Here is a 72,089-nt window from a genome sequence, read left to right on the forward strand (position 1 = left end):
CCATTGCAAATGCGAAATTCTGGTACATTAATAACCAATGTCACCAGCAGACTGTTGAATGCAAGCATGCCGATGTGCATGCACTATGTTGTACATGTACCAGATGTTAGCTTGTGGGATAGAGCTGCCAGCCTGTTGCACTTGGTTGGCCAGTATATGGACGGTTAATGCTGTTTGGGGATGGCACTGCAGTTATCATCCAACGACGTTCCACATGTGCTCAATTGGAAACAGATCTGGTGATCAGACAGGCCAAGGGACATGTCAACACTCTATAGAGCACATTGGGTTACAAAAGCAGTATGTGGGTGAGCGTTTTCCTGCTGGTAAACATCCCCATAAATACTGTGCACAAATGGTATCACAAAATGTCATATCACCAGACTGACCTACAAATTTGCAGTCAGGTGTGCAAGATAGCCACAAGAGTGCTCCTGCTGTCATACAAAATTGCACCCCAGACCATAACTCCAGGTGTAGGTCTAGTGTGCCTAGCATGCAGACAGGTTGGGTACAAACCTTCAATTGGTCTCCTTCTGACCATCACATGGCAATTACAGTCACAGAGGCAGAAACAGCTTTTGTCAAAAAAACACAAAAGGCCTCCACCCTGCCCTCCAATAAGGTCTTGCTGAAGCATGAATGTGGTATTTTGTGGTCAATGTATGGCACACTACTTGGTATGTGGCTCATGCCAATTACTGCTCATACTGTAATTTTTCATGCTTTCCCGATGATCTGTTGACATCTTGGATATTCAGGAATCCAGCCGGATGTTCGCGTCGTTCTCGCACTATATTTCAACAGCGTGCCTCGCTGTCTTCTTCAGGTGCTACATGAGACTGGTCCTTGGGTCGATCGAGTCCAGTATTTATGCCTGGAAGGAGCTGGGCATTCCCTAATCAGTCCGCGCCACGTTGTGTGTTTCGTCTGCGGTCTGCGCCCACCAGACACAACTACATTGGCCCTCTGGTTGCCCGTGTTCCGACTGCTCTCCGCGCCGGCCTGGCCATCTTTTGAAGTCGAGTTCATGATCTGAGGTGTGTCAAATCTGGTCTCTAATGTCCAAAACCTCATCTCACGGCTGTTCTCTTGGTCTCCACTTCTATTTCTTTTAGAATCCTGGCGTGTCCTGTGTTGAGTTTTCACAAGCTCTCCACGCTGTGCTGATTTGGTATCCCGAGTCACTGTTGATTAGATTATCTGTGACCTTAATTTCAATGGCTTCTTTAATGATACTGTCCCAAAAGCTTGAGGTCTGTGTCACAATCTTGGTGTCATTGTAATCCATTGAATGACCAAGTTCCAGACAATGCTCTGTTATGGCTGATTTACTTGCCTGTCTGAGTCTGGTATGTCTCTGGTGTTCTTTACAACTGATGCCAACAGTTCTGGTGGTCTGGCCAATGTATGAAATCCCACACTGGCACGGTATGTTGTAAATACCTGGCTTGCTTAGCCCCAGATCATCTTTTACATTCCACAGCGTAGTCCAAATTTTGGTGGGTGGACAAAATATGCCCTTGATGTCATATTTCTGGAGAATCCTGCTGATTTTGGCAGAGATATGTCCAGCGTATGGCAGGTATGCCATCTTCTTTGCCTCTTCTGGTTCTTCTTGTGGATCCTTTGGCTGATTGGCAGGTTGAAGCGCCTTCTGGATATTTCTAGAGGAGTACCCATTTCTGCTGAACACTGATTGTAAGTGTTCCATTTCTGTGACCAACTTTCAGGATCTGATAGAGTTTGTGTTCTGTGCACCAGTGTTTTGGGCACTCCATTCTTCTGTGCTGGATGGTTGCTTGTAGGTATAAGTCAGTGTGTGTAGGTTTGCGATACACACTGTGTCCAAATTTGCCACCTGCTTTTCTCTTCACTAGAACATCCAAGAACGGAAGTAGTCCATCCTTCTCCATTTCCATTGTGAACTAAATATTCGGATGGCAAGAGTTCAGATGTAGCAGGAATTCATCTAACTTCTGCCTACCATGGGGCCAGATCAAAAAGGTATCATCCACATACCTAAAACAAGCATTTGGGTTGATATGTGGCTGAAGAGAGTGCCTACTCTTCAAACCTGTCCATAAATAGGTTGGCCACCACTGGTGACAGAGGGCTGCCCATTGCCACCCCTTCTCTTTGTTCGTAAAATTAACCCCCATATAGGAAGTACGTCGAGGTCGACCAAAGGACCAGTCTCAGGTAGCACCTGAAGAAGACAATGAGGCCCGCTGTTGAAATATCATGCAAGAATGATGTGAACAGCCAGCCGGATTCCTGAATATCCAAGATGTCAACAGATCGCCGGGAAAGCATGAAGAATAACATTAGAAGACTCTACGGGGAGGAGATGTACTGCAACATCAAGAAGCTGGACAAGCTTAGACAAAGGAAAGGGAGGATGCTGAGTTCACTCAGTTTCCTGCTGAGATACTTAGAGGAGGAGGTAGCTCCAGTTTTCAGCAGGATCAAGCATCAATTTAACTCCATAGCGGCAAACAGGATCAAACACTGAGCTAGTCTTGCTCTGGTTAGAGAGAGAGTGTGCGACTTGTGCCACCGACTGGATGTGACATCCAGGGATTTGCTGTATCTTCACCTAACTATAGCAGCTTCCTTGACCACTCAAGACTGGGACCAGGTTGACGTTGCCTCCTGGTCTCTAGCAGAATGCACCAGTAAGAAGTCAATGGCATGCCAACTAGCCAAGTTTGAGTGCCGCAACAACAAGGTGCAACAGACTGGGGACACATGCATGGTGGTCAATCTAAGTGACAAGCAGCTCGATGAGACCACCTTAAAAGTACTTAGCAAGGGCCTCAATTTTGCAGTGACCCCTAGAAACGTGCCTGTTGCAGCCTTCGTCAGTACAGTTGGGCAAGTGGCCAACAAGCTACCTTCTAGTGTGGCCACAGAGATCCGAAGATAGACCTGCAGGGCGCTCACAAAGACCAAGGCACCCAAATACATTTCAGGTGATGAATGGGTGGCACTGAGGCAACTCCGCGAGGATGACAGCATTGTGGTGATGCCCGCAGACAAGGGGAACTCCACAGTCCTAAAGAAAACAGAATATGACAGAAGGGTGCAACAACTTCTGTAGGATCCTGCATACAGGTCAATAGGAAGCGACCCTACAGAGAAAGTGGACACAAAGACCAGGGCTCTGTTGAAGGAGATGGGCCTGCCTGAACAAGTTGTCAAGAAGCTGCATCCCAAAGTGCCAGCACCACCCAGACTGTATGGACTCCCCAAGGTTCACAAGCATGGGGATCCTCTGCGACCTATTGTCAGCAATATTGGTGCAGCAACATTCCCTACTGTGAAATACTTGAAGAAGATGTTGACACCACATGTGGGTAAATGTGCACATCACATCTGGAATTCAGAGGATCCTGCAATGGCTGAGCCAGCAACACATCACAGACACAGACTTCATGGTTAGTTTCGATGTGGTGTCTTTCTTCACACGGGTACCACTGAAAGAGTCACTTGAGCTTATTGGAGAGAAGTTCGATGGGACTCTCCTTGACCTATTCAGACATGTACTGAACCCGACGTACTTCCTATATGGGGGGTCAATTTTATGAACAAAGAGAAGGGGTGGCAATGGGCAGCCCTCTGTCACCAGTGGTGGCCAACCTATTTATGGAAAGGTTTGAAGAGTAGGCACTCTCTTCAGCCACATATCAAACCAAATGCTTTTTTAGGTATGTGGATGATACCTTTTTGATCTGGCCCCATGGTAGGCCGAAGTTAGATGAATTCCTGCTACATCTGAACTCTTGCCATCCGAATATTCAGTCATCATCATCATCATCATCATCATTTAAGACTGATTATGCCTTTCAGCATTCAGTCTGGAGCATAGCCCCCTTATAAAATTCCTCCATGATCAACTATTCAATGCTAACACTGGTGCCTCTTCTGATGTTAAACCTATTACTTCAAAATCATTCTTAACCGAATCCAGGTACCTTCTCCTTGGTCTGCCCTGACTCCTCCTACCCTCTACTGCTGAACCCATGAGTCTCTTGGGTAACCTTGCTTCTCCCATGCATGTAACATGACCCCACCATCTAAGCCTGTTCATCCTGACTGCTATATCTATAGAGTTCATTCCCAAATTTTCTTTGATTGCCTCATTGTGGACACCCTCCTGCCATTGTTCCCATCTACTAGTTCCTGCAATCATCCTAGCTACTTTCATATCCATAACCTCAACCTTGTTGATAAGGTAACATGAATCCACCCAGCTTTCACTCCCATGCAACAAAGTTGGTCGAAAGATTGAATGGTGCACAGATAACTTGGTCTTGGTACTGACTTCCTTCTTGCAGAAGAGAGTAGATTGTAGCTGAGCGCTCATTGCATTAGCTTTGCTACACCTCGCTTCCCGTTCTTTCACTATGTTGCCTTCCTGTGAGAATACACATCCTACGTACTTGAAACTGTCCACCTGTTCTAACTTTGTTTCTCAATCCGTTTATATTTCTTTCTCACTGACATTACTTTCGTTTTTGGAGATGCTAATCTTCATACCATAGTCCTTACATTTCTGATCTAGCTCTGAAATATTACTTTGCAAACTTTCAATCGAATCTGACATCACAACTAAGTCATCTGCATATGCAAAACTGCTTATTTTGTGTTCACATATCTTGATTTCACCCAGCCAGTCTATTGTTTTCAACATATGATCCATGAATAAAATGAACAACAGTGGAGATAGATTGCAGCCTTGTCTTACCCCTGAAACTACTCTGAACCATGAACTCAATTTACCGTCAACTCTGACTGCTGCCTGACTATCCATGTAAAAACCTTTAATTGCTTGCAAAAGTTTGCCTCCTATTCCATAATCTCGTAGAACAGACAATAACTTCCTCCTAGGAACCCGGTCATATGCCTTTTCTTGATCTATAAAGCATAGATACAGTTCCCTGTTCCACTCATAACACTTCTCCATTATTTGCCGTAAGCTAAAGATCTGGTCCTGACAACCTCTAAGAGGCCTAAACCCACACTGATTTTCATCCAATTGGTCCTCAACTAATACTGGCACTTTACTTTCAACAATACCTGAGAAGATACCTCTGTAGTTGTTACAATCTTTTCTGTTTCCATGTTTAAAGATTGGTGTGATTACTGCTTTTGTCAAGCCTGATGGCACATGTCCCGACGCCCAGGCCATTTCAATTATACTGTGTAGCCATTTAAGAACTGACATACCACTGTATTTGGTGAGTTCTGACTTAATTTCATCCACCCCAGCTGCTCTACTGCACTGCAATCTATTGACCATTTTCTCCACTTCCTCAAATGTGATCCTATTTCCATCGTCATTCCTATCCCATTGTACCTCAAAATCTGAAACATTACTGATCATATTTTTGCCTACATTGAGCAACTCTTCAAAATATTCCCTCCATCTGCCCAAGGAATCCACAGGATTTACCAGCAGTTTTCCTGACCTGTCCAAAATACTTATTTCCTTCTTACCTCCCTTTCGAAGACTGCTAATTACACTCCAGAATGGTTTTCCAGCAGCTTGACCCATAGTCTCCAACCTGTTTTTAAAGTCTTCCCAAGATTTCTTCTTGGATGGTGCAATTATCTGTTTGGCTTTGTTTCTTTCTTCAACATAACTTTCTCTGTCTACCTGAGTTCTAATATGTAGCCATTTTTGATACGCCTTCTTTTTCCTTTTACAGGCTGCCTTGACTGTGTCATTACACCAAGCTGTTTGCTTCATCCTACTTTTACACACTACTGTTCCAAGACATTCTTTAGCCACTTCTAGTACTGTGTCCCTGTACCTTGTCCATTCCTTTTCCAATGACGACTACATTCAACTAACTGGTACCTTTCTGAGATCAGTGTTATGTACGTGTGCCTGATTTCCTTATCCTGAAGTTTCTCCACTCTTATCCTCCTACATATGGACCTGCCCTCCTGCACTTTCGGCCTCACAATCCAAATTTCACTGCAGATTAAATAATGATCAGTGTCATCAAAGAATCCCCTGAATAAACATGTGTCCCTCACAGCCTTCCTGAATTCCTGATCTGTTATTATATAGTCAATGACAGATCTGGTTCCTCTGCCTTCCCAAGTATACCAGTGAATGTTCTTATGTTTAAAAAAGGAATTTGTGATTACTAAGCCCATACTGGCACAGAAATCCAAGAGTTGTTTCCCGTTCCTGTTGGCCTCCATATCCTCTCCATATTTACCCATAACCTTTTCATACCCTTCTGTTCGATTTCCAATCCTGGCATTAAAATCGCCCATGAGCAGAACACTGTCCTTGTCCTTTACTCTAACAATTACATCATTGAGTGCCTCATAAAAACTATCCATCTTATCTTGATCCGTCCCTTCACAATGCGAATATACTGACACAATCCTGATTTTCTTGCTAGACACTGTCAAATCTATCCACATCATTTGTTCGTTTACATACCTTATTGCAACTATGCTGGGTTCCATTTCTTTCCTGATGTAAAGCCCTACACTCCATTGTGCTATTCCTGCTTTGACTCCTGACAGGTAGACCTTGTATTCTCCCACTTCCTCTTCTTTCTCACCCCTTACCCGAATGTCACTAACAGCTAAAACGTCCCGCCCCATCTTACTTGCAGCCTCTGCCAGCTCTACCTTCTTCCCAGGGTAGCCCCCATTGATATTAATAGCTCCCCATCTCATTACCATTTGTTTGCCAAGTCGTATCTTAGGAGTCCCTCATTTGTCAGTTAGAGGTGGGACTCCGTCACCTACAAAGGTCCGAGGCATTTTGCTCTGATTGTTGCCAGCATCATATTTAAAGTACCAGAGAAGCAGGTTGATAGCCTTACTTGCCCCGAGTCCCATTGAGTTTTACCCCTAACGGTTGAGGGACTAACCGGTGGATTTGGTAGTCTTTGCCGTATGAGCACAAAGGTGACCACGACTCAGAATATGTCCGAGATGCCCAGCCTTATTCCAAAGTAACTGGTATCCCAACTGTCGGAACCACTCACTTGGCCACTCATACGTTGCCCAATGGTTCATGTACTAGGACATGACTACAGGAACCCACACCATGAACCACAACCGAATATTCAGTTCACAATGGAAATGGAGAAGGATGGACTACTTCCGTTCTTGGATGTTCTAGTGAAGAGAAGAGCAGATGGCAAATTTGGACAAAGTGTGTATCGCAAACCTACGCACACTGACTTATACCTACAAGCCACCGTCCGGCACAAAAGAATGGAGTGCTCAAAACACTGGTCCACAGAGCACAAACTCTGTCAGATCCTGACAGTTTGTTCACAGAAATAGAACACTTATGACCAGTGTTCGGCAGGAATGGGTACTCCTCTAGATATATCCAGAAAGCACTTCAACCTGCCAATCAGCTAAAGGATCCACAAGAAGAACCAGAAGAGGCAAAGAAGATGGCATACCTGCCATACGCTGGACATATCTCTGCCAAAATCAGCAGGATTCTCCAGAAATATGACATCAAGGGCACCCACCAAAATTGGGGCTATACTGGGGAATGTAAAAGATGATCTGGGGCTACACAAGCCAGGTATTTACCATGCCAGTGTGAGATGTCATACATTGGCCAGACCACCAGAGCTGTGGACATCAGGTGTAAAGAACATCAGACACATACCAGACTCAGACAGGCAACTAAATCAGCCATAACAGAGCATTGTCTGGAACTTGGTCATTCAATGGATTACAATGACACCAAGATTGTGACACAGATCTCAAGGTTTTGGGACAGTGTCATTAAAGAAGCCATTGACATTAAGATCACGGATAATCTAATCGACCATGACTTAGGATACCAAATCAGCCCCGCCTGGAATCCAGCACTTGAGATTGTGAAAACTCAATGCAGGGCACTGTGGGATTCTAAAAGAAATAGAAGTGGAGACCGAGAGAACAGCCATGAGACAAGGTGTTGGACATTAGAGACCAGATTTGACACACCCCAGATCATGAACTCGACTTCAGAAGATGGCCAGTGAGGGCCAATGTATCCGTGTCTGGCAGGCACGGACTGCAGACAGAACACACGACGAGGCGCGGACTGGTTATGGAGTGCCCAGCATGGAACAGAATTGGAAATCATAGTAACAGTCATGAGACAGAGGACACAACATCTCAGATCGGGTCTGACACACCTCAGATGATGACCAAAACCGTTGAGGACAGCCAAAACAGGTGCGGACAGCAGCCAGAAGATCCGTGAATGGAGGGGTCCATTGAAGCCGAGTCTGGCGGGTGTGGACCACAGACAGAACACTCAACTTGGCGAGGATCAATTAGGGAACGCCTAGCTCCTTCCAGGCGTAAATACTGGACTCGGTCGACCCAAGGACCAGTCTCAGGTAGCACCAGAAGAAGACAGTGAGGCACGCTGTTGAAATATAGTGTGAGAATGACGCAAACATCCGGCTGGATTCCTGAATATCCAAGATGTCACTGCTCATATTGCTGCTACATATGCTGTAAGCTGCACCAGATTTGTACACCGATCTTGATGGTCCTCCCACTCATGATTTGGAGATTAAAGGGACTAAACTGCTCGGTTATCAGTCCCTTTTTCCTTACTCACACAGGTGTCTGATTAAAACCATACCCCAAAGGAACCACATTGCTTGAAATCCAGGAAAGGAACAAAATGTGTAAAACTGTGTGTGTAACCACACTGAAATAGAAAATGGAAGTATCAAGCCAAAACTGAAAACATGAACAAAAAGGAAGAATGTGGCAAATGGTATTAAAACAACATAGTAAATGGCCATGGCTGTCTGATCACAAGAATAAAAAAGGATGAGCCAGCCCCTCTGTGCAACACTAAAAATCCGCAGCCTAAAACCACAAGGCAAAATAAACAAATGGTGAAACAACGAACACCAAATCAAACAGACAGCACCAGAGATAAAATGAGAGATGAAATGCAGGTAGGCTGAGGGCCTGAGGGATGAGGGTAAGGTGCCCACCCTTAAATAGAACGATAAAAACCTCCTTCATGGATAAAACTTTAAATTATGTTAGCCACTGAGGCACTGTCACCAAATAGCAGAGGGAGCATGTCAGGGAGGTTAGGCCACAGAGTGGCTAAATTTGTAAAGTCCAACAAGATGTGGACCACTGTCAAGCATGAATCACAGTGACACTGAGATGGGTCCTCACGACGTTCGAGGTGGCTGTGAGACAGCCCAGTATGGCCGACGCGGAGCCAGCAAAGAACAATGGAGTCCTTGAGAGAGGCTTGCACTGAGGACCTCAACACATTCATTGTCTCCTTTACCATGTGTCACTGTGCTATGATATAACATTGTGTGCCAATGTAGAAGCACAAAAACAGTCTTCAAAGCATAGAAAAGAGCAGTTACAATAATGTGTGGAGTAACCCTCCTCAGTCTTAAGCCATAATGTTATCAAAAGACTTGGTATAATATCATCTCACTATGGAAGGTAGTCGTAAAGCTTTAATTAACACCTCAAAAAAATAAATTATGTTCATTTTTAACTTTCGCAGACACACCGGCATACCACAGAATACCTCTAAAGGAGCCAAAACAAAATGACACATCTCTTAGACAAAATTTTGGTTCTACAAGTGCCACACTACACTATTGTGGTAACAGAATTTCAGTGTGTACCAGGACTGCAGATGTGTGCCTACGAGCAAACAAAAACTGTTAGTGCAGGCTCCACTGGTGTATTGGCCTACTGTTGGTGAAATGCTCTCAGGTTTCCAGGTGGGTGGCTGTATTAAAATATCACAGTGTGCCCTTGTGGCCAATACTCCACATCATCAGTCCACACAATTACAGCCTGGCCAAATATCTGGCAACACTTCTAAAACTCCTTGTGGGTACTGTATCATTACATTAGGAACGCAGCTAATTTCATGAAAATACTTAAGGGCATGTGATTACAAAGAGATGATCTGCTAGAGATGACCTACTCATGAGTTTCAACATTACACCACTATTCATGAAAGTACCTCTATACGATTTCTTGACACTGCTGTCTTAACGTTTAGGGGTGCAAATAACTGAACTCTTAGAACATGCACTGATGACTATCTATCAGTGCAACAGAGGGTTTTATGAACAGATAGATGGAGTGACCATGGAATTCCCACTGCCTTCAGAGATTGTAAACCTCTACATGGAACACTTTAAGGAGGTGGCATGTCAAACCTCTCACCACAAACCAAAGCACTTCTTCCACTATGTAATGACACTTTTGCAGTATGGGAACATAGCAGATAGGCATTGAATGAGTTTCTGAACCACCTTAACAGCATTTATCAAAACACTGCTTTCACTACAGAAATAGAGGAGACTGGTTGTCTCTCTTTCCTTGACATACTAATAAGGAAGAAGGCAACATGATACACTAGGCAATTCAGTATATAGGAAGAAGACACATGCACACAGAATTGTACCTACATGCAATGAGCCGCCACTGTCCATTGCAACCGCAGATAGTGTTGACCACTTTGGTGCATATGGCACATGTCATCTGCAATAGAGAAAGCTTCTCAGATAAACTACAACATCTGAAGGAAGTATTCCACAAAAATGGGTAGAGTGAAGCACAGATTACTAGTGTGTTCAAGGAAAGACAATATACTGGAAGGAAGAGAAAGAAGACAACAGACTTGCTTTCCTTCTCTTCCTGGGACCACTCTCAGTCAAAATTGTGAGGCTGCTTGAAAAATCCAACATAAAAACTGTTTTCTGACCATCACCAAAGGTGACAGAGTGCCTTGGCTCTGCAAAATACCCACTAAAAATGAACGTACCTGGAATGTATAGCATCACTTGCGGTTGTGGCCAACACATTTGATATTTTGTAAAATTTTTAAAAGCATATCAGGCATGTATGTCTGGGCAGGCACAGAAATCAGCAGCAGCAGATCATACCATCAGGGATGACCACACCTTTTACTTTCAGAACACCAAGGTGCTTAGCTGAGCAAGTGGCTACTGGGACAGTGTCATAAAGGAATCTACTGAAATATGAATTCACGAGAATCTGGTCAAAAGAGATGAAGGTTACCAACTAAGTGCGGCACAGAATCATGCAGTAGTGATAATACGATGAGACAAGCCAGCATCCTCCAACTCACAAGATGCAATTGGATGCCCACAAAGAGATATCAATGGTGCACACATTTCCCCCACCATTGCAGCCTCACACCTCTTCCCATCTGCCAACCAGACAGTACACGGTCACCTGTTGCCTGATGGAGGGTAGAGCTCCACTAGTATACATGTTACAGCATATGTATATCTTGACACTTTGCCAGCAGGTAATGAGTAGAACAGAATTTTAAGACTGCCGCCCAGCTGGAGACCTGAGAGCTTTTCACTAAACAAAAAATTAATTACATAACTATATTTCTTCAATATGACTATTAAAACTTAATGACCACCTTTCATATAAACACCCCCTAATGCGTTTGGTCATAAATAACTTTGTTTACTGTGTCACAAATTGCCAATATCATGATCATAACACCTGAAGGAAAGACACACTACACTCTGAGCTGAAGCATTGGTACTTGTTCAAAAACGGGAAATAGTGTGCCAGTACTAAAACATTCATTTCACTGTCTACCAATACCAATACCCAAGTAGCAATATTTCTTTCTTTAAAAATAATTTTAAAATGTACATGCTTGAGCTCCATTTTACTCTGCAGAACAGTTCTTTTGCAGTAACAAGTAAAACATTTGGCATGACGTTCTTACATTCATACAGTATTAAAGCGGTAAGTATATTAATATCATAATGTTAAAAATGGAAATTCCTGTTAATCACTTCCTTGTTTTATACATTATTTCAGCTATTAATGTATTACCTGTGCTGGTAACCTTCTGTATTTTACTCTAAGGTGATACTCCTTGCAAAGTTTGTAACTACAACTGCATTGCTACTGTTGTAGTACTCATTACTATATTTGTATGTACTGATATTTATATTCCACATTCAAGTGACCTGTCCACACATATGGAGCTATGAAACATGTATACCACAAACAAATAAATGTTTCAGCATTTCAGTACTTGGTTTCCTAGCTTTATTTCTTTGCAGGTATAAACAAACTGCTGATAGAACTGCATTGCGCGACAAAATTAAGCATTTGAAAGAAGAAGAAAGCGAGCAGATGGAAGAATTACTGTAGGAATTTAAGGATTTGTTTTTCCACAAGGGCTGTTACCAGCAACTCCATTAGTTCAATATAGGATACCAACAGGGAATGAAGCACCAGTTTACTGCAATCCATACAGAATACTGAGGTATTTGCAGCCGATTGTGGAGGATTTCATTGATCAGCAGCTTGCGGGCGGTATTATAGAGCATAGTAGTAGTTGCTTGGGAGCGGGCATTGTCGTTGTGCCTAAAAAATCTGCCAATGGAACTAAGAAATACAGGTTCTGTTGTGAGTACCGTTACCTCAATAATAAAACAGTAACGGACGCATACCCCATTCCAAACATATCGGAGACTTTGGAACACTTGGGACAGTGCAAGTACTTTTCTACGATGGATTTGACAAGTGGTTATCATCAGTTAGAGGTGGCTCCAGAAGATTGTCCAAAAACTGCTTTCTCTACACCTGGAGAACATTACCAGTACATTAGAATGCCATTCGGTTTGAAAAAGGATCCAGCAACATTTCAGAGGTTGCTAGATAATGTCTTGAGGGGTTTGAAACCAAGGCAGTGTCTTGTCTATTTGAATGACATTATAGTGTTTTCAAGTAGTATGGGGGAACTTAGACAGTGGTTAAGGGAAGTCTTTATGAGGTTAAGAGCAGCTCATTTGACGTTGAGCCAGAAGAAGCGTCATTTCGCGTTAGAAGAAGTAAAATATTTGGGTCATATTATCAGTAAGGAAGGAGTATGAACAGATCTGAGGTTGATACAGGCTGTAAGTGATTTCCAGGAAGTGGAAACAGTTAAGGAAGTGCAGTCATTCATCAGAATTTGCAATTTCTATTGGAAGTTCGTGAAGGGTTTTGCAGATTTAGCACAGCCGTTGAGGAGATTGTTATGGAAGGGTGTGAAATTTGAGTGGACAAAAGAGTGTCAGAAAGCATTCGACAAACTGAAAGAAGTGTTAACATCAAGTCCGTTCTTGTGTTTCCAAATTTTGAAAGGAGTTTATACTAGCATGCGATGCATTGAATCAAGCATTAGCGTGTGTACATACATCAGGAAATTGATGGGAAAGAACATCCTGTAGCCTATGAGTCTAGGCAGTTGAATGCAGCAGAGAAGAATTACTCAACAACAGAGAGGGAGATGCTTAGTGTAATCTATGGAATCACTTATTTTAAATGTTATTTATATGGTAGAAGATTTCGGGTAGTGACGATCATGCTGTGTTGAAGTGGTTGTTGGGGGTTGAAGGATCCGTCTACTAGACTCGCTCGATGGGTTGTGAGCCTTAGTGAATTCGTCTACAAGGTGGTGCACAAGCCTGGGACCTGTCATCTCGGCTCCCAACACGTGCCGGAGGCTTACAAGGGGAGGGCCTCAGGTTCGGACGCCAGAACAGGAGCAGTCATTGCTGCCTCATTCCCAGCTACGCCAGCTGAGGAATAAGCAGCAGCGAGGCTGGCCTACGCTCCCAGCGGAGCAGTGTGGAGCCAATGGGGACGGTGGCTGCCGAGTTGGCTGCTAGCACAGCCATCCTGACATCACTGGAACTCTGCAGCTGGCGTACGAAGCCGGCTCAACACAGTGTGTTGCACAGGCTGCTGGGGTGTTACCTCAGCAATGCGGGGCCTGTGACATGGACGGAGGTCAACGAAGCTCTATAGTGGAAAAAATAAATCACTTGAAAAGCTTGGATGAGTATTAATACGACACCTCCTGGCACCCATGTGAGTTTGTGAGTATCTACCAAAATATTTATTAATGCCTGTCAGTCGATGGAGTAATATGCCTTCTGATAATCGACAAACATGACCACGTAGTTATTTCCTCCAGTTTTTCTGCACCTGATGATGCTCTTCAGCTTAAAGATCTGTTCTGAGCAAGAACAGCCCTTTTGGAAACCAGCTTGATATTCACCATTCAGTTGGTCAAGATGACCTTCTATTCTGTTCTGTATCGCTTTTGAGAGAATCTTATATGAAACATTCAGTCAGTATAATCCCACTTCTCCAGATATCCTCAAAAAGTTGAACTTGTAAGTCCAGAGTTTCATTATTTGGCAGCTTCAGTAGTTCCCCCATTATTGAATCCTCTCCAGCTGCCTTATTATTCTTAAAGTTGTTGATGTCTTTGAGCTCCTCTTTACTAGGTGGAGATGAGTTGGATAGTTTGTGGATCAGGGCACATACAGGGAATATTTCTTTCGGTTCATCACAATTAAGTAAGTATTCAAAATCACGAGACATGATCATGCAGTTTTCTTGGTTGGTCAAGCCGGCCTTTCCATTTTTGTCTCTAAAACAAAGATGCAACCACGTAGTTATTTCCTCCACTTTTTTGTACATGATGATGATCTTCAGCTTAAAGATCTGTTCCAGGCAAGAATGGCCCTTTCGAAGACCAGCTTAATATTCCCCGATCAGTTGGTCAAGATGACCTTCTATTCTGTTCTGTATCACTTTGGAGAGAGTATTATATGGAACAGATAATAATGATATGCCCCAATAGTTACTGACATTCTTTTTATCACTTTTTTCTTCCCAATAATCTCTGTATTCCTTATTACCTTATGTTCTACCTTTAAGTTCTTAGGTCTCCAAAACTTGTCTGGTGCAGACATCGACAGTCAGTCTTTGCATCTCATCCTATCTGGCAAATCTCCACTGATGACTTTTTCATATCTCCCCTCACAAGTCTTTTTCCTTCATATCTCTTCCTTTCCTTTCAACCTTCTCCAGAAGAAGGGACCACTGGCTCTAAAAGCTTGGGGATTTCCATATCCTTTATGTGTTCCCTATATTTACATTTTTAAATCTTGGAATAACAAGTAGCTCCAGAATATCTTTCCATAACAACAATGTTCATCAGCTCCTGAGGTTTTTCCAATGGTCCAATGGAGTAATTCATGTCTCGGGGCATTAGTAGCACACAAGGCCCTATTAACCATTTTACTAAATAGTGTTGATCTGCTGTTATTGGACTGGTACTTTTTCAAAAAGACACAAGGTTAGGCACATGAATTCATTGTCATAAAAGGGATACATGCTACATGCAGCAATACGCTAATAAATGATCGTATAGTAATTTGGATGGGGGGGGGGGGGACCCCATTTAGGGTTGTTCAGCTTCTTAATGCAAAACTTTTTATTTGCCACTGTTTCAGTGACTTGTGCATCAATGATGATGAAATAATAATGAGGGCACTACAACACCTTGTCCCCAACCAGATAAAATCGTTGACCCAGCCAGGAATCGATCCCAGGCCCCCCACACAACACTCAGCCACACTGACCTCTCAACTATGGAGACAGGTGTATTCAGACATAACATACTGCCATGACATTCACCAGGCATCACCATCCATCCGCCCTGACAATTATCAAGACAAGGAGGCTCTTCAGCATGCAGTGTATGTGGCTTCAGCAACCCCAACATCACAACAGACCTGCTCTGGCACAGATACATACTGGCCATCTGACCAGGCATGTTATTGCAGTATTGGGTCATCAGACAGATCAACAAACCATTGAGTTGTCAACTGCCAATTTGTTGGCGTCTGCTGTGAGATCATTCCACTGCCTCACGTTGACAAAGGACGCAGGTCAGGGATTCGTACCCAAATGCCTCCATCACCTCACAATGTGCTGACTGCCAGCAAGCCTCAGCTTGAACCCAGCCCGGCTGTGCAATGTCACCCCAAATCCCCAAACCACCTTCCCTAGCCTCTGGCTCCTACCCTTGCAACCACCCCCGGTGTAAAACCTGTCCTATGCACCCTCCCACCACCACCTACTCCAGTCCTGTAACCCGGAAGGTGGACACGATCAAAGGCAGAGCCACGTGTGAAAGTACCCACGTGATTTACCAACTGACCTGCCTGCACTGTGATGCTTTCTATGTGGCAATGACCAGCAACAAACTGTCCATTCGCATGAATGGACACAGGCAGACAGTGTTTGTTGGTAATGAGGATCACCCTGTGGCTAAACATGCCTTGGTGCAGGGCCAGCACATCTTGACACAGTGTTACACCGTCCGAGTTATCTGGATACTTCCCACCAACACCAACCTATCCGAACTCTGGAGATGGGAACTCGCCCTTCAGTATATCCTCTCTTCTCGATATCCGCCAGGCCTCAACCTCCGCTAATTTCAAGTTGCCGCCGCTCATACCTGTCTTTCAACAACTTCTTTGCCTCTGTACTTCCGCCTGGACTGACATCTCTGCCCTAACTCTTTGCCTTTAAATATGTCTGATTGTGTCTGTGTATGTGCGGATGGATATGTGTGTGTGTGTGTGTGTGTGTGTGTGTGTGTGTGTGTGTGTGTGTGTGTGTGTGTGTGTGTGTGTGTGTGTGTGTGTACACCTGTCCTTTTTTTCCCCCTAAGGGAAGTCTTTCCGCTCCCGGGATTGGAATGACTCCTTACCCTCTCCCTTAAAACCCACATCCTTTCGTCTTTCCCTCTCCTTCCTGAAGAAGCAACCATCGGTTGCGAAAGCTAGTAATTCTGTGTGTGTGTTTTGTTTATTGTGCCTGTCTGCCGGCGCTTTCCCGCTTGGTAAGTCTTGGAATCTTTGTTTTTAATATATTTTTCCCATGTGGAAGTTTCTTTCTATATAGGGTGTTACAAAAAGGTACGGCCAAACTTTCAGGAAACATTCCTCACACACAAATAAAGAAAAGATGTTATGTGGACATGTGTCCGGAAACGCTTACTTCTCATGTTAGAGCTCATTTTATTACTTCTCTTCAAAATCACATTAATCATGCAATGGAAACACACAGCAACAGAACGTACCAGCGTGACTTCAAACACTTTGTTACAGGAAATGTTCAAAATGTCCTCCGTTAGCGAGGATACATGCATCCACCCTCCGTCGCATGGAATCCCTGATGTGCTGATGCAGCCCTGGAGAATGGCGTATTGTATCACAGCCATCTACAATACGAGCACGAAGAGTCTCTAGATTTGGTACCGGGGTTGTGTCGACAAGAGCTTTCAAATGCCCTCATAAATGAAAGTCAAGAGGGTTGAGGTCAGGAGAGCGTGGAGGCCATGGAATTGGCCCGCTGCGGCTGGTCCCGGCCGAGGTTCGAGTCCTCCCTCGGGCATGGGTGTCCTTAGGATAATTTAGGTTAAGTAGTGGGTAAGCTTAGGGACTTGTGACCTTAGCAATTAAGTCCCATAAGATTTGACACACACACAATTGGTCCGCCTCTACGAATCCAACGGTCACCGAATCTGTTGTTGAGAAGTGTACGAACACTTCGACTGAAATATGCAGAAGCTCCATCGTGCATGAACCACATGTTGTGTCGCACTTGTAAAGGCACATGTTCTAGCAGCACAGGTAGAGTATCCCGTATGAATTCATGGTGGTGAATCAAGGAAGTACAGTACATACTGACGAAACTTAAATGAGCTCTAACATGGAAATTAAGTGTTTCTGGACACATGTCCACATAACATCTTTTCTTTATTTGTGTGTGAGGAATGTTTCCTGAAAGTTTGGCCATATGTTTTTGTAACACCCTGTATATACAGGGTGTTTCAAAAATGACTGGTATATTTGAAATGGCAATACAAACTAAACGAGCAGCGATAGAAATACACCATTTGTTGCAATATGCTTGGGACAACAGTACATTTTCAGGCAGACAAACTTTCGCAATCACAGTAGTTACATTTGTCAACAACAGATGGCGCTGCGGTCTGGGAAACTCTATAGTATGATATTTTCCACATATCCACCATGCGTAGCAATAATATGGCGTAGTCTCTGAATGAAATTACCCGAAACCATTGACAACGTGTCTGGTGGAATGGCTTCACATGGAGATGAGATGTACTGCTTCAGCTGTTCAATTGTTTCTGGATTCTGGCAGTACACCTGGTCTTTCAAGTGTCCCCACAGAAAGAAGTCACAGGGGTTCATGTCTGGCGAATAGGGAGGCCAATTCACGCCGCCTCCAGTATGTTTCGGATAGCCCAAAGCAATCACACGATCATCGAAATATTCATTCAGGAAATTAAATACGTCGGCCGTGCGATGTGGCCGGGCACCATCTTGCATAAACCACGAGGTGTTCGCAGTGTCGTCTAAGGCAGTTTGTACTGCCACAAATTCACAAAGAATGTCCAAATAGCATGATGCAGTAATCGTTTCGGATCTGAAAAATGGGCCAATGATTCCTTTGGAAGAAATGGCTGCCCAGACCAGTATTTTTTGAGGATGCAGGGACGATGGGACTGCAACATCGGGCTTTTCGGTTCCCCATATGCGCCAGTTCTGTTTATTGACGAAGCCGTCCAGATAAAAATAAGCTTCGTCAGTAAACCAAATGCTGCCCACATGCATATCGCCGTCATCAATCCTGTGCACTATATCGTTAGCGAATGTCTCTTGTGCAGCAATGGTAGCGGTGCTGAGGGGTTGCCGCGTTTGAATTTTGTATGGATAGAGGTGTAAACTCTGGTGCATGAGACGATACATGGACATTGGCGTCATTTGGACCGCAGCTGCAACACGGCGAACGGAAACCCGAGGCCGCTGTTGGATCACCTGCTGCACTAGCTGCGCGTTGCCCTCTGTGGTTGACGTACGCAGTCGCCCTACCGTTCCAGCACGTTCATCTGTCACCTTCCCAGTCCGTTGAAATTTTTCAGACAGATCCTTTATTGTATCGCTTTTCGGTCCTTTGGTTACATTAAACCTCCGTTGAAAACTTCGTCTTGTTGCAACAACACTGTGTTCTAGGCGGTGGAATTCCAACACCGGAAAAATCCTCTGTTCTAAGGAATAGACCATGTTGTCAACAGCACACTTGCACGTTATGAACAGCACACGCTTACAGCAGAAAGATGACGTACAGAATGGCGCACCCACAGACTGCGTTGTCTTCTATATCTTTCACATCACTTGCAGCGCCATCTGTTGTTGACAATTGTAACTACTGTAATTTCGAAAGTTTGTCCGCCTGAAAATGTACTGTTGTCCGAAGCATATTGCAGCAAACGGTGTATTTCTATCGCTGCTCGTTTAGTTTTTATTGCCGTTTCAAATATACCGGTCATTTTTGAAACACCCTGTATATATGGGAAAAATATATTAAAAACAAAGATTCCAAGACTTACCAAGCGGGAAAGCACCGGTAGATAGGCACAATAAATAAAACACACAAACACACACAGAATTTCTAGCTTTCGCAACCAAGCGGGAAAGTGCCGGTAGACAGGCACAATAAAATAACACACAAACACACACACAAAAATAACGAGCTTTCGCAACTGGTGGTTGCTTCATCAGGAAAGAGGGAAGGAGGAAGAAAGATGAAAGAATGTGGGTTTTAAGGGGGAGGGTAAGGAGCCATTCCAATCCCGGGAGCAGAAAGACTTAGCTTAGGGGGAAAAAAGGATAGGATACTTCCCGGGACTGGATAAGACTCTGAATGTGGCTCTCCAGCAGGGATACGACTTCCTAAAATCCTGCCCTGAAATGAGATCCATCCTTCATGAAATCCTCCCCACTCCACCAAGAGTGTCTTTCCGCCATCCACCTAACCTTCGTAACCTGTTGGTTCATCCCTATGAAATCCCCAAACCACCTTCCCTACCCTCTGGCTCCTAACCTTGTAACCGCCCCCACTGTAAAACCTGTCCTATGCACCTTCCCACCACCACCTACTCCAGTCCTGTAACCCGGAAGGTGTACACGATCAAAGGCAGAGCCACGTGTGAAAGCACCCACGTGATTTACCAACTGACCTACCAACACTGTGACGCTTTCTATGTGGGAATGACCAGCAACAAACTGTCCATTCGCATGAATGGACACAGGCAGACAGTGTTTGTTGGTAATGAGGATCACCCTGTGGCTAAACATGCCTTGGTGCACGGCCAGCACATCTTGGCACAGTGTTACACCGTCTGGGTTATCTGGATACTTCCCACCAACACCAACCTATCCGAACTCTGGAGATGGGAACTCGCCCTTCAGTATATCCTCTCTTCTCGTTATCCACCAGGCCTCAATCTCCGCTAATTTCAAGTTGCCGCCACTCATACCTCACCTGTTATTCAACATCATCTTTGCCTCTGCACTTCCGCCTCGACTGACATCTTTGCCCAAACTCTTTGCCTTCAAATATGTCTGCTTGTGTCTGTATATGTATGTATGTATGTATGTATGTATGGATGTGTGTGTGTGTGTGTGTGTGTGTGTGTGTGTGTGTGTGTGTGTGTGTGTGTGTGTGTGTGTGTGTGTGTGCGCGCGCGTGCGCATGCGAGTATATACCTATCCTTTTTTCCCCCTAAGGTAAGTCTTTCCACTCCCGGGATTGGAATGGCTCCTTACCCTCTCCCTTAAAACCCACATCCTTTCATCTTTCCTTCTCCTTCCCTCTTTCCTGACGAAGCAACTGCTGGTTGCGAAAGCTCGTTATTTTTGTGTGTGTGTTATTTTATTGTGCCTGTCTACCGGCGCTTTCATGCTTGGTAAGTCTTGGAATCTTTGTTTTTAATATTTTTTCCCATGTGGAAGTTTCTTTATATATATAATTTGCAGGAAACAGCAAGTGTATCATGAAAGCGAACTGAAGCATGTGTGGTGAAGCATGATAACACATCTCTGGATAGTAATAGTTTTCAAACAATGGAAAATTCAAGATACAATAATGACAGTATTATGAAAAGGATAGATTGCTACTTACCATATAACGGAGATGTTGAGTGACAGACAGGCACAAGAAAAAGACTTAAAGCTATTTTGTCTAAAACTGACATGGTGAGACCGTGGCTGTATACAATTAATGTAGGTTGATTCTTACAAAGAAGAAAACAGCAACCAGCCACTATTAATACTGCTATTTATTTAAGTAAATAGCGCCGTAACCAGTTTCGAACTGAAAAGTTCATCTTCAGACGGCTGTTCACAATATTTATAAGACGCACTTTACTTAATTATCAGTTTTTGATATTTATGCTTCCACTGTAGCGTAATATTCTTGGTGTGTTCGTGCCCTACGGTAGAAAACAGTGTTACAAGCGTCCTATGTGAACATACTAATCTCCAAATGATGAAATACAGAGTAAACAAATATGTGAGGTTAAGTGGTTACAGTACTTACATCGAAAATTCCGCGAAATTTTTTTGCGAAGTTGCAGGATTGCATTTTTCAAATATTGTATAGTATATGCGGCACTTATTTGATTTGCAAATGACCATATTGTGCAAAGTAACACACACACACACACACACACACACACACACACACACACACACACACACCAAAAAGTATTTGCCACATGTGTTGACCAATGCACACACACACACACACACACACACACACACACACACACACACACATTCGTGCAAATGCAGCTCTCACAAACAGACCATTGTTTCTGTCTGCCGGGGCCAGACTGTAAGCAACTGCACATGATGGAAGAAGCAATCTGGTTGGTGGTGGTAGCTGGGACTGGGGAGGGGTGTGGGGGAGGGAGGAACAGGGTATGGGTGGGGGGACAATGAAGTGCTATTTGTAGGAGCATACAGGGATGGTGTGGAGAGAGGGGGTTGGGTTGTTTGGGGGAGGAGACCAGACAGCGAGGTCATCGGTCTCATCGCATTAGGGAAGGATGGGCAAGGAACTCTGCCGTGCCCTTTCAAAGGATCGGTCCCGGCATTTGCCTAGAGTGATTTACGGAAATCATGGAAAACCTAAATCAGGATGGCCAGACACGGTATTGAACCGTCGTCCTCTTGAATGCGAGTCCAGTGTGCTAGCCACTGCACCACCTTGCTCTGTGTGGAGAGAGGGTAAGGGTAATTTGGTGCAGTCGGAAGGTTAAATGGTGGGGGGCAGAAAAGGAGGGAACCAAAAGACTATGGGTGGTAGTTGTGGAATAGCAGTCTATCGAGTGGGAACACGGAAGGGATTAGGTGGGTGAAGGACAGTGACTAATGAAGATTAAGGCCAGGGGGGTGGGGAGTACAGGTATGTAGGATACATTGCAGAGAGAGTTCCTACCCACGCAATTCAGAAAAGTTAGTGTTTCGCAGAAGGATCTCAGTGGCACTAGCTGTGAAGCAGCCATTAAAACAAAGAATGTTGTGTCAAGCACATGCCTAGCAGCTGGGTGGTCCAGCTGTTTCTGGGTCACAGTTTGTCGGTGGCCATTCATGCGGACAGACAGCTTATTGGTAGTCATGCGCAGATATAATGAAGCATATTGGTTGTGGATCACATAATTGGCTTCTCAGTTCAGCCACCCTTCATTATCTCACTATTATAATTAATACAGAATTGTGTCTGCACCATAAATGTGCACAAATTTATCAAATTTTACATTTGGTAAAGGACTTCACATTCTTGTTGTTACAAATATACTGTCTCCAACCATCAACATCAGGAAGTAATTGTTTTCACTTAATGTTAATTAATCCAGGAGATATTGAGATTTGAAGATACCTTAATTTCATTACCATGCAAAAATACATGTGTCAAAATTAAAACTTATGAACCAACAATCTAGTCAGCTTTGCAGACTAATTGTTTCCAATTGGGAGAAAGTGACTGGTATAGCTTAAATTTCCATAATTCAAAAGTTATTAAACCATTAAGATATTATTTCAACACACAATCCATTTTTATAACTTGTAAGAATTCAAAATTCTGTTCTGATAATAATGAAGCCTGAAATTTTCTGAACACTGTGATTTTCTCAGATTTCCCATATTTTGATTTTTAAAGGAAATATTCAAAGTTTAAGTTTTTGTTAAATAAATTATAAATGATGGCTCTCTTCAATGCCAGAGAAGTTTTGTTCAGCATACAGGCACAGTAATATTATGATATCAAAAAGTAGTGCCTTAAGTTCCTGTAAAATGCAAGGATACAAATCATCTGGTACATGAAGTAATTGGTCCTAAAAATCAGGCTGGTCAGTATTATATATTCTCTGTTTTGTGCTATTAATTACTAAAGTGTTCTTGCAATTCACAAAACACTGAAGTGGTCTTACAATTGACTAAAAACGATGAAGTGATGCATTGCTGTCAACGGGTGACACTATAAACAGCCGGACATGAGCCGGGAGAATGAAGCAACTGAAATTAAGATCTTCCACACCTACTTTACTTCAAGGATTAAATGAAAATGATCTGGACAGGCATATGGAATCCTGAGAATTGTATGTAGTCTGACATGAAGCCAATCCCAAGTTTTACAAATGCATTCTTTGGAGTGACAAAGTGACTTAAGGTAAATGGCAGAGTGAACACCCACAACTGTATCTATTGAGATATTATAAATTGCCCGCTTGACAATAGAGTTATATTCTCCTGGCAGTGGGCAGGGATTTTCAGTGGTGGACTAAGCAGGCATTCTTTTTTAAATGCTACTGACAATTCTGTAAACTATCTAGGTATGCTTCAACTACATCTACATCTACATGATTACTCCATTTCACAATTAAGTGCCGGTCAGAAGGTTCATTGAACCACCTTCATGCTATTTCCCTGTCATTTCACTCTTTAACAGCATGAAAAGTACTTAATTCATTAAATAACAAGTTACAAGCAGCAGGAATTTTCTGTGATTTGTCAAAGGCATTCGATTGTGTAAACCACATCCTTTTAAATAAATTAGAATTCTATGGTGTCACGGGCAGTGCTGCAAAATGGTTAAAGTTATACCTCACTAACAGTCAGTACAAGGGACTAGTGAATTAATCAGTCACCATCAGAATGGGAAAAAATTACATGTGGTGTCCCACAAGGATCCATCTTAGGGCCATTGCTTTTTCTTGTGTACATTCCTGATCTCTCATCAGTTACACTGCCAGAAGCGGAGTTCGTTTTGCTTGCAAATGACAAGTATTGCAATAAATAGTATGTTGAGTGTAGCTCTAGAAAGATCTGCTAATGATATTTTCATGGATATTAATAAATGGTTTAAAGCCAACTCACTGACATTAAACTTTGACAAGATTCACTATATGCAATTCAGAACCTGTAAGAGGTTTCCACCCAGCATATGCATAAAGTACGAAGAAGAGCAGATAGAAGAGGTTGACAGTCTTAAATTCCTGGGATTACAATTTGATAATAAATTCAGTTGGGAGGAGCACACCACAGAACTGCAGAAATGCCTTAACAAATCTGTATTTGCAATTTGAGTGTCAGCAGACATAGGCGACATAAAAGTGAAAAAGCTTGCATACTTTGCCTACTTTCATTCCATAATGTCATATGGTATAATATTTTGGGGTAACTCTTCAAGTAAAACAAAAGTATTCAGAGTCCAAAAGTGTGTAATACGTATTATTTGTGGAGTAAACTCATGGACATCTTGTAGAAACCTCTTCAAAGAACTGGGTATACTAACTACTGCCTCTCAGTATATTTACTCCTTAATGAAATTTGTCCTAAATAATACATCTCTTTTTCCAACAAACAGCTCAGTTCATACATACAATACCAGGAACAAAAATGATCTGCACAAGGACTTAAAAGCATTTACTTTAGTTCAAAAAGGGGTCCACTATTCAGGAACACTCATCTTCAATAATTTGCCAGCAAACATATAAAATACTGTTACAAATAAAGATCAGTTTAAAAGGAGCCCGAAAGACTTACTAGTGGCCAACTCCTTCTACTCCATTGATGAATTTTTTAATAGAAACAAATGATGTGTTGTATATATTCATACTATTAATATTGTTATTTCAGCTTAAAGAAAAGTGTCATGTTCCAGATCCACGAGGACCTCCTCAACAAGGATCTATGGAATGAAAAATTAATCTAATCTAATCTAAAAAAAATGAGCACTTAAATCTTTCCATGTGAGCTCTGATTGGTCTTTATTTTATTATGATCATCATTTCACTCTTGTAGGTGAGTGCAAACAAAACATTATCACATTTGGAGGAGAAAAGTTGGTGATTGAAATTTCATGAGAATATTCTGCCACAACAAAAAATGCCTTTGTTTCTATTATAGCCACCCCAATTTTTGTATCATATCCACTTTTTTGTATCCTATCCACTTGTGTGAATATCAAGAGCTCAGATGGAAACCCAGTTCTAAGGCAAGAAGGGAAAGCAGAAAGGTGGAAGGAGTATATAGAGGGTCTATACAAGGGCAATGTACTCGAGGACAATATTATTGAAATGGAAGAGGATTTAGATGAAGATGAAATGGGAGATACGATACTGCGTGAAGAGTTTGATAGGGCACTGAAAGACCTGAGTCGAAAGAAGGCCCCGGGAGTAGACAACATTCCCTTAGAACTACTGACGGCTTTGGAAGAGCCAGTCCTGACAAAACTCTACCATCTGCTGAGCAAGATGTATGAGACAGGTGAAATACCCTCAGACATCAAGAAGAATATAATAAATCCAATCCCAAAGAAAGCAGGTATTGACAGATGTGAAAATTACCAAACAATCAGTTTAATAAGTCACAGATACAAAATACTAATGCGAATTCTTTACAGACGAATGGAAAAACTGGTAGAAGCTGACCTCGGGGAAGATCAGTTTGGATTCCGTACAAATATTGGAACACAGGAGGCAATACTGACCCTACGACTTATCTTAGAAGCTATATTAAGGAAAGGCAAACCTACATTTCTAGCATTTGTAGACTTAGAGAAAGCTTTTGACAATGTTGACTAGAATACTCTCTTTCAAATTCTGAAGGTGGCAGGGGTAAAATACAGGGAGCGAAAGGCTACTTACAATTTGTGCAGAAACCAGATGGCAGTTATAAGAATCGAGGGACATGAAAGGGAAGCAGTGGTTGGGAAGGAAGTGAGACAGGGTTTTAGCCTATCCCCGATGTTATTCAATCTGTATATTGAGCAAGCCTTGAAGGAAACAAAAGAAAAATTAGGAGTAGTTATTAAAATCCATGGAGAAGAAATAAAAACTTTGAGGTTCGCCGATGACATTGTAATTCTATAAGAGACAGCAAAGGACTTGGAAGAGCAGTTGAACGGAATGGATAGTGTCATGAAAGGAAGGTATAATATGAACATAAACAAAAGCACAACGAGGATAATGGAATGTAGTTGAATTAAGTCGGGTGATGCTGAGGGAATTAGATTAGGAAATGAGACACTTAAAGTAGTAAAGGAGTTTTGCTATTTAGGAAGTAAAATAACTGATGATGGTCGAAGTAGAGAGGATATCAAATGTAGACTGGCAATGGCAAGAAAAGAGTTTATGAAGAAGAGAAATTTGTTAACATCAAGTATAGATTTAAGTGTCAGGAAGACGTTTCTGAAAGTATTTGTATGGAGTGTAGCAATGTATGGAAGTAAAACATGGATGATAAATAGTTTGGACAAGAAGAGAATAGAAGCTTTCGAAATGTGGTGCTACAGAAGAATGCTGAAGATTAGATGGGTAAATCATATAACTAATGAGGAGGTATTAAATAGGATTGGGGAGAAGAGAAGTTTTTGGCACAACTTGACTGGAAGAAGGGATCAGTTGGTAGGATATGTTCTGAGGCATCAAGGGATCACCAATTTAGTATTGGAGGGCAGTGTGGAGGGTAAAAATCGTAGAGGGAGACCAAGAGATGAATACACTAAACATATTCAGAAGGACATATGTTGCGGTAGATACTGGGAGATGAAGAAGCTTGCACAGGATAGAGTAGCATGGAGAGCTGCATCAAACCAGTCTCAGGACTGAAGACCACAACAACAACAACATCCATGGCACTCTCTGCCCTATTTTGTAATAATACAGAACAATCTGCCCTTCTTTCAATTTTTTAGTGTCCTCTGTTAATCCTATGTGATGAAAATATCATACCATACAGCAGTACTTCAGCAGATGACGTACATGTGTAGCGTAGGCAGTCTCTTTAGCAGACCTGTTGCATTTTCTAAGTGTTTTGCCAATAAATCACAGTCTTTGGTTCACTTTCCCCGCAACATCTACTATGTGATCATTAATTGTAATCCCTAGCTATTTTGTTTTATTTTACTTTTTATTTATTTATCCATCCACAGACAATAAATATTGTGTGGATATTGTCCAAAAGTATGTGTAAATTTATGGGAAACAATTTGTCTTCCCTAAACAGGAAGCCCTTATATTCACTACAAAAATTCAGTAAAGATTTTAGCACACTCAGCATCTGTCCATCAGATATAAAAAAATTAATGGGAACTTTAGGAGCTGAAAGACAGTGTTTTGAGTTTTACCTAAATATAATCATTATCATAATTATCTATTGACCTAAATAGTCATTTACTGAGTAAAAACACTGTTCAAGTAGAAATTCTTTAAATTCTACTTTAAATCAGTTTTCATCATCTAACTTTCTGACATTGGCTGGCAGTATGTTGTAGAATTTTGAACCAGTAAGGTTCACATGCCTTTGTGTGTGTGTTCTTTTCGTTAGCTGAGTACGGAGTGCTGTGATATTTTGGGTATCTTAGTTATGCAAGTCGGCATTTGTCTGAAAATCTGGAAAGTGGGCCCTAACATATAAAACACATTTGTATATATATAACAACGGTATTGTTAGAACTTTAACCTTGTTGAATAAGGGTTTGCATTGTGTCTGTGGATGACTGTGTGTTATTATTCAGATAGCCCTCTTCTATAACAGAAAGATTTGTTTTGGACGGCAAGTGGTGGAACCCCAAAATATTATTCCATATGTTGCAAAAGACTGAAAATAGCCAAAATATCCCATCCTGGCAACCTCTGCAGTACAGACATTTGCAATAATTCTAAGAGCAAAACAGGCTGAGTTAAGTTTCTGCACAAGTTTCATTACATGGTCATTAAAATTAAGATTTTCATCTACATGAATCCCCAGCAATTCTGTTGATACCACTCTGTCTATGGCCTTATCACCCAACAACAGATCAATATTTACATTTTGCCATTTTCCCACACTGCATATAATTTGTTTTATTTTCATTTAATGTCAACTGGTTTGCATTGAACCAAGTGTAGACATTCTTTATTACTTGATCAGTAGTTGTTTGCAGCATTTGCTTTGGTGCTCCTATTATCGCACTAGTGTCATCTGCGAATAGTACGGCCTTTGCTGCTCCATCTGAAGTGTGCAAGTCATTTATGTAGACAAGCAACAATAAGGGAACTAGAATACTGCCTTGTGGCACTCCTATTTCCACTTTTTTGCATCTGATACTAAATTTATTTTGTCATTAGAGTAATCTGACATCAGTCCTACAATTTATGTTCTGTTTTGTACGTATGACTCTAAACACTTTTTCCTTGTCCCATGAATACCTAATGCTTCCAGTTTTTCTAAAAGAATGTCATGATTGACAGTGTCAAATGCTTTAGAGATATATAAATTTATTCCCACTACAATGTTGTCTTTTTCTAGATTTTTGATTATTTGTTCAGTAATTTTTAGCTGCCGGGAACCCATGCTGATTTCTATTTACTAACTTGTGGTCAATTAGACATTTGTTGATTCAGTGCTTCATTAATTTTTCTATTATTCTGGAAAATGCTGGAAGGAGGGATATTGGCTGATAGTTTTCTGCTTTATGCTTGTTGTCGCTTTTGAATAATGATAAGTTGGCTATGTACACCAAGGGTCTTAAGAGTTGTGCAGCTGCCACTGTTATGATATAAACAGGCACCTCATCTACTCTTGCTGACATTGTAAATTTCAAGCTTTTTATTACTCTGAACACTTCATGTTCATCTGTTGGATCTATCCTCATGCTACAAGCAGCTTTTGGAAATCTGTAAATTTTGAGCTTAATGAAGTTGTTGCATTTATGAAATAATTGTTGATGCAATTTAGTAAATCTTGTTATTTAATATTGACATTTTCTGTGTTTTTGAGAATGATATCCTGGTCTTCGCATCTCTTTCCTGATTCAGTCTTCACAATACCCCATATGGCTTTTGATTTGTTATCAGACTGTCTTATTAAATTGTCATTACTCACAAATTTTGTCTTGGCAATTACTTTTTGATATACCATCTTGTAATTATTAACATATTCTACGAACTGCGGATCTGTAGATGTCTTAAAGTTTGAATTTAGTCTCTTTAGAGTTCCATGAGAAGTTTTGACGCCAGCTGTGATCCAAGAACTTGTCTTTGAATTGTGATGTGATGTGATTCTTGACAGCTTCTTTGGAAAGCACATTTTGAAATATCCCATCCAAATTGAAAAAAAAAGGTGTTATATGCAAGGGACAGCACTTCCGCCCAGGACTCGCTACTTAGGATATATGTAAATTCTACACAGTTTTCAGTGGAAAGTTTTATTTTATACATGAAGTACACTTTTTTCCTTGCACTGGCATTGAAGGAATTTTGAGGATAAGAGCATTATGGTCTGATAAACCCAAATCAGTATTTATTACTTCTACTTCTGTGGATCATACGTTTGAAAATATATTATCTATAAGAGTGTTTACATTATATGTTACACTTGTGGGTATGTGTATGTGTGCAAACAGACTGAAACTACATAATAGATTTAAGAATCGATTTTTTAGCCTACTTTCATTCATTTGATTTATGTTGTAATCTGCACAGACAACTTCAGTGGCTCTTTCAGTAAAAATAATGTTTTTAGCAGTGTTTCAAATTGATTAATGAATATGTCTGTATCTCCAGTAGGTGGTCTGTATATTGCTATGACTAGGACTTTTCCCTGTATTTCATACAACTGTATAGCTGCTGCTTCAAAATGATTTTCCACACCCAATGATTCAGCTTTGCACCTTCTTTTGTGCCTGATACTTGATTTAGTGAAGATACATACACCTCTGTTTTTGACATTTTTTCTACAAAACCTACTCGCTAACTTATATGGATGATAATCAGTTCAAAACTTCTGCACCAGTGCTCCATCATGCACATGCAGTCAATGTTTGCACCATTCATTGCTACCTCTAGTTCTCGTGTTTTATTTCTAAGGCACTGAACATTTAGGCTTAAAAGCTTCAGTTATCAGGAGAAAGGAAACTGGCGTTTTACGGATCGGAGCGTGGAATGTCAGATCCCTTAATCGGGCAGGTAGGTTAGAAAATTTAAAAAGGGAAATGGATAGGTTAAAGTTAGATATAGTGGGAATTAGTGAAGTTCGGTGGCAGGAGTAACAAGACTTTTGGTCAGGTGAATACAGGGTTATAAATACAAAATCAAATAGGGGTAATGCAGGAGTAGGTTTAATAATGAATAAAAAAATAGGAGTGCGGGTAAGCTACTACAAACAGCATAGTGAAAGCATTATTGTGGCCAGTGAATGCATTATTGTGGCCAAGATAGACACAAAGCCCATGCCTACTACAGTAGTACAAGTTTATATGCCAACTAGCTCTGCAGATGATGAAGAAATTGATGAAATGTATGATGAGATAAAAGAAATTATTCACATAGTGAAAGGAGATGACAGCTAAGAACTTGGAACAGCAGTTGAACGGAATGGACAGTGCCTTGAAAGGAGGATATAAGATGAACATCAACAAAAGCAAAATGAGGATAATGGAATGTAGTCAAATTAAATCGGGTGATGTTGAGGGAATTAGATTAGGAAATGAGACACTTAAAGTAGTAAAGGAGTTTTGCTATTTGGGAAGTAAAATAACTGATGATGGTCGAAGTAGAGAGGATATAAAATGTAGACTGGCAATGGCAAGAAAAGCGTTTATGAAGAAGAGAAATTTGTTAACATCGAATATAGATTTATGTATCAGGAAGTCGTTTCTGAAAGTATTTGTATGGAGTGTAGCCATGTATGGAAGTGAAACATGGACGATAACTAGTTTGGACAAGAAGAGAATAGAAGCTTTCGAAATGTGGTGCTACAGAAGAATGCTGAAGATTAGATGGGTAGATCACATAACTAATGAGGAGGTGTTGAATAGGATTGGGGAGAAAAGAAGTTTGTGGCACAACTTGACTAGAAGGAGGGATCAGTTGGTAGGTTATGTTCTGAGGCATCAAGGGATCACAAATTTAACATTGGAGGGCAGCGTGGACGGTAAAAATCGTAGAGGGAGACCAAGAGATGAATACACTAAGCAGATTCAGAAGGATGTAGCTTGCAGTAGGTACTGAGAGATGAAGAGGCTTGCACAGGATAGAGTGGCATGGAGAGCTGCATCAAACCAGTCTCAGGACTGAAGACAACAACAACAACAACAACAACAACAACAACAACAACATCTTCAGTTGACTAGGGTGAGAACTGGTAACATTTTTATTTACGTTTTGAGCTGTCATATTCATTCCCATGCCCTGGTGAGGTACTAAAGTCCTTGTGAAGAACAGTTTTCCTGCACCTCTCGGAATATACCTGTACATTGGGCTGCACTGAGTTGCTTGTTGCTGCTGCTACTAATGTACTTAATACTGCCATTTCTGTTGTTGTTGTTGTTGTTGATGGTGATGCTGTTTCTGACACTTCCAATGTTTGTTCTGCCACTACTGCTGTGCTTTCTTGTGAACTTGAAGTCTTCTCGTTTTTCTTGTTTTAATCTAAAATAATATTTGGATGATGAGGAACTGTATTTCTCTTGTTGTTCAAATCGCTGTCCACTGTTTTTCCTGTTAACACTTCATCTATTTTTACATGCATTTCTGAGTTATTTTGGTGGTTTTTTATTTCCTTGGTTATTAGGTTTGCCAGATAGTCCATGTTGTGTGTGGAATCTACATCCAACATTGCTTATATCAACACATTTCACATTTTTAAAATGTCTGTAAATTTTTGCAAACTAATTGTTGGGCCTTTTTATTTCTGTATTAACACATGACCCTCTTACAAGATCACAGCGATGAGGAATATTAACCATTACTACATTTGTGTGAGTGAGATTTCTCTGACACTGTTTAAGATCGTTCATAGCACTTGCTATTTCATTTTTGTAGATGTAGTTTACACCTCCTAGAAGTACAACAAAGTCTTTATTGTGCAAATTTTTTACCTCTGAGGATGCAGTAATTTTTTTTTAATTTTGCCAATTAGGGCTCTGGTTTCACTATACCACAAGAATATATTTTAGTTGTTTCTTTTTGCTTACTCGTGAGTCCACGACCATGGCTGTCTGAAAGCACAAACAGTTTGCTGTTATTGGAGTTCACATTGTGTCAACTACTTTGTATTATTTTACTAAACATGTGTGTTACTTTCATATGCTTTCTGATTTTTAACTTTGGTATTGCTGTTATTGGACTTCACATCTGTCCACTTTTCCATAACGGATGAACTAATCTCTTGCAAGGTTTATCATGTTCGGCTCACTATTTTCTTATTGTATTTTTGAAATATCTGTTTTCAAACTACCGATTATGAACTGTAAGGTCGTTATGCATACATTCAGTTTCATAATTTTGTCTTTACAATTTTCACACAATTTCTTTTTTACGGTAAAATTTATGTTTTTCTGGAAGGACACTTGCTTAACTTTTACCCTAGCTGCCATGTTACAGCTTTTACATTTGTGTGATTTATCATGTAACAGGACTTTAGCAGATTCCTTTTAGTACTCACATGGATGACTTCACACTTTTCATTACTTAGAGTCAGTTACCACTTTTCACACCACACAGATATCTTTTCTGAATCATTTTGCTGTTGGTTTTGATAATCTGATGACTTAAACAAGATTCATCTGCAAACAATGTAAGAGGGTTGCTCAGATTGTGTCCAAAATCATTTATAGAGATCAGGTATGGCAGAGTGCTTGTAACATTTCCTTTGGGAATACCATATACTACTCACATTTTATTCAATGATTTTCTGTCAGTTACTTTGAACTGTGACTTTTCTGACAGGACATCATGAGTCCAGTCACAAAACTGAGAGGATACTCTGTAGGCAACTAATTTGATTAGAAGTCACTTGTAAGTAACAGTGTTAAAAGCCTTATGAAAATCTAAAAATATGAAATCAATTTTACATCCCCTATCGATAGCACTCATAACTTCATGAGAATAAAGAGAGAGTTGTGTCTCACAAGAATGATATGTTCTGAATCGATGTTGGCTATCATTCAATAAATCATTTGTTTCAAGGTAGTCCATACTGTATGAACACAGTATATGTTCCAAAGTCCTGCTGGAAATCAACATTTGTAGTATGGGTCTGTACTTCAGTCACTTACTCCTATTTCATTTATTGAATATTGGTCTGTGCAACTTTCCAGTCTTTAGGGGTAGATCCATCAACAAGTCAGTGATTGTATATGACTGGCAGGTGTGAGGTAATTGTAACAGCACACTCTGAAAAGACCGTAGCTGGTATACAATCAGGACCAGAGGCCTTGCCTTTAGTAAGTGATTTAAGCTGCTTTTCTACAATGAGGATATCTACATCTGAGATACTCATTTTGGCAGTTGTTCTTGGTTCAAATTTGGGAATATTTAATTTGTCTTCTTTGGTGAAGAAATTTCAGAAAATCATATTAGTAACTCTGCTTTAGTGGCATTGTCATCAATAACATTACCATTGCTAGTGGGCAGTGAAGGTAATGATTGCATCTTGCCACTAGTATACTTTACATATGACCAGAATCTCTTTGGGTTTTCTGTAAGATTTCAAGACAGACTTTCATTGTGAAAACTATTAAAAGCATATAGTATTGAAGACTATATAAAATATTGAGCTTCTGTAAAACATTGCCAATCTTGCTGACATTTTACATTCTTTTAAATTTGCCATTCTTTTTTTTGTTTTTTGTTTTCTGACCTGACCTGTTTCGTGAACCATGCTTCAAGAAGTACACCTTTGGAACATCTGCAGCTAGTTAAGCAAAAGTTGATATAGCAATACGATATAGCCCAACTACATTATGAATTTATTGTGAGAGATTTTCTAAATTAAAGCTCTGATGAATAGATTGGCACACACAACACTACTGAATGACCACCTCAATCCCTAATATCATGCATATGGATTTGTTTTAGACTGTAGTCTTCTAAAAAATAAAGTTAATTCCATCAAGAGTAGTCATACTGAGTTTTGAAGGAATAAATTGAATCAGAATTTGACAACCTACAGTCCCAGGAGACTAGCTGTAATATTTGTAAATCAGCATTGAAAAGATGCAATGTTTGCCCAGAAGAGCATGGAAACAACTTAAAGCATCTTTTGTAGGTTCATTTCACTCAACACGTATTTCTGTAAATAAAACAGAAAGAAACTTCCACATGGGAAAAATATATTAAAAACAAAGATTCCAAGACTTACCAAGCGGGAAAGCGCCGGCAGACAGGCACATGAACAAAACACACAAACACACACACAGAATTACAAGCTTTCGCAACTGGCAGTTGCTTCGTCAGGAAAGAGGGAAGGAGAGGGAAAAATGAAAGGATGTGGGTTTTAAGGGAGAGGGTAAGGAGTCATTCCAATCCCGGGAGCGGAAAGACTTCCCTTAGGGGAAAAAAAGGACAGGTGTACACTCGCACACACACACACATATCCATCCGCACATACACAGACACAAGCAGACATATTTAAAGGCAAAGAGTTAAGGGCAGAGATGTCATTCGAGGCGGAAGTACAGAGGCAAAGAAGTTGTTGAAAGACAGGTGAGGTATGAGCGGCGGCAACTTGAAATTAGCGGAGGTTGAGGCCTGGCGGATATCAAGAAGAGAGGATATACTGAAGGGCGAGTTCCCATCTCCGGAGTTCGGATAGGTTGGTGTTGGTGGGAAGTATCCAGATAACTCGGACGGTGTAACACTGTGCCAAGATGTGCTGGCCGTGCATCAAGGCATGTTTAGCCACAGGGTGATCCTCATTACCAACAAACACTGTCTGTCTGTGTCCATTCATGCGAATGGACAGTTTGTTGCTGGTCATTCCCACATAGAAAGCATCACAGTGCAGGCAGGTCAGTTGGTAAATCACGTGGGTGCTTTCACATGTGGCTCTCCCTTTGATCGTGTACACCTTCCGGGTTACAGGACTGGAGTAGGTGGTGGTGGGAGGGTGCATAGGACAGGTTTTACACCGGGGGCGGTTGCAAGGGTAGGAGCCAGAGGGTAGGGGAGGTGGTTTGGGGATTTCATAGGGATGAACCAAGAGGTTACGAAGGTTAGGTGGACGGCGGAAAGACACTCTTGGTGGAGTGGGGAGGATTTCATGAAGGATGGATCTCATTTCGGGGCAGGATTTTAGGAAGTCGTATCCCTGCTGGAGAGCCACATTCAAGGTCTGATCCAGTCCCGGGAAGTATTCTGTTACAAGTGGGGCACTTTTGGGGTTCTTCTGTGAGAGGTTCTGGGTTTGAGGGGATGAGGAAGTGGCTCTGGTTATCTGCTTCTGTACCAGGTTGGGAGGGTAGTTGCGGGATGCGAAAGCTGTTTTCAGGTTGTTGGTGTAATGGTCGAGGGATTCAGGACTGGAGCAGATTCGTTTGCCACGAAGGCCTAGGCTGTAGGGAAGGGACCGTTTGATATGGAATGGGTGGCAGCTGTCATAATGGAGGTACTGTTGCTTGTTGGTGGGTTTGATGTGGACGGATGTGTGCAGCTGGCCATTGGACAGATGGAGGTCAACATCTAGGAAAGTGGCATGGGATTTGGAGTAGGACCAGGTGAATCTGATGGAACCAAAGGAGTTGAGGTTGGAGAGGAAATTCTGGAGTTGTTCTTCACTGTGAGTCCAGATCATGAAGATGTCATCAATAAATCTGTACCAAACTTTGGGTTGGCAGGCTTGGGTAACCAAAAAGGCTTCCTCTAAGCGACCCATAAATAGGTTGGCATACGAGGGGGCCATCCTGGTACCCATGGCTGTTCCCTTTAATTGTTGGTATGTCTGGCCTTCAAAAGTGAAGAAGTTGTGGGTCAGGATGAAGCTGGCTAAGGTGACGAGGAAAGAGGTTTTAGGTAGGGTGGCAGGTGATCGGCGTGAAAGGAAGTGCTCCATTGCAGCGAGGCCCTGGACGTGCGGGATATTTGTGTATAGGGAAGTGGCATCAATGGTTACCAGGATAGTTTCTGGGGGTAACAGACTGGGTACGGATTCCAGGCGTTCGAGAAAGTGGTTGGTGTCTTTGATGAAGGATGGGAGACTGCATGTAATGGGTTGAAGGTGTTGATCTACGTAGGCAGAGATACGTTCTGTGGGGGCTTGGTAACCAGCTACAATGGGGCGGCCAGGATGTTTGGGTTTGTGAATTTTAGGAAGTAGGTAGAAGGTAGGAGTGCGAGGTGACGGTGGGGTGAGGAGTTTGATGGAGTCAGGTGAAAGGTATTGTAGGGGGCCTAAGGTTCTGAGGATTCCTTGAAGCTCCGCCTGGACATCAGGAATGGGATTACTTCGGCAAATCTCGAGATTTTATTCGAAAATTTTTTTCGAATTTTATTTTTTCGCAAATTATTTTTTCGAAACTTTTTTCGAAAAAATTTTTTTGTCGAAATTTTCTTGAATTTCTCGAAATTTTCTTGAATTTCCCCACCCTTTAACGTGATCTGGAGACAACATAACTACCCAACCTTTGCACCCATTGTTGTTCACCAACCTAAGTTCAGCACATGATCAACATAGCTCATCTCAACCAACACTCTTTCGACTTTTTTCACACCTTTATCTCTCCCTATATAAATCTCTCTTTACTTTCACTTTAACCTCATATTACCCTTTCCACCTACCAATACCATGTCAACCTCACAACATCCCTACAACGACCCCATTAAATTTTATTTACATTCCCTCCGCAAACATGCCTTCACCCTAGCCAGATTACGCTCCCATATTTTATTTACTCAGGCTTGTCTGACATTTGGCATTACTCCCAAAGGCCTCACACTTAAAGTTCCCATCTCTGGCTGCAATCCTTCTTTCCATCAGTCCTTATACCAGTTCCAAACAGCACAATCCATAGCCCTCACCCGCCTAATCCTTCACCTATACATCGACTCGGCCAATGAACACACCCGTCAACTCCTATCCCAAATCAAAGTCCTCAATCTTTCCTCTCCCACATCCACACCGGCTGTACATAGCATCCTCCTACAGGCCAACCGCAAATTAGAACAACATGCCACCCTCCACCTCAAAAAACTATCCAATCTCCTGGTTTCCCACCTCCGGAAAGGCAACTCACTCACCCTCCACAACCTTTCCAACAAACCTCAACCTCCTCTCATTGCACACAGACCCAGTCTCTCCCATCTACTCAATCTCCCACTTCCAGCTCCACTCCCCCCAACACCTCAAAATTCTAGTCAACACAATCTGGAACCACAACACCCCAATTCAGTAGTTAACCTTTCCTCCAAACCCCTCTCCCAATCCGAAACCTCTGTCCTATCCAAAGGCCTCACCTTCAGCCCCACTCCCAGGTTCAACCAAACTGCCCTTGTCAAGGATTTACTGTCCTACACTCGTAGTCTCTGCTGGAAATATCACTTTGCCACGAAGAAAAACAATCCTGATCCCACTCCTAATGATCCAACTCCCCAAGACACTATCCAAATTGAACCCTGCCTGCAACAGTTCCGTCCTCCATCACAGCGGGACCCACCTCCTCTTCCTCAAAATCACCCTCTCCAAACCTTCCAGGAATTTCTCACTTACAGCCTTGCCTCTCAATCTTTCTTGAAAAACCTTAATCCTACTCCCAACATCACCACAGCCGAATCCCAGGCTATCCGTGATCTGAAAGCTGACCGATCCATCATCATTCTTCCGGCTGACAAGGGTTCCACGACTGTGGTACTTGATCGTCGGGAGTATGTGGCTGAGGGACTGCGTCAGCTTTCAGACAACTCTACATACAAAGTTTGCCGAAGTAATCCCATTCCTGATGTCCAGGCGGAGCTTCAAGGAATCCTCAGAACCTTAGGCCCCCTACAATACCTTTCACCTGACTCCATCAAACTCCTCACCCCACCGTCACCTCGCACTCCTACCTTCTACCTACTTCCTAAAATTCACAAACCCAAACATCCTGGCCGCCCCATTGTAGCTGGTTACCAAGCCCCCACAGAACGTATCTCTGCCTACGTAGATCAACACCTTCAACCCATTACATGCAGTCTCCCATCCTTCATCAAAGACACCAACCACTTTCTCGAACGCCTGGAATCCGTACCCAGTCTGTTACCCCCAGAAACCATCCTGGTAACCATTGATGCCACTTCCCTATACACAAATATCCCGCACGTCCAGGGCCTCGCTGCAATGGAGCACTTCCTTTCACGCCGATCACCTGCCACCCTACCTAAAACCTCTTTCCTCGTCACCTTAGCCAGCTTCATCCTGACCCACAACTTCTTCACTTTTGAAGGCCAGACATACCAACAATTAAAGGGAACAGCCATGGGTACCAGGATGGCCCCCTCGTATGCCAACCTATTTATGGGTCGCTTAGAGGAAGCCTTTTTGGTTACCCAAGCCTGCCAACCCAAAGTTTGGTACAGATTTATTGATGACATCTTCATGATCTGGACTCACAGTGAAGAACAACTCCAGAATTTCCTCTCCAACCTCAACTCCTTTGGTTCCATCAGATTCACCTGGTCCTACTCCAAATCCCATGCCACTTTCCTAGATGTTGACCTCCATCTGTCCAATGGCCAGCTGCATACATCCGTCCACATCAAACCCACCAACAAGCAACAGTACCTCCATTATGACAGCTGCCACCCATTCCATATCAAACGGTCCCTTCCCTACAGCCTAGGCCTTCGTGGCAAACGAATCTGCTCCAGTCCTGAATCCCTCGACCATTACACCAACAACCTGAAAACAGCTTTCGCATCCCGCAACTACCCTCCCAACCTGGTACAGAAGCAGATAACCAGAGCCACTTCCTCATCCCCTCAAACCCAGAACCTCTCACAGAAGAACCCCAAAAGTGCCCCACTTGTAACAGAATACTTCCCGGGACTGGATCAGACCTTGAATGTGGCTCTCCAGCAGGGATACGACTTCCTAAAATCCTGCCCCGAAATGAGATCCATCCTTCATGAAATCCTCCCCACTCCACCAAGAGTGTCTTTCCGCCGTCCACCTAACCTTCGTAACCTCTTGGTTCATCCCTATGAAATCCCCAAACCACCTCCCCTACCCTCTGGCTCCTACCCTTGCAACCGCCCCCGGTGTAAAACCTGTCCTATGCACCCTCCCACCACCACCTACTCCAGTCCTGTAACCCGGAAGGTGTACACGATCAAAGGGAGAGCCACATGTGAAAGCACCCACGTGATTTACCAACTGACCTGCCTGCACTGTGATGCTTTCTATGTGGGAATGACCAGCAACAAACTGTCCATTCGCATGAATGGACACAGACAGACAGTGTTTGTTGGTAATGAGGATCACCCTGTGGCTAAACATGCCTTGATGCACGGCCAGCACATCTTGGCACAGTGTTACACCGTCCGAGTTATCTGGATACTTCCCACCAACACCAACCTATCCGAACTCCGGAGATGGGAACTCGCCCTTCAGTATATCCTCTCTTCTCGATATCCGCCAGGCCTCAACCTCCGCTAATTTCAAGTTGCCGCCGCTCATACCTCACCTGTCTTTCAACAACTTCTTTGCCTCTGTACTTCCGCCTCGAATGACATCTCTGCCCTTAACTCTTTGCCTTTAAATATGTCTGCTTGTGTCTGTGTATGTGCGGATGGATATGTGTGTGTGTGTGCGAGTGTACACCTGTCCTTTTTTTCCCCTAAGGGAAGTCTTTCCGCTCCCGGGATTGGAATGACTCCTTACCCTCTCCCTTAAAACCCACATCCTTTCATTTTTCCCTCTCCTTCCCTCTTTCCTGACGAAGCAACTGCCAGTTGTGAAAGCTTGTAATTCTGTGTGTGTGTTTGTGTGTTTTGTTCATGTGCCTGTCTGCCGGCGCTTTCCCGCTTGGTAAGTCTTGGAATCTTTGTTTTTAATATAACACGTATTTCTGTTTTGATAATAAATTTGCATTTACATTTGTTTCTTAGTATCACTGTACAAAATGCATTTTTAACATCTGACTTATGGTCCACCTTGTATTTAGCAATAAAAAATAAGAAGTTGTGAGAAAAGTTCCATGAGAGACCAATACAAGTATGATTAGGGACTAGAGACAATACTGTGACACATCCAAAGTTCATCAACAGCGCAACCACAATAATGGTCATGAGGGTAGAAAACACAGTCCATATAAGGCTGATGTCAGTCTCAACACATCTGCTCAGCACTGTAGCCAAAGGCAAAGTGAGGCAACTCACCATTCTCTATGTGTTCAATATGTGGAGGGCCATGCCCCATATGACGCAGTGTTACTATGAGAATGGCTATGATATTCAATGTGGCTTGGTGATGCCCTCAAAACTGGGTGAATTGTCTCTGTTCCATGTTCTTATCTTTCACAGTGTCTACAAATATTGCATTTATGACTGAAGATATCTTCATCACTTGACATAGCACCATACTCAGGAAGTTTAAGTTTTTGTTATCTTTGCTTCTGCTGCTCAGGTCTCACTTTCATATGATGGCATGTTCCATTCAAATGTCTTGGATAGATTTATCTTTGTTTATAGTTTTATTCTATTTGATATGAACAGTGTACTCTGCTTTTTTAACACTGTATGACTAGTATGTCTTTCGCAGTTTCTCACTTTTTGCCAGTATTGGTACAGCATCTGCTAATCTCAACATCTCTATGCTCTCCCTTGGACATTGACCCCTGCTTTCTTGAAGCATTCTCTGATTTCAACTAAGGCCTTTGGAAATTATGCACTGAATAACACTGGAAACCACTTATTCTTATTTTAATATTTTTGTGCTCTCAAAACCAGACTACAAATGTCTCTTCATCATTATCATCATCATCATCATCATCATCATCATCATTTAAGACTGATTATGCCTTTCAGCATTCAGTCTGGAGCATAGCCCCCTTATAAAATTCCTCCATGATCCCCTATTCACTGCTAACATTGGTGCCTCTTCTGATGTTAAACCTATTACTTCAAAATCATTCTTAACCGAATCCAGGTGCCTTTCCTTGGTCTGCCCCAACTCCTCCTACCCTCTACTGCTGAACCCATGAGTCTCTTGGGTAACCTTGCTTCTCCCATGCATGTAACATGACCCCACCACCTAAGCCTGTTCATCCTGACTGCTATATCTATAGAGTTCATTCCCAGTTTTTCTTTGATTTCCTCATTGTGGACACCCTCCTGCCATTGTTCCTATCTAATAGTACCTGCAATCATCCTAGCTACTGTCATATCCGTAACCTCAACCTTGTTGATAATGTAACCTGAGTCCACCCAGCTTTCACTCCCATACAACAAAGTTGGTCGAAAGATTGAACGGTGCACAGATAACTTAGTCGTGGTACTGACTTGCTTCTTGTAGAAGAGAGTAGATCGTAGCTGAGCGCTCACTGCGTTAGCTTTGCTACACCTCACTTACAGTTCTTTCACTATGTTGCCATCCTGTGAGAATATCCATCCTAAGTACTTGAAACTGTCGACCTGTTTTAACTTTGTTCCTCCTATTTGGCACTCAATCCGTTTATATTTCTTTCCCACTGATATTACTTTCGTTTTGGAGATGCTAATCTTCATACCATAGTCCTTACATTTCTGATCTAGCTCTGAAATATTACTTTGCAAACTTTCAATCAAATCTGGCATCACAACTAAGACATCCGCATATGCAAAACTGCTTATTTTGTGTTCACATATCTTGATTTCACCCAGCCAGTCTATTGTTTTCAACATATGATCCATGAATAAAATGAACAACAGTGGAGATAGATTGCAGCCTTGTCTTACCCCTGAAACTACTCTGAACCATGAACTCAATTTACTGTCAACTCTGACTGCTGCCTGACTATCCATCTAAAAACCTTTAATTGCTTGCAAAAGTTTGCCTCCTATTCCATAATCTCGTAGAACAGACAATAACTTCCTCCTAGGAACCCGGTCATATGCCTTTTCTTGATCTATAAAGCATAGATACAGTTCCCTGTTCCACTCATAACACTTCTCCATTATTTGCCGTAAGCTAAAGATCTGGTCCTGACAACCTCTAAGAGGCCTAAACCCACACTGATTTTCATCCAATTGGTCCTCAACTAATACTCGCACTTTCCTTTCAACAATACCTGAGAAGATACCTCTGTAGTTGTTACAATCTTTTCTGTTTCCATGTTTAAAGATTGGTGTGATTACTGCTTTTGTCAAGCCTGATGGCACATGTCCCGACTCCCAGGCCATTTCAATTATACTGTGTAGCCATTTAAGACCTGACATACCACTGTATTTTGTGAGTTCTGACTTAATTTCATCCACCCCAGCTGCTCTATTGCACTGCAATCTATTGACCATTTTCTCCACTTCCTCAAATGTGATCCTATTTCCATCGTCATTCCTATCCCATTGTACCTCAAAATCTGAAACATTACTGATCATATTTTTGCCTACATTGAGCAACTCTTCAAAATATTCCCTCCATCTGCCCAAGGAATCCACAGGATTTACCAGCAGTTTTCCTGACCTGTCCAAAATACTTATTTCCTTCTTACCTCCCTTTCGAAGACTGCTAATTACACTCCAGAATGGTTTTCCAGCAGCTTGACCCATAGTCTCCAACCTGTTTTTAAAGTCTTCCCAAGATTTCTTCTTGGATGGTGCAATTATCTGTTTGGCTTTGTTTCTTTCTTCAACATAACTTTCTCTGTCTACCTGAGTTCTAATATGTAGCCATTTTTGATACGCCTTCTTTTTCCTTTTACAGGCTGCCTTGACTGTGTCATTACACCAAGCTGTTTGCTTCATCCTACTTTTACACACTACTGTTCCAAGACATTCTTTAGCCACTTCTAGTACTGTGTCCCTGTACCTTGTCCATTCCTTTTCCAATGACTGTAATTGACTACATTCAACTAACTGGTACCTTTCTGAGATCAGTGTTATGTACTTGTGCCTGATTTCCTTATCCTGAAGTTTCTCCACTCTTATCCTCCTACATATGGACCTGCCCTCCTGCACTTTCGGCCTCACAATCCAAATTTCACTGCAGATTAAATAATGATCAGTGTCATCAAAGAATCCCCTGAATAAACATGTGTCCCTCACAGCCTTCCTGAATTCCTGATCTGTTATTATATAATTAATGACAGATCTGGTTCCCCTGCCTTCCCAAGTATACCGGTGAATGTTCTTATGTTTAAAAAAGGAATTTGTGATTACTAAGCCCATACTGGCACAGAAATCCAAGAGTTGTTTCCCGTTCCTGTTGGCCTCCATATCCTCTCCGTATTTACCCATAACCTTTTCATACCCTTCTGTTCGATTTCCAATCCTGGCATTAAAATCGCCCATGAGCAGAACACTGTCCTTGTCCTTTACTCTAACAACTACATCATTGAGTGCCTCATAAAAACTATCCATCTTATCTTGATCTGTCCCTTCACAATGCGAATATACTGACACAATCCTGATTTTCTTGCTAGACACTGTCAAATCTATCCACATCATTTGTTCGTTTACATACCTTATTGCAACTATGCTGGGTTCCATTTCTTTCCTGATGTAAAGCCCTACACTCCATTGTGCTATTCCTGCTTTGACTCCTGACAGGTAGACCTTGTATTCTCCCACTTCCTATTCTTTCTCACCCCTTACCCGAATGTCACTAACAGCTTAAACGTCCCGCCCCATCTTACTTGCAGCCTCTGCCAGCTCCACCTTCTTCCCAGGGTAGCTCCCATTGATATTAATAGCTCCCCATCTCATTACCATTTGTTTGCCAAGTCGTATCTTAGGAGTCCCTCATTTGTCAGTTAGAGGTGGGACTCCGTCACCTACAAAGGTCCGAGGCATTTTGCTCTGATTGTTGCCAGCATCATATTTAAAGTACCAGAGAAGCAGGTTGATAGCCTTACTTGCCCCGAGTCCCATTGAGTTTTACCCCTAACGGTTGAGGGACTAACCGGTGGATTTGGTAGTCTTTGCCGTATGAGCACAAAGGTGACCACAACTCAGAATATGTCCGAGATGCCCAGCCTTATTCCAAAGTAACTGGTATCCCGACTGTCGGGACCACTTACTTGGCCACTCATACGTTTCATGAACTAGGACATGACTACAGGAACCCACACCATGAACCACATCCCTTCATCATACAAACCATACAAACACCAAATTATTCCAGTATGGTTTGGATTCAGCTTAATTTACTTCAGTTTCTTAAACAGATTTTCACAATCCACACTGTTGAAAAGATTCTCTGTTCCCTTACAAGCCTTCTTTGATACTGGAACTAATGGAAATTTTTTGAAGTCTGTTGGTAGCTTAGCAGATAAACTTCATATATTAATTTCTACACTTGATCGTGTATTTTACCTCTAACTGCAGCCAAACGTTCTTCAGGCATTCTGTCAACACCTGGTGTTTTATTAAACTTATGTTTCCTTAATGTATTGATGAATTTTTTCATGTTACCATCCCCTACTTCCTTAGGATCTATTTACTCTTCACCCTCTAGTACACGGTTGCTGCTGAACGACATAGGCGTGGTATGGGATGTTGTACTGAAATGGAACTTTTGTATAAATTTCCAAAAGCACAATTCTTTGTAACTATTCAGTTTTCAATAACACAGAATGTCAGGGTCTTTTCAATGAGAGAAACTTAGTGACTCTCAATGACACCATGCTACTCAGCATCTAATTGAAATCAGTATTACTAACAATATTATGAAAATGGAAGTTGCTACTCACCAGATAGCAGACACTGAGTCACAGATAGGCACAAGGAAAAGACTGTCACAAATAAGCTTTCGGCCAGCAAGGCCTTAATCAAAAATAGACAAATAGACAGACAGACACACACACACACACACACACACACACACACACACACACACACACACACACACGGTAGCAGCACTAGTGCATGATGAGAGTGACGAATTGGTAGGGGTAAGGAAGAGGCTGGGGCGGGGAGGGGGAGGGATAGTAGGGTAGGGGTGGAGGACAGTGAAGTGTTGCTGGGGAGTGCACATGGATGATGTGGAGAGAGAGTAGGACAGCTATGTGAAGTCATGAGGTTAGACAAAGGACAGGGGAGAGGTGAGAGGTGAGAGATTGGAGGTTGGAGGGGGGGGGGGGGGGGGGTAGCAAAAAGGAGGAGTAAAAGACTGGATGCAATGGTTGACTGAGGGCTGTGTAGTGCTGGAAGGGAACATGTGAGGGGCTACATGGGTGAGGACAATGACTAACAAAGGTTGAGGCCATGAGGGTTATAGAAACATAGGATATATCGCAGGGAACGTCCCACCTGTGCAACTCGGAAAAGCTTTTGTTGATGGGAAGAATCCATATGACACAGGCTTTGAAGAAGTCATTGAAATGAAGGACGCTTGTTCGGCAGCATGCTCAGCAACAGGATGGTCCACAGTTTGTCAGTGGCCTTTCATGTGGACAGACTGTTTGTTGGTTGTCATGCTCACATAGAATGAAGCACAGTGGTAGCAGCTTTCACCGGACTGGTTTCACAGGTAGCCCTGCCTTTGATGGGATAGGCGATGTTTTTGAGCGGACTGGAGTAGGTGGTAGTGGGAGGATGTATGGGCCAGGTCTTGCATCGAGGTCCATTACAGGGGTATGAGCCATGAGGTAGGAGATTGGGAGGAGTTGTTGTTTAGGGATGGATGAGTATTTTGTGTAGGTTTGGTGGATGACGGAATACCACTGTGATTTCAGGGCATGACAAGAGGTAGTCAAACCCCGACAGGGAATGTAATTCAGTTGCTGCATTACTGGATGGTACTGAGTTACGAGGGGAATGTTCCTCTGTGGCTGAGAATTCGAGAGGTGGTGGGAGTCTGGAAAGATAAGGCACAGGAGATATGTTTTTGTACAAGGTTGGGAAGATAATTATGATCTGTGAAGGCTTCAGTGAGATCCTCAGTATATATCGAGAGAGATTGCTCGTTGCTGCAAATATGACGACCATGGGTGGGTAGGCTATTGGAAGAGATTTCTTGGTATGGAATGAGTGGCTGTTGTCGAAATGGAAGTATTGCTGGTAGTAGGTTTGATATGAACAGAGGTACTGATGTAGCCATCTTTGAGGTGGAGCTCAACATCTAGGGAAGTGGCTTGTTGGGTCGAGTAGGACCAGGTGAAGCAAATGGGGGAGAAGCTGTTAAGGTTCTTGAGGAATGTGGGCTCATGAATAGTTTGGCATAGGTTGGTGCCATGCAATGCCCATAGCCGTACCCCAGATTTGTTTGTAGGTAATGCCTTGAAACGGGAAGTAATTGTGAGTGAGGTTATAGTTGGTCATGGTGACTTGACCAACTATATTGTCACTCACAATTTCCTTTGAAGGCATTACCTACAAACAAATCTTGGGTACAGCTATGGTCACACACACAAAAACAACAACAAAGTGATCATATAAGGGTTCCATTTTCACTGACTGAGGTACAGAACCTTAAAATAGGACAAATGCACTAAACCATAAATGACTCCACTGTTCTTGCAATGAATTCAGAATATGCTTTTTAGAAGCAGGTAGTCATTTGGGTAATACAGAGCTTTGCATTCCTGTAATGTAATTAAAAATGGTAAACCCAGATGAGAAGTTGCTCCCTATTGGTTGAATTTATTACTATTTTACTAATTAAGTGGGCATACTTAACTAACTACAAGACTGAAGAAATATACTGCCTGGTAAAGAAAGCGAAGCACCCAGAAGACATGGTCAGATGTAAATCTATCTTTGTACATGTACGCACCATCAGCAGGAATGTAAATGATTAAGAGTGCAATTCTCTGTGTCTGATAGAGTGGTTACCAGAGTGCATTAGTGTTGTTTGTGCTTAGTGTTGTTCCAAGCCTAGTAGGGTAAATAAGTGGTGTCAACTGCATCCGATGTTGACTGATCACTGCGAAGTACATGGAGATGTTTTGTACGCAGGTGACACAGCATTATCAGCACCTAAAGGAGTTTAACAGGAGCTCATTGTGGTCTCTATTTGGTTGGCTGGTCAAATTGTGCAATATCCAAATCTATGGGGCACTCAGATTTGACAGTGGGCCAATATTGGATTTCCATGGAAACATGAGGCCAGGCATACTCACCATCAAGATGATGCAGATCTTATTAAACATCTAAGCTGTGCAACTTTTGTGTTACAGATAATATCAAATTTTGAAGATGAAAATGTCAAAACATTTACTTACTTTTCCTATTACAATCCACATATGTCCTGTGGCATCACATTATGAGGTAATTCATCACTCAAGGAAAAACTATTTGTTGTGCAGAAGTGCATAATAAAGATATCGTGTGGTGTCCCACTAGGGTCTATTGTAGACAACACTCTAATCATTTCAGTGTAACTTCAAACACTTACACACCATTGGCAGTTGCATAAATGATTACTAAGTTGCAATTCTCAGTGACAGGTAGAATAGCCACTACAGTGCATTATTGGTGTTTGTATTTAGTGCTGTTATCACACTGAGGCAAGTATTGACAGATGACAAATGTCATGGGATACCTCCTAATATTGTGTCAGTCCTCGTTTTGCCCAGTGTACTGCAGCAACTAACATGGCATGGACTCAACAAGACATTGGAATTTCCCAGCACAATTATTGCGCCATGCTGTCTCTATAGCCATCCATAATTGCGAAAGTGTTACCGGTACAGGATTCTGTGCATGAACTGACATCCCGATTATGTCCTATATATGTTTGAGGGGATTCATGTCAGACAATTTGGGAGGCCCAATCATTTGCTCAAACTTTGTCCAATGTCTTATGCATAAGCTGCTATGTAGACAACAGGACCAATAAAATACAATCTACAAACTGTCCAGAACATTCTTGAAACTAGTCACAAACAATTGTGGCCTGGTACATGGCACTTCGATATACATAAACATTTCATAGTTTGGGAACATGAAGTCATGAATGGCTGCAAATTATCTGCAAGTTGCCAAATAACCATTTCCATTCAATGATGGGTTCAGTTGGACCAGAGGACCCAGTCCATTCCATGTAAACAGAGCCCATACCATAATGGAGCCACCATCAGCTTGCACAGTACCTTGTTGACAACAGGGGTCCACAGCTTCAGGGGGTTTGTGCCACACTCAAACCACACGATGAGCTCTTGCCAAATGAAATCAGGACTCACCTGATCAGGTCACAGTTTAACAGACACTTAGGCTAGTCATGAGCCCAGGAGAGATGCTAGCTAGGCACTGCTAGCAAAGGCACTCACGTTGGTCATCTGCTACCATAGTCCATTAACACCAAATTTTGGCACACTGTCCTAACAGATACATTCATTGTACAGCCCACATTGATCTCTGCAGTAATTTCATGTAGTGTTGCTTGTCTTTTAGTACTGACAACACTACACAAACACCGCTGCTCTTAGTTGGACACTGCATTGTATGTGGTGAGAGATAATGTCTGAAATTTGTATTCTCAGTTCACTCTTGGCACTATAGATCTTGGAATACTGAATTCCCTAACAATTTCCAAAATGGAATGTCCCACGCATATAGCTCCTACTACCCTTCTGTGTTCAAAGGCTGTTAATTCCTGTCGAGCAACCATAATCAAGTCAAAAACCTTTTCACATGAATCACCTGAGTAGAAATGACAGTTCTGTCACTGCACTGCCCTTTTATATCTTGTGTATGTGTAACTTACACCATATGTATATGTGCACATTGCTATCTCGTGACTATTGTCACATCAGTGTATAAGCATGGATAAGGAATGTGAACAGTGTTAGATATTGTGTGATCACTGTGATGGAGATAGATATCCTGCATACTTGTGTGATGCAGCTTTATCAGCACCTGACAGAGTTTGAAGGGGACCTCATTGTGGGTCTCCACATGCCCAGATTGTTGAATTGTGCAATATCCTGATTTGTGGGGTCTTTCGGATATGACAGGGGCTCAATGTTGGATTGTATGGGAAAGTGAGGGCAGGCATATTTGTTGTCCAGGCACAAGTCAACAACATCTGACCACCATAAGGGATTATCACTGTACTGTACATCACACACATTGTAAACCCTTCACATCTATGCCTGCTGTCTAAGAACAACATTTTGTGTTATCCTACATCATTGGTCAGAGACTAACAACAGCTTGATTAGGGATTTACTATCCCAAGTGTCGACTGCTGTTAACACAACAATACAAACAGCCATGTTTGGAGTAGTGCTGTAATTTGGAAGTGCAGACTGCTGATGAATGGCATAGCACTGCATTCAGAGACACATTCTTTCAACAGTTTGGAGAGGCACAGCTGTGTTACTCCTGGCATCATGGTGTGGAGAAGAGTCAGGTATGATTTCAATTTATGAATGGTAGTGATTGATGGAACTGTGATGGCACAACAGTATGTCATGGACATGCTACACCCACATGTATTACCCGTCATGCATCAGTACGGTGGTGCATAGCAATATTATGAAAAGGATAGTTGCTACTCACCATACAGCAGATATGCTGTTGGAAAGTGAGCTTTCAGCCAACAAGGCCTTTGTCGAAAATAGACAAAACACACACACACACACACACACACACACACACACACACACACACACACACACACACACACACACACACTCATGACCACTGCCTCTGACAGCTGAAGCCAGTCTGCGAGCAACAGTGCATGATGAGAGAGGCAACCAGGTGGTGGGGGTAATGAGGAGGCAGGGCAGGGAGGGAGAGGGATAACAAATTAGGAGTGGGGGACAATAAAGTGCTGCTAGTGGGAGTTTGCAGGGGTGATATGGAGTGATGGTAGGGCAGCTAGGTACAGTCAGGAAGTTAGATTAGAGACCGAATGAGAGGGAGGGAGAAGCAGAAAAGGAGAGAAATAAAAAGACGGGGTGCATTGGTGGAATAGAGGGCTACGTAGTGCTGAATTGGGAACAGAGAAGGGGCTCGATGGGTAAAGACAATGACTAACAGAGGTTGAGGCTGGGAGGCCTACAGGAACATAGGATATATTGCAAGGAGAGTTCACACTTCTGCAATTCAGCAAAGCTGATATTGGTGGGAAGGATCCTAATGGCACAGCTGTGAAGCAGTCACTGAAGTGAAGAACATTGTTTTGGGAAAGGTGTTAAGCAATGTGGTTGTCCAGGTGTTTCTTGGCACAGTTTGACACTGGCCATTCATGCTGACAGACAGCTTATGGATTGTCATACCCACACGGAATGCAGCAACCTGGTTGCAGCTTAACTTGTAGATCACATGAATAGCTTCACAGGTTTGCGACAGGTCTTACATCTAGGTCTTCTTGTTGTGCCCAGGTCTACTTCTCTCCTTTTCTACTACCCTACCCCTCTCCCCAACCGTCCATCTAACTTCATGACTCCACCTAGCTGTCCTACCCTCTTTCCACCTCGTATCTGCTTACTCCCACATGCAGCACTTCACTATCCCCCATCCCTACTCTTCTGCTGCCCCCAGCTCCTCCTTGCCCCCATCACCTGGTTGCCTCTCCCATCATGTGCTGTTTGCAACCTCACTTCATTCCCATAGTCATCCATAATTGTGAATGTGTTGCCGATGCGGGATGTTGTGTATGAACTGACTGGTCAGTTATACTCAGAAATGTTCAATGGGATTCACGTCTGTTCTGGGTGCCCAAATTATTCACTCAAACTGTCCAGAATGTTCTACAAACTCAGTGTGAACAACTGTGGCCTGGCGACATGCACATTGTCATCCATAAAAATTCAATCATTGTTTGGAAATACAAAGTCTATGAATGGTTGTGAGTGGTCTCCAAGTAGCTGAACATAACCATTTTCAGTCCATGATCAGATCAGCTTGACCAAAGGACCCTGTCCACCCAGAGTAAACACAGACCATACCATTGCGAAGCCACTACCAACTTGGCAGTGCCTTGTTGACAACTTGCGTTTGCTTCGTGGGGTCTGCACCACACTAGAACCCTACCATCAGCTCTTATCAACTGAAATGGGGACTCCTCTGACTAGGCCACAGTTTCCCAGTTGACTAGGGTATAACCAATATGGTTGTGAGCCCAAAATAGGTGCTGCAGTCGCACTCATGTCAGTTGTCTACTGCCACACCCTATGAATGCCAATTCTCGCTGCACTGTCCTAATGAATATATTCATTGTATGTCCCAAAATGATTTCTGTGGTTGTCTGTTAGACCTGATAACTCTATGCAAATGCCACTGCTCTTGTTCATTAAGTGAAGGTTGTTGGCCAGTGTTGTACATATGGAGAAGTAATGCCTGAAATGTGGTATTCTCGGCATGCTCTTCACACTTTGTATCTCGGAATATTGAATTTCCTAACGATTTCTGAAATCGAATCTCGAATGTGTCTACCTCCAACTACCGTTCCACATTCAGAGTCTGTTAATTCCCATTCTACAGCTGTAATCATGTCCGAAACCTTTTCACATGAATCACCTGAGTGCAAATGACAGCTCCGCCAATTCACTGCCTTTTATACCTTACATACCTGCTACTACCACTACCAATATACATGCTTATTACTATCCCATGTCTTGTCATCTCAGTGTATATTTCAAAGAAAGCAAATTGGCAACACAAAGATATATACAATAATCTCAATGACTTATGGTAGTATGAAAAGTTGACATACCTTAATTGGATTTAATGCATGTGTGAACTGTAGTCCTATACTACGAAGCACAACAACTGGTTTCATGTTGCTGCCATAAAGTTTTTGAAGTGCATCTATGACCATCATTGTTGGAAGGTTGTGTCGCTGTCGAAGTGTCTCATACTCAAGAAGTGAAAGCATATTTCCTGCAAAATTAGTTCACTGCATCTCTTAAAAATCCTTATGTTACAACATATAATTTCATAAGACAAGAAAACACAGTACCCATTTCAGCACCAAACTGAACAGCAGTGCCTACAATTTCAGCCAAACTTTGAACATCTCCAAACCCCAGATTTACTCCTTGGCCAGCAAGAGGATGCACTCTGTGTGCAGCATCACTGTTAAGAACATAGTACAAAAACATTATTTTATCAAAGAGTGTTTTATGCATCGAACAAACATGTTACAAATCTGTACAGGCACTTATTTATAAGAACTTACTGGGAGTAACATAATATACGTCCTCCGAAATTATCTATGTTAAAATATAGTAGAAGCCCAATATACTGTGGTCTGATATTCACAGGTTTAGGTATAACATGGTATAAAGTAAGTCCCCCAAAATAAAATGTCATTTATGAATGATTTTTGCACTCTCAGCAGAGGGTGATTCAAAAAGCACTTAACAACTTTGGAATGAAACAGAGATTTATTGAGATAACTTACAGAATTGGTAGATATGTCATTTTGTAGAAAACAATCTCAAGTTTGATTTATAGAGCGCATCAGTAGACCATTTAAACATCAGGAACACAGCTTGGTGCACATTTAGGATGGCGTGGAACATGCTTGCTGAATATGCTTAAAAACTTTTTAATTTTACAGATCGATGAAGATAACTGAGATGGGATGATTCACTAGCTGCAAGACCGCGTTTCCTCATGGAAGTTCAAGGTTTGTTCGATAATCGCTTCCCATGTTGGTGGATTGGTCGTGAAGGGCCAATCACATGGCCACCTTGCTTTCCAGACTTGACACCATTGGATTTCTTTCTCTGGGATTTCATTAAGGGGGGATTAATGGATTTTGGTCCAAAAAATCGATTTTTCAAAAATATTATTTTCTTAATCTACACAGTTTAACCTATGTTGAGTGTGAACTTTATTGTGATAGCAGCTTTAGAAATGCCTTTATGTTGTTAAACTGATTAATTCTGCACTGGCGGCCACTCCCACCTTTTCCAACAATTGGGAAACTGCTTGCTTCAGTGAAATTTTTGTCAGAGTGAAGGCTATTTTCTTTTGATATCTTTGGCTGACATCTATATCTTTTCCTGAAAACTTTATTGTATGTCGTTTATTCACGTTCTGACAATACTAACATATATTAGTAGGTGGAAGGTTCAATTTGCAAATCATTACATGGAAGTCAAGATTTATGCATAATAGGTGGTGGAAAAACTGTGTTTAGGAAATGGAGGTTTCATGGAAATCTGTTTACCAACAAAAAAGAGGAAGCATCTCGAAATGAAGAACATAAGCTCTCAGCTTAAGCATTGAAACTTGGGACAGGAGAATTGTACAGGTGCATGAATGATGTTGATATGAATTCAACTGGATTCAGACTTATTCATTTAGAGCTTCTCTGCCAGTCTATAAAGTTTTCATGTTAATGTGTTAGCTGTAAAAATATGAAATGCATCATAGTTGTTGAAGAAAGAAGAGTGGGAATAGTTTGTGATTTTAAATTAATTTGTAATTTTTGTGGCTATGAATTTTAATTTTCCTCCTCCAAAAAAACTGACACTTATGCCTATGAGAGCAATTTTAGGTTATCATATGCTCCGAGATACCTTGGGCATGGCAGGAAAGGAGGTAATTTATTGCGTGGTTTCCTGAACATGCCTCCACCTTGTGCAAGGTTTGTAAAAATAAATAAAGAAATGTTTGATGCTGTATGCGATACTGCCAAAGTTTTTCTATGAAGAAAGCAGTGGAGGAACTGGTGAGAATAAACCAAAAAGAAATAGATCCTGGGGTAGATATTCATGACAGTGACCTCCTACGAATGATAGTGACCTGTGTGTGTCTGTAGATGGGACCTGGATGAAAAGGGGTCACACATCTCTGTATGGAGTTGCATCTGTTATTGGTATTGACGCATGTAAAGTTTTAGGTGTAGAAATGATCTTTAAATACTGCAACCAGTGTGCAACAAGGAAAATGTTGAACAATGAAGACAGTGAGAATCTGTGGCAAGAAAAGCACACAGCAGTATGCTCTAAAAATTATAGTGGCCCAAGTGGGGGGCTTCGAGGCTGCTGCAGTTATGAGGATGTTCTCCAGATCTCAGGACCAGTATGTTGTTAGATATAGTAAATACCCTGGTGATGGGAACTCATTTATTTCAGAGGTATAACAGATAAAATCCATACAATATAACAATAGAAAAGTTGAAATGTGTTGGCCACATCCAAAAGAGGCTTGGTGGTAGGCTTTGTCACTTTATGAAGGAGAAGAAAGATGAAGTACTTGAGGATGGAAAACCATTAGGAGCACAAGGCAGGCTTACTCTGAAAGAAATTTATTCTCTTCAGTTATTTTATGGGAGAGCTATCAGGAAAACACACATAATTTAGAGGCAATGAGGTGTGCTGTGTAGGCAATTTTTTTCCACAAACTATCCACTCACAAAACACCAATGCACAATCTGTGCCCGAAAGATGATTGGTGTTAAGTTCAACAACAAAAATGAGACATATTCACATACACACTCATTATCAGAATACAATTTGATCTACATTCAAGTTTCTTGAAAACCCTGATTCATTCAGGAAATATCTTCGCGGAAAGACACAAAATGGAAATGAAAGCCTCAATAATTTAATTTGGGTTAGATGTTCAAAAAAGGACATTCTGTGGACTTGAAGTACCCAAAATAGGTGTGTATGACACATTTTCATGTTACAACAATGGAAATAATGGCAGAACTGAAGTGCTGAAGAAATATGGTATAGATCTTGGTGTGTTAACAACAAAAGCATTTTACATCATCGTAAAGAGCACGGTCAAAAAAGCTAACAGATCAGCATCTTACCTGCAAATACAGGCCAGGCAGATTTGAAGAGAAGAGAGATCTGGAGGATGAGGAGTATCAGTATGGAGCACTTTAAAACTGAGGTAAGCATATGACATGTCAAAGTATGACAAGAAAATCTTTCAACCTCATTTTCCTGTTTTACATTTTACATTATTAGAAGCCTTTTCTCAAAAAGTATGTGTACTAATGTTATGAAATTTTCAGGAACTGTTTACAATGTGCAGCTGTCTTCCTGGAACTAAAGAATACGAGATCCTGCAATTATACTCTGATTTTTAGATGATTGTGTGTAGAAAAAAAAAGTTAATTTTTTATGTGCAAAATTAAAAATCCTGCTGTGATGCAATTTGTACAATAAATTATAACTGTAGTTCAGTGGTCTTATAACCTTCTCAGGACACTACAATAAAATTTTCAGATTAATTGCATAATTAGAATTTGAGTTATGGCTTTATATAGAAAAAGACAATAAAAAAAATAAAACTCAAATTTCAGGCACAATATTAAGCCTGCATATTTTATTATATTTTTCCATTAAAACACAGCTATTTTGCTTTACACATGCAAAATTTTATATTTTTACCTTAATTAATATGGCTGTAATGTTTTTTTTTAAATAAATGTTTACATTGTCCATTACATCCCACCTTAATGACCCTGTGCGTGTTCCTCTCTCTACCAAACAATTTAGCCAACCTGAAAAATTGAATCTACACTGCCATTGTACAAGTTACACCTGATTTGCTGCAATGAGTGTGGGAAGAAATTGATTACCTGTGGGATGTTTGCCACATAACAAATGGTAGCCGCATCAAACCAAAATAACACTTGACTCTTTTGTGTGAAACTTGAAGTCGTTTGCTACAAAATGACACATCTACTGATTCTGTAAGTTACCTCAATACATTTCTATATCATTCCAAAATTTAACTCATCCTGTATATTTTATAAACGAGAAAAAAATATTGTTATGGTCTGAGTGTAACTTTTTTGCAATATAATTGACTGCTACATCCACCAAATTTTCTAAGCAATAACCAAGACAAGTGGACATAATTAAACTCAACCTATGGTTTGTATTGTCAACATATCAGGATTGTTGCTGGATAGAAGCTCACACTTAAAATTGTTATGTAGTCAGTTTCTACTAGTTTTTCCATTTGTCTGTAAAGAATTCACGTTAGTACTTTGCAGCCATGACTTATTAAACTGATAGTTCGCTAATTTTCACATCTATCAACACCTGCTATCTTTGGGATTGGAATTATTATGTTCTTCTTGGAGTCTGAGGGTATTTCGCATGTCTCACATATTCTATAGAAATAATTTCTTTGGAGTAGGATGGTGGATATGTTTGACTTTTAGTCAACAACATTTCAATAAACTGGTAATTATTCTTGAAATAAATAATTTTTTGTTGCTGCAAAAATTAAAACAACTTTTTTGCCAACTTCTGTTGGAACCAATCTTTTATTCTTTGATTTATGTTGAAAAGACTGATAAAATGTGTAAGACTATATGTACTTTAAAAACTCTGAAACTTTTAGGTCCGTATCTCTAACAGTTCACTTAAAAACATTCCTTATACCATTTTGCAGGAAGTGGTGACTGGCATTGCAACAACATTTTAATGAACACCTGTGTCATAGGAAAGATTTTCTGAGTCACTAGTCAACTCTTCATCCATACTTCTTTTGGCAGCTTTCATTCTTTGCCTAGCGTGCTTCTCCGAATCCTCCTGATTTCTCTCAGCATTCCTCTTCCTCTTATTGTCTGTAAATACATGGCACTGATCGGAGAATATTAATATTTACTTTTGTAAATAAAATAGAAAGAAACTTCCACATGGGAAAAATATATTAAAAACAAAGATTCCAAGACTTACCAAGCGGGAAAGCGCCGGCAGACAGGCACAATGAACAAAACACACAAACACACACACACAGAATTACTAGCTTTCGCAACCGATGGTTGCTTCTTCAGGAAGGAGAGGGAAAGACAAAAGGATGTGGGTTTTAAGGGAGAGGGTAAGGAGTCATTCCAATCCCGGGAGTGGAAAGACTTCCCTTAGGGGGAAAAAAAGGACAGGTGTACAATTTACTTTGTTGCATATGATGACAACACCATATATATAATACATATAGCTGAAGAAATGTCTTCATGGGCATATGCAGAATCAGAATGAGAGCATGAACAATGTGATTTGGATTAGCAAAGTGGTCCTTTGTCCATGAATCTTCATTGGATTGGCTGTCAGAGTTTGTCTTGTTGTACACAACCTCATTACCACTACATGCATTGTCCACATCATCACATGAGAATGTCATTATTCTGTTACTTATGCACCTTCTTCTGGTTTATTCTTTTTAAACACTCAATAACTGATTCAAACCATATTTACACTGAAGTAACAAAGGAATTCACAGTGCAACAACAAAAGAATGTACATTATTCTTGAATTTCAATGTTTGAAATGGAAAAACTGTCTGTTGTACCATGTTAGTCAACTGTATGAACATATTCCACAAGTTTATTATCAGTGGAATTACTGCAAAGTTTGAAAGATAGATTTATTATTATGTCATTCTCAATGGAGAAAAGTCTTCCGAAGTAAGAGTAATAACACGCGTGCCGCAGGGGAGTGTCATAGGACCGTAGCTATTCACAATATACATTAATAATCTTGTGGATGACATCGGAAGTTCACTGAGGCTTTTTGCGGATGATGCTGTGGTATATCGAGAGGTTGTAACAATGGAAAATTGTACTGAAATGCAGGAGGATCTGCAGCGAATTGACGCATGGTGCACGGAATGGCAATTGAATCTCAATTTAGACAAGTGTAATGTGCTGCGAATACATAGAAAGAAAGATTCCTTATCATTTAGCTACAATATAGCAAGTCAGCAACTGGAAGCAGTTATTTCCATAAACTATCTGGGAGTACGCATTAGGAGTGATTTAAAATGGAATGATCATATAAAGTTGATCGTCGGTAAAGCAGATGCCGGACTAAGATTCATTGGAAGAATCCTAAGGAAAAGCAATCCGAAAACAAAGAAAGTAAGTTACAGTACACTTGTTCGCCCACTGCTTGAATACTGCTCCACAGTGTGGGATCCGTACCAGATAGGGTTGATAGAAGAGAGAGAGAAGATCCAACGGAGAGCAGCACGCTTCGTTACAGGATCATTTAGTAATCGCGAAAGCATTACGGAGATGATAAATAAGCTCCAGTGGAAGACTCTGCAGGAGAGACGCTTAGTAGCTTGGAAGGGGTTTTTGATGAAGTTTCGAGAACATACCTTCACCGAGGAGTCAAGCAGTAAATTGCTCCCTACGTATATCTCGCGAAGAGACTATGAGGATAAAATCAGAGAGATTAGAGCCCACACAGAGGTATACCGACAATCCTTCTTTCCATGAACGATACGAGACTGGCATAGAAGGGAGAACCGATAGAGGTACTCAAGATACCCTCCGCCACACACAGTCCCATGGCTTGCAGAGTATGGATGTGGATGTAGATGTACCTATAGTGACAAAGCAATGTCAGAATATTTTTAGATTTTTTTGTTTTTTAGTCACCATTCTTCGGATTGGTTTGAAATAGTCTGCCAAGAATTCCTCTCTTGTTGCAACCTCTTCATCGCAGAGTAGCACTTGAATCCTATGTCTTGAATTATTTGTTGGATGTGTTCCAATCTCTGTCTTTCCTTACAGATTTTTACCCTCTGCAGCTTGCTGTAGTACCACAGAAGCTATTTCCTGATGTCTTAATACATGTTGTATCGTCTCGTCTCTTGTTCTTGTTACTGTTATCCATATGTTCCTCACTTTACCAAATACTGTGGAGAGCCTTTATTTTATTCCTTATCTTATCAGTAAATCTAATTATCAACATCCTTCTAAAGCACCACATCTCAAATACTTCAATTCTCTTCTTTTCCTGTTTTCCCACACTCCATGATACACTATCATATAATGCTGTGCTCCTAATGTACATTCTTACAAATTTCTTCCTCAATTTAAGGCCTATATTTGATACCAATAGACTTGTTTTGGACAGGAATGCCCTATTTGCCTGTGTTACTTTGTTTTCCATGCCCTCCTTGCTTGAGGGTAAAATAGCTCGAACGCTGATCGTGAACGTGTTGCGTCTAGAAAAAAGTATAAAAAGAATTATGAAAAGTGTTCAACTTATATAATCAATGTATATTGTGAGAATTGGTGCTTGTCATGATACGTTAGCAAAAAAGTAACTGAATGAAGCAGAGAAACATCAAGATGATGCAATAAGAATTACACACGTGCAGCATCTGAATTGTCCTATGATGAATCTAGTGTAATATTCGGCTCAGATCCCTGTCACTTCAAGAAACATCCTCTTACCGATGTGACATATGCAACATGTTGTTGTTGTGGTTTTCAGTCCTGAGACTGATTTGATGCAGCTCTCCATGCTGCTCTATCCTGTGCAAGCTTCTTCATCTCACAATACGTACTGCAGCCTACATCCTTCTGAATCTGTTTAATGTATTCATCTCTTGGTCTCCTACGATTTTTACCCTCCACGCTGCCCTCCAATACTAAATTGGTGATCCCTTGATGCCTCAGAACATGTCCTACCAACCGATCCCCTCTTCTTGTCAAGTTGTGCCACAAACTCCTCTTCTCCCCAATCCTATTCAATAGTTCCTCATTAGTTACGTGATCTACCCATCTAATCTTCAGCATTCTTCTGTAGCACCACATTTCAAAGGCTTCTATTCTTTTCTTGTCCAAACTATTTATCACCCATGTTTCACTTCCATACATGGCTACACTCCATACAAATACTTTCAGAAACGACTTCCTGACATTTAAATCTATACTTGATGTTAACAAATTTCTCTTCTTCAGAAATGCTTTCCTTGCCGTTGCCAGTCTACATTTTATATCCTCTCTACTTCAACCATCATCAGTTATTTTGCTCCCCAAATAGCAAAACTCTTTTACTACTTTAAGTGTCTCATTTCCTAATCTAATTCCCTCAGCATCACCTAATGTAAATCGACTACTTCCATTATTCTCGTTTTGCTTTTGTTGATGTTCATGTTACATCCTCCCTTCAAGACACTGTCCATTCCATTCATCTGCTCTTCCAGGTCCTTTGCTGTTACTGTTAGAATTACGATGTCATCGGCGAACCTCAACATTTTTATTTCTTCTCCATGGATTTTAATACCTACTCCGAATTTTACTTTTGTTTCCTTTACTGCTTGCTCAATATACAGATTGCATAACATCAGGGAGAGGCTACAACCCTGTCTCACTCCCTTCCCAACCAATGCTTCCCTTTCATGTCCCTCGACTCTTAAACTGCCATCTGCATTCTGTTCAAATTGTATTTTACCCCTGCCACCTTCAGAATTTGAAAGAGAGTATTCCAGTGAACATTATCAAAAACTATCTCCAAGTCTACAAATGCTAGAAACATAGGTTTGCCTTTTCTTAATCTAGCTTCTAAGATAAGTCGTAGGGTCAGTATTGCCTCACGTGTTCCCATATTTCTATGAAATCCAGACTGATCTTCCCCGAGGTCAGCTTCTACCAGTTTTTCCATTCGTCTGTACAGAATTCGTGTTAGTATTTTGCAGCCATGACTTATTAAACTGACAGTTCGGTAATTTTCACATCTGTCAACGCCTGCTTTCTTTGGGATTGGAATTATTATATTCTTCTTGAAGTCTGAGGGTATTTCACCTGTCTCATACATTTTGCTCACCAGATGGTAGAGTTTTGTCAAGACTGGTTCTACCAAGGCTGTCAGTAGTTCTAATGGAATGTTGTCTACTCCAGGGGCCTTGTTTCGACTTAGGTCTTCCAGTGCTCTATCAAATTCTTCACGCAGTATCGTATCTCCCATTTCATCTTCATCTACATCCTCTTCCATTTCCATAATATTGTCCTCAAGAACATCACCCTTGTATAGTTCCTCTATATACTCCTTCCACCTTTTTGCTTTCCCTTCTTTGCTTAGAACTGGGTTTCAATCTGAGCCCTTGATATTCATACAAGTGGTTTTCTTTTCTCCAAAGGTCTCTCTAATTTTCCTGTAGGCAATATCTATCTTACCCCTAGTGAGGTAAGCCTCTACATCCTTACATTTGTCCTCCAGCCACGCCTCCTTAGCCATTTTGCACTTCCTGTTGTTCTCATTTTTGAGACGTTTGTATTCCTTTTTGCCTGCTTCATTTACTGCCTTTTTATATTTTCACATTTCATCAATTAAATTCAGTATTTCTTCTGTCACCCAAGGATTTCCACTAGCGCTTGTCTTTTTACCTACTTGATCTTCTGCGACCTTCACTACTTCATCCCTCAAAGCTACCCATTCTTCTTCTACTGTATTTCTTTCCTCCATTCTTGTCAATTGTTCCTTTATGCTCTTCCTGAAACTCTCTACAACCTCTGGTTCCTTCAGTTTATCCAGGTCCCATCTCCTCAAATTCCCACCTTTTCGCTGTTTCTTCAGTTTTAATCTACAGTTCATAACCAATAGATTGTGGTCAGAGTCCACATCTGGCCCTGGAAATGTCTTACAGTTTAAAACCTGGTTCCTAAATCCCTGTCTTATCATTATATGATCTATCTGATATCTTCTAGTACCTCCAGAGTTCTTCCATGTATACAACCTTCTTTCATGATTCTTGAACCAAGTGTTAGCTATGATGAAGTTATGCTCTGTGCAAAATTCTACCAGGCGGCTTCCTCTTTCATTTCTTAGCCCCAATCCATATTCCCCTGCTATGTTTCCTTCTCGCCCTTTACCTACTCTTGAATTCCAATCACCCATGACTATTAACTTTCGTCTCCCTGCACTACCTGAATAATTTCTTTTATCTCATCATACATTTCATCAATTTCTACCTCATCTGCAGTGCTAGTTGGCATATAAACCTGTACTGTTGTAGGCGTGGGCTTCGTGTCTATCTTGGCCACAATAATGCGTTCACTATGCTGTTTGTAGTAGCTTACCCATACTCCTACTTTTTTATTCACTATTAAACCAACATGTTCTACCAACTGATCCCTTCTTCTAGTCAAGTTGTGCCACAAATTTCTCTTCTCCCCAATTCTATTCAGTACCTCGTCATCAGTTATGTGATCTACCCATCTAATCTTGAGCATTATTCTGTAACACCAGATTTGAAAAGCTTCTATTCTCGTCTTGTCTAAACTATTTATTGTCCATGTTTCACTTCCATACATGTCTGCTCCCAGTAGCACGACAGACTGTTAATCCTAAGGACCGGGATTCGATTCCCAGCTGGGTTGGAGATTTTCTCCGCTCAGGGACTGGGTGTTGTGTTGTCCTCATCATCATCATTTCATCCCCATTGAAGCGCAAGTCACTGAAGTGGTGAAATAGAAAGACTTGCTCTCGGTGAATGGTCTACCAGACGGGAGGCCTTAGTCACATGACATTTACTTCCATACATGACTACACTCCATACAAATACTTTCAGAAACGACTTCCTGAAACTTAAATCTATTTTCAATGTTAACAATTTTCTCTTCTTCAGAAATGTTTTCCTTGCCGTTGACAGTCTACATTTTATAGTGTCTCTACTTCAACAATCATCAGTTATTTTGCTCCACAAATAAAAAAAATCATCTACTACTTTAAGTGTCTCATTTTCTAATCTAATTCCCCCAGCATCACCCAATTTAATTTCACTACATTCCATGGTCCTCGTTTTGCTTCTGTTGATGTTCATCTTATATCCTTTCAAGACACTGGCCATTCCATTCAGCTGCTCTTCCAGGTCCTTTGCTGTCACTGGCAATGTCATTGGCAAACCTCAAAGTTTTTATTTCTTCTTCATGGATTTTAATTCCTATTCCAAATTTTTCTTTTGTTTCCTTTACTTACTCAGTATACAGATTGAATAATATCAGGGATAGTATACAACCCTGTCTCACTCCCCTCCCAACCACTGCTTCCCTTTCATGCCCCTCAACTCTTATAATTGCAATCTGGTTTCTGCAAGAAATTGTAAAAAGTGTGTCAGTCCCTGCCACCTTCAGAATTTGAAATAGAATATTCCAGTCAACATTGTCAAAAGCTTTCTCTAAGTCTACAAATGTAGGTTTGCCTTTCCATAATCTACCTTCCAAGATAGGTTGTAGGGTCAGTATTGCCTCACACATTCCAACATTTCTACCAAATCCAAACTGATCTTCCTCGAGGTCGGCTTCTACCAGTTTTTCCAGTTTTCTGTAAAGAATTTGTGTTAGTACTTTGCAGCCAAGACTTGTTAAACTGATAGTTCGGTAATTTTCACATCTGTCAACACCTGCTTTATTTGGGATTGGAATTATTATATTTTTCTTGAAGTCTCAGGGTATTTCGCCTGTCTCATACATCTCTACTATCTAGTAGAGTTTTGTCAGGGCTGGATCTCACAAGGGTATCAGTAGTTCTAATGGAATGTTGTCAACTCCTGGGGCCTTGTTCCACCTTAGGTCTTTCAGTGGTCTGTCAAACTCTTCACGCAGTATCATATCTCCCATTTCATCTTCATATATGTTCTCTTCCATTTCCATAATACTGTCCTCAAGTACATCACCCTTCTATAGACCCTATATATATTCCTTCCAACTTTCTCCTTTCCCTTCTTTGCTTAGAACTGGGTTTCCATCTGAGCTCTTGATATTCATACAAGTGGTTCTCTTTTCTCCAAAGGTCTCTTTAATTTCCTTGTAGGCAGTATCTATCTTACCCCTAGTGATATACGCCTCTACATCCTTACATTTGTCCTGTTAACTATCCCTGCTTCGACATTTTGTACTTCCTGTTGATCTGATTTTTGAGACGTTTATATTCCTTTTCGCCTTTTCATTTACTGCATTTTTATATTTTCTCATTTCATCAATTTAATTCAATATTTCTTCTGTTATCCAATGATTTCTACTAACCCTTTTCTTTTTACTTACTTGATCCTCTGCTACTTTCACTATTTCATCTCTCAAAGCTACTTTTTCTTTCTACTGTATTTCTTTCCCCCATTCTTGTCAATCATTCCCTAACACTCTCCCTGAAACTCTCTACAGCCTCTAGTTCTTTCAGTTTATCCAGGTCCCATCTCCTAAAATTCCCACCTTTTTTGCAGTTTCTTCAGTTTTAATCTACAGTTCATAACCAATAGATTGTGGTTAGAGTCCACATGTGCCCATGGAAACGTCTTACAATTTAAAACCTGGTTCCTAAATGGGTGTCTTACCATTATATAATTTATCTGAAAGCCTCCAATACCTCCAGGCCTCTTCCTTGTATACAAACTTCTTTCATGATTCCTGAAGCAAGTATTAGCTATGATTAAGTTATGCTCTGTGCAAAATTCTACCAGGCGGCTTCCTCCTTCATCTGTTACCCCCATTCCATATTCACCTACTACTTTTCTTTCTCTTCCTTTTCCTACTATTGAATTCCAGTCACTCATGACTATTAAATTTTCATCTCCTTTCACTATGTGAATAATTTATTTTATCTCATCATACATTTCATCAGTCTCTTCATCCTCTGTGGAGCTAGTTGGCATATAAACTTGTATTACTGTAGTAGGCATGGGCTTCGTGTCTGTCTTGGCTACAATAATGCATTCACTATGTTGTTCATAGGAGCTTACCTGCACTCCTATTTTTTAATTCATTATTAAACCTAATCCTGCATTACCCCTATTTGATTTTGTATTTATAACCCTGTATTCACCTGACCGAAGTCTTGTTCCTCCTGCCATCAAACTTCACTAATTCCCACTATATCTAACTTTAACCTATCCATTTCTCTTTTTAAATTTTCTAATCTACCTACCTGATTAAGGGATCTGACATTCCACGCTCCGATTCGTAGAACACCAGTTTTCTTTCTCCTGATAACGATGTCCTCCTGAGTAGTCCCTGCCCAGAGATCTGAATGGGGGACTATTTTACCTGTGGAATATTTTACCCAAGAGGACGCCATCATCATTTATCCATACAGTAAAGCTGCATACCCTCGGGAAACATTACGGCCGTAGTTTCCCCTTGCTTTCAGCCGTACGCAGTACCAGCACAGCAAGGCCGTTTTGGTTAATGTTACAAGTCCAGATCAGTCAGTCATCCAGACTGTTGCCCCTGCAACTACTGAAAAGGCTGCTGCCCCTCTTCAGGAACCATACATTTGTCTGGCCTTTCAACAGATACTCCTCGGTTGTTGTTGCACCTACAGTACGGCTATCTGTCTCGCTGAGGCACGCAAGCCTCTCCACCAATGGCAAGGTCTATGGTTCATAGGGGGGACACATACGCAATAAGTAAAACTAAATATTATTATATATGTGTTAATGCAGATCCAAAACGTACATATGGTTCTGCAAAAAATATAGCAAGTATGATCTAGATAAAAAATGAAATGAGGAGGACATTCATAGAAGCAAAATTATTGCAGTGTTACTAGAAGAGGTATGGGTTTTAAAACACAAGTGTAACAAATTCACACAGCAGCACACAATGATCACAAATGAATCACACAGTAAACTGCACCCAGATGCAAGAACTTTTAGCAGCAAAAATTTCTTGTTATAGCATGTGCTAAAAGTACCAGCGAGTAGGCAGAAATTGCAACATATGCATTGTATACAGAACTAAGTTCAATTTTCAGTTTAGCAAAGTTAATCCACTAACAGAAATAGATGAAAACACAATAACAAAGTGGAAACGTAATAACTGCAGAGACGAACTAAATACACCTGTTCAGCTAAAAAAAAAAAAAAAAAAAAAAAAAAAAAAAAAAAAAAAAAAAAAAAAAAAAAGGTACAAAGTTCTAAACAAAATAAGTGACAAAAGTGCTTCAGAAAATGAAAGAAGTTCACACAGATATGTGATACAGCTGCTTCTGTTCCCCAGAATAGTTGAAAGTACTGTCAAAATATACCAATATCACAGCAAAAAATTATGATTGCCTAGGGAATCTTACATCCCAGCTGATAGCCATGGATGTAGAATAGCCTCAAGTGGTAATGAAGAATCAATTATGAAATCCATTAGTCTTGTCAAGCATGCAGCATCATTCTCGGAGACAACCAAGTATGTTCACACTAAAAAATTATCAAGTCGTCTAAAAACGATTTTGAAGCGTTGTTTGGCAGCTCAAATAATATATACAAAAACGAACATCCATGGATTTTACTGAATTAAAGAAGCACTTGGCTCACTTGTCACACACAAACATTCTCTTCATGAACATTCCACACCACTTTGATTTAATGCATTGGTCTTGTGTGAACAAGGAAATTAGTGTTGCTAATAAGTGTTTTTCAGGTATATTCAAACATTTCAAAATATCTGTATTGTTGAAATTAGTAGCGAGGAAATTAGTGCTGCTAATGAGTGTTTTTCAGGCATATTCAAACAGTTCAGAAATATGTGTATTGTTGTTCTTAGTAGCATTGAGTAAAATTTCACACTTCACATGGATTTCACTTGAAAGGCCTAGGGAAGCAACTTGTGATACAGAAATTACTGGAAGAAATCAAGAGCCACAAACAAGCATCTGCAGTACCAACAGCAGTATCAGCTCCAGTGACACCACAAATACCACCAGTAGCAGCTGATACAACTGAAGCAGCAGCAGTAGCAGCAGCACCACAACCACCACTAACATTAAAAGAAGCATAAACGCGAACAAGACGAACATTAGTGGCAGCAGCAGAAGATTCAACAAAAATAGTAGATGCCACTAACGGCAACAAAACCAACAGAACCGGCAAAACCAACATCTACAGAAACAGCAGATCCAACATCAGCAGTACCAGCAGCATCAGTAAAAAAAAGCAAAGACAGTTACTATCTAAAGAATCATATGTACATTGGCAACAAAAGCTGTTGTAGGAGCACAACACAACATAAGGAGGTGCCAAAGGCAAGGCACATCTACTTCACTGAATCAGGATTTTTTATGGTTGCAAACCAAGAAAACATTGTGACAAATCAGCCTGAAAACTTGCAGATAAATGACAAACATCAGGAAAAAACCACCACATTGCCACGTAATGACAAAAGCAAAAATATTTGCAAAATGTTCAGGATAAAGGGCCAAATTATACAGTACATCAAAACAAAGTGTTAGATTTACAAATAGATTTAGATAATTTTTTTTATGTCTCAGAATTTGTTTATTTGAACACAAGTGCAAGAAAAATAAATGAAGTCTTATAAATATAAGAAAATTTAAATTAGAATCTCATTACTGCTACACTGTATATAAAAATGGTGGGATATGCATTTATACAGAAACAGGATTACAGTTTAAAGTAAAAACAGAAGTGGGCCACCTAAATACTGGGAAACATTTTGAATCATATGCCACAGAGGTAAAAACTGAGGAGAAGAGTAAAAAACCAATTGTCTTATCAATATATAGATCACCAGTGGGTGATTAAAACATATTTTTTTAAAAGCTGGGGGCAGCTGTAAGTGCTTTATATAATAATGAAGTAAAATTATTTTTAATGCGGGGATTAACATTAACATGTTAATTGAAAGTGAAGAATAAAGGCAGCTTCTGAATATCTGAAATAGCTTTCACATGAAACCAATATTTACGAACCCCTGTAAAATAACAGAGTTTTCATCTTCCCTGTAAGATAATATCTTCACAGACATGGAAAATTTTGTCACTCACACATCAAATGTAAAATCAGGTCTTTCAGATCTCAACACACTCATCACACTAGTAAATTCTTCTATAATCAAAGTAATAACATATAACTGGGATTATAAAAGACACCTCCACACAAGAAAAATACATACTCTTATTCAGATGTTGACAAAGAAAACCTGGGATCAACAGCCGATACCTTAAACAACCCTTTTTCTAGGTCTTTTATGTCCCTATTATAAGCCTATAAAAATCATTGTCACATTAAGAGACAACAGCCAATGGATATCACCTGCTATCAGAATATCTAGCCAAACACTAAAACATCTTAATCAAATCAAATCAAGAAAGACAACAAAGATAAATACTTTGCAGACTATGTTAAGAAGTAGAACAACATTTATAGGAAGATGATTAAAAAAGCCAAAACAATGCACAATGACAAAGTAGTTTTAGGGTCAGCAAATGCATCAAAAGCAATATGGAATGCAGGGAAAAAATAAAAGTCAAGAGGTCATTGTTTTAAAAGATTATCATGACGTGTTAATCAGAAATCCTACCTTTGCAAATTACATTGATGACTACTTCATGAATACTCCAGTCAACCTGAGTAAAAATTGCCTTATGAATAGTGGCTCTCTGTTCCAAGAGATGAAATTGTCAATTCAATATTGCTATGTCCCACAAACAACCAAGAAGTTCAAAAAATAATAAAAACAATGAGAAATAAAATGTCTTCGGGGATTGACTAAGTACCTGGTTCAGTCCTAGTAAAATGTGCTAGTGTTATTTCATAACCACTCTCTCACGCCATAAATATATCATTATTGGATAGAGTCTTTCCTCAAAGGTCAAAAATTCCAAAATTAATAGAGACGGTCATGAAACACAGAATTCCAAATTTCCATGAAAAATTCAATCTCTTGCCTGTAAACCAACACAATTTTCACAAGGGATTGAATACAGAGTCAGCTATTTCCCATTCCACTGGAAATATTGCAATGGGGCTAGTGAGACACAACAGTACAATAGACATAAATTTGGATTTATTGAAGGCTTTTGATACTGTACAACATGGTATTTTGCCAAACAAATTAGACCCACTGACATACGAGGAGTTGAAAAAAAAATGGTTTCAGTCTTATCTCCATAACAGAAGATAGGTAGTAGAAATTACCTTGACCAACATTAAAAATCAAAGTATTGCTTATAGATCTGATTTTCAGACTGTAGCAATTTTGGCACCATACAGAAGTGTTCTAGGACCTCTCTTATTTCTAATTTATGTAAATGACATCAAAGTTCCAATCATTGGTAATCATGCGAGCATGTTTGCTGATGATACAAATGCTGTTGCAACTGATGTACACCAAGTATTGCCAACATCTGCCAGTAGAGTTTTCAAATACACTCCTGGAAATTGAAATAAGAACACCGTGAATTCATTGTCCCAGTAAGGGGAAACTTTATTGACACATTCCTGGGATCAGATACATCACATGATCACACTGACAGAACCACAGGCACATAGACACAGGCAACAGAGCATGCACAATGTCGGCACTAGTACAGTGTATATCCACCTTTCGCAGCAATGCAGGCTGCTTTTCTCCCATGGAGACGATCGTAGAGATGCTGGATGTAGTCCTGTGGAACGGCTTGCCATGCCATTTCCACCTGGTGCCTCAATTGGACCAGCGTTCATGCTGGACGTGCACACCGCATGAGACGACGCTTCATCCAGTCCCAAACATGCTCAATGGGGGACAGATCCGGAGATCTTGCTGGCCAGGGTAGTTGACTTACACCTTCTAGAGCACGTTGGGTGGCACGGGATACATGCGGACGTGCATTGTCCTGTTGGTACAGCAAGTTCCCTTTCCGGTCTAGGAATGGTAGAACGATGGGTTAGATGACGGTTTGGATGTACCATGCACTATTCAGTGTCCCCTCGACAATCACCAGAGGTATACGGCCAGTGTAGGAGATTGGTCCCCACACCATGATGCCGGGTGTTGGCCCTGTGTGCCTCGGTCGTATGCAGTCCTGATTGTGGCGCTCACCTGCACGGCGCCAAACACGCATACGACCATCATTGGCACCAAGGCATAAGCGACTCTCATCGCTGAAGACGACACGTCTCCATTCGTCCCTCCATTCACGCCTGTCGCGACACCACTGGAGGCGGGCTGCACGATGTTGGGGCGTGAGCGGAAGACGGCCTAACGGTGTGCGGGACCGTAGCCCAGCTTCATGGAGACGGTTGCGAATGGTCCTCGCCGATACCCCAGGAGCAACAGTGTCCCTAATTTGCTGGGAAGTGGCAGTGTGGTCCCCTACGGCACTGCGTAGGATCCTACGGTCTTGGCGTCCATCCGTGCGTCGCTGCGGTCCGGTCCCAGGGCGACGGGCACGTGCACCTTCCACCGACCACTGGCGACAACATCGATGTACTGTGGAGACCTCACGCCCCACGTGTTGAGCAATTCGGCGGTACGTCCACCCGGCCTCCCTCATGCCCACTATATGCCCTCGCTCAAAGTCCCTCAACTGCACATAAGGTTCACGTCCACGCTGTCGCGGCATGCTACCAGTGTTAAAGACTGCGATGGAGCTCCGTATGCCACGGCAAACTGGCTGACACTGACGGCAGCGGTGCACAAATGCTGCGCAGCTAGCGCCATTCGACGGCCAACACCACGGTTCCTGGTGTGTCCGCTGTGCCGTGCATGTGATCATTGCTTGTACAGCCCTCTCGCAGTGTCCGGAGCAAGTATGGTGGGTCTGACGCACCGGTGTCAATGTGTTCTTTTTTCCATTTCCAGGAGTGTATTTACAAAAACTGTTCAAAATATAAAACATCAAGAGAACTAATAAAACTTTTTCCATAGCATGTCTGAATATAAGATAAAACACATATAAATAAATAAGTACATCTAAAAATAAATGAAATAAAGGTGAAAATAAAAAATGATAATAGATACGATTATTCCTTGTTACCAAATAAAAATATCATAAGCACCATACATATTATGAAATCAAGGTACAATATTAGGGCAGTAGACCCATATCAGATGGGAAAGGTGATGCTGTCACATTACTTTCTATTGTTTCATACAAAATATACCAGAAATTACCTAAAAACCTTCTATTTCTTAAATCAGTTTGATCATAAAGCAAGTCATCAGGATGATTGTTAATGTAGCTGATTTCTGTTCCTTCAAAAATGCTGTTTGTAATTTTAGGCACTATGTTGTTCACCATATGTTTATTCTCACTTCAGTGTTTACTGAAGACAGAGGTACTACTTTTGGTCTGGCTAATATGGTTTTTAATCCTGTCACTGAATGCCCACCCAGCTTGCCCAATATGCCACATTCTATTCTCTATACCACTGGTCTTGTGAACTATTTTGTTCTGTCAATGCTGTGTCTGATTTTCTGACTAAATGTATTATCTGTGTGAAAAATGAGCCCTTTGTTGGTCTCCTTGAATATCTCTGCAATTTTAACCAAGACTGCACCTAAGTACGGTATTTTTGCAAACTTAGTCTTTAGGTGTGTAGCACTTTCTCTTTCTAGAGTAATTTCATCAGTTATATCTGCACTGTCTGTTTTAGCTTTCCATTCAAATAGTTCAGTGATCATTTCTGCTATAAGCTTTGTTATGGTGGACTTGATGGCAAGAATCACAAGACACTGTGAAATCCCTGGTGGTTAACTTAGAAAAGATCCTGAATTTGTATGGACTGTTGTTATTTGATACTTGGAGGCCTAGGCAACTTATACTAATGTTAACTTCTATTTCTTTCACAAATTTATTGTGAGATGCAAGCTGTTAAGATGGTCATGTATACAAGTAACAGATTCCTCAGACAGTACTGAAGTGTCATCTGCCACATTGTTTGTACTACCAACTTTTCTTAGCTGTTTGCTTGAAATCATCAAAGAAACATGTTTCCAATCAGTTTATGAAAATGTCTGTTAAAGTTTCTGTCAAACAGCTGCCCAATGTATTAGGCAGACAGAGGGCAGTACCACTACCTTCACTGAACATTCAAGTGAGAATAAACATATGTTGAGCAACACAGATTCAGCCCTTACAATACTCCATACAGTACATAAAATTGGAATTTTGAACATCCTTGGATAAATAGATTTTTACAACTACATTAAAAATCATCCCAATCATTTGCTTAATGATTAAACTGATTTAAGAAACAAAAGATTTTAAAATAATTTCCAGTCATTTTTACATGCAAATGATAGAAAATAATGTATCGTACGGCCACATTACTTTTCCCATCTGATGTGGGTTTACTGTCCTAACATTTTGTACAGAAATGTGTATATCTTGACTTCATAATATGTATGGTGCTTATGATGTTTTTATTTAGCAACAAGGGATAATTGTATCTACAACAACTTTTTATTTTCATCTTTATTTCACCTATTTTTAGATACACTTATTTTTTGTGATGTATTTTACCACCTCTTCATAAATGCTATGTAACAAGT

The sequence above is a fragment of the Schistocerca gregaria genome, chromosome 1 (assembly GCF_023897955.1).
Source record: "Schistocerca gregaria isolate iqSchGreg1 chromosome 1, iqSchGreg1.2, whole genome shotgun sequence".
Lineage (NCBI taxonomy): Eukaryota > Metazoa > Arthropoda > Insecta > Orthoptera > Acrididae > Schistocerca > Schistocerca gregaria.